General features: G+C 37.2%; 1 protein-coding gene and 1 long non-coding RNA gene across 5 annotated transcripts; both read right to left on the minus strand.

The window, feature by feature from the left end:
* Nucleotides 1–37688: 37688 nt before the first annotated feature.
* On the minus strand, nucleotides 37689–38957 carry LOC145042973 (putative 2-oxoglutarate-dependent dioxygenase AOP1). Its single transcript, XM_078991501.1, has 3 exons — nucleotides 38569–38957; nucleotides 38161–38482; nucleotides 37689–38088 (listed from the first exon to the last, which is right to left on the minus strand). The coding sequence occupies exons 1-3, from the start codon at nucleotides 38928–38930 to the stop codon at nucleotides 37846–37848; spliced, it is 927 nt and encodes a 308-aa protein (XP_078847627.1). The 5' UTR covers nucleotides 38931–38957; the 3' UTR covers nucleotides 37689–37845.
* A 9418-nt stretch (nucleotides 38958–48375) lies between these two features.
* On the minus strand, nucleotides 48376–52417 carry LOC145042975 (uncharacterized). Of its 4 annotated transcripts, none has more exons than XR_013680834.1 (3): nucleotides 51568–52352; nucleotides 48820–50598; nucleotides 48376–48696 (listed from the first exon to the last, which is right to left on the minus strand). It is a non-coding gene; the product is annotated as an uncharacterized LOC145042975 (long non-coding RNA). The 4 variants fall into 4 exon arrangements; XR_013680835.1 differs by lacking the exon at nucleotides 48376–48696 and having other exon boundaries at nucleotides 48726–50023; nucleotides 50505–50598; nucleotides 51568–52346; XR_013680833.1 differs by lacking the exon at nucleotides 48376–48696 and having other exon boundaries at nucleotides 48726–50598; nucleotides 51568–51679; nucleotides 51751–52345.
* Nucleotides 52418–72089: the final 19672 nt, after the last annotated feature.

Below are 72089 nucleotides of genomic sequence, written 5' to 3' on the forward strand. Positions count from 1 at the left end.
AGTGGATACGCTAAGGTTATAAAGGGACTGGCTGAGTCATTGCCCTCTCACAATGGTACGAGAAGACAGAGTCAATCTTCGAGATCTGCTCCTGCCCAGAAGGGAGCAAAGTCAAATTTGCTGCTTGCACCTTCAAGGAAAAAGCCCTGATGAGGTGGAATAACCATGTCAAGTCACTAACTCTAATAGTGGAAAATTATATGGGTTGGGAAGCTCTGAAAGAGCTCATGATTGAAGAATACTACCTGAGGGGCGAGATCCAGAAACTAGAACAAGAATTATGGAGCCTAACCATGAAGGGATCTAACATAGTTTCCTATACTTCCAGATTCATTGAGCTGGTGGCCCTATGTCCCAACATGGTTTACATGGAGGGAAAGAAAATAGAGAGGTACATCTGAGGGCTACTGCCTCCATTTCAGGGAAATTTCTTAGCTTCAAACCCCACTACATTCGATAGTGCCAAGAGATTGGCACAACGACTCATTGATCATGGAGTCTTCACCCCGACAACAACAACAACCCTGGCAATCTCAGAACAACCCAAGGTTGCTGACAAAAAGCGAAAGTTTTGGGATAACAAGAAGAGCAAGGCAGCACCGAACTCTGCTAAAAAGCAGCAAATCGTGGTTATTCATGTTGCGATAGCACCCACTGCTACTATGCCAACAAAGCCATATGATGGAAACTTTCCTAAGTGCAACAAATGCAGTTTCCATCATAATGGCCCCTGCCGTGAAATGCAGTGCGCTAACTGCAACAGAAAAGGTCGCAATTCTCGTTTCTGCAAGGCTCTGGCAAGGCCGATCAATCAAGTCCCAGACGCTGGTGTGGGCCAAGCTTTCTACGGTTGTGGCGAGGTGGGTCACTACAAAAGGAACTGCTAGAAGGCAGCGATCGCTGGCGGAGTGGGACGAGTTTTGGCTATAGGCCACAAGGAAGCAATTGTCGACCCTACTGTGGTTACTGGTACGTTTCTCATCGATAACTCATTTTCTTGCATATTGTTTGATAGTGGAGCTTGAAGGAGTTTTGTTTATCGGAAATTTACTTACTTACTTAAACAAAAACCACATGCACTTAAAGAACCATTCACAGTAGAAATGGCTAACGTAAAAAGTAAGAGCACTAGCAATATATACATAAGATGTACTCTAACTCTAGATAGTCATTCCTTTCCAATCGACCTCATGCCGGTCTCCATTAAAAATTTTGACGTCATAATCAGCATGGATCGATTAAGTCTTCATCGTGCTAACATCATGTGTTACGAGAAGGCCGTTTGTCTTAATCTACCATCTAACGAAACCCTAATTATCTATGGCGACAAATCTGGTACGAACCTTCACTTCATCTCGAGTATTCAACCCCAGAAGTACTTGCAAAAGGAATGCCATGCATTCCTTGCTCATGTTGTTGATACGAGCAGAGAGGAAAAAGACATAAAGAACATTCCAAAGGTACGTGACTTTCCAGACATCTTTCCGGAGGAACTCCCAGGAATACCTCCACAACGCCAAATCGAGCTCATAATCATCTTAGTTCCATGGGATACCCCAATAGCCAAAGCGCCCTATCGTCTGGCACCGGCAGAGATGCAGGAACTATACGATAAACTTAACGAACTGCTCAGTAAGGGATTCATTAGACCAAGATACTTGCCCTGGGGAGCACCGATCATATTCATAAAGAAGAAGGATGGATCTTTCCATATGTGCATCGACTACAGGGAATTAAACAAGCTAACCATCAAAAATCATTACCCTTTACCCCGCATAGACGATTTGTTCGACCAACTGCAAGGGGCGAATTACTTTTCAAAGATTGATCTGAGATCCAGGTATCACCAGTTACGAGTGCTAGAGGAGAATGTTCTGAAAACAGCCTTCCGAACTCATTATGGGCACTACGAGTTTGTAGTGATGCCATTCAAATTAACTTAGCACCCACAGTATTCATGGACTTAATGAATAAGGTGTTTCGTCCTTACTTGGATCAGTTCATCATTGTATTCATTGATGACATAATTATATACTCTCGTAGTACGGAAGAGCATAGTAAGCATGTACGACCGATCCTAGAAACACTACGATCAGAGAAGTGCTACACGAAGTTCTCTAAATGTGAATTTTGGATCTGAAGAGTCAAATTCTTAGGTCACGTTGTTAGCAAAGAGGGGATTCACATGGACCCTTCCAAAAATCAAAACCATTGAGAACTGGTCAGCACCGAAGACGCCTACAAAAATTCGTCAATTTTTAGGCCTCACTGGCTACTATCCCAGGTTCATACAGAACTTCTCTAGGATCACGAAACCGCTCACTACATTGACCCAGAAAAGCATGGCCTTTGACTGGGAAGAGAAGCAAGAGAAGGCTTTCCAAACGCTAAAGTGATCCTTATGCACCGCGCCGATACTATCCCTCCCAGAAGGGATAGAATACTTCATGGTTTATTGCGATGCATCCAATCAAATGCTCAGATGTGTCCTCATGCAATGAGGTAAGGTCATCGCTTATGCCTCAAGGCAGCTGAAGATGCACGAGGTAAACTACACCACACACGATATCAAACTAGGATCAGTTGTGTTTGCTCTGAAGATCTGGAGACACTACCTGTATGGTACGAAAGGCACTATCTTTACATACCACAAGAGTTTACAACACATACTCAACCACAAGGAGCTCAATATGAGACTACAACGGTCGGTCGAACTACTCAATGACTACGAATGTGAAATTCGTTATCATCCATGTAAAGCCAACGTAGTGGCAGACGCCCTAAGTCGGAAAGAATATTCTGGTCGAAGAGTCAAATCACTGACTATGACTATCCATTCACATCTGTCCACACAAATTAAGGAGGCTCAACTCGAAGCCTTGAAACCTAAAAATCTGGCAGGTGAATCCCTAGGAGGGATGGATAAAAACTTGGAAGTCATGGGTGGCGGAGCCTTATACCTCATGGACCGAATCTGGACACTGAAGCACAGTGGCTTCAGATACTTGGTCATGACCGAAGCTCACAACACTCGATATCCGTCCACCCAGGTTCAAATAAAATGTATTTGGATCTTAAAAAGTTATACGGGTGGCCTAACATGAAAGTAGAGATTGCTACCTTTGTAAGTAAATGCCTTCGTTGTGCCAAGGTTAAGGTCGAATACCAGAAACCCTCAGGTTTACTACAGCATCCAGAGATACTGGAATGGAAGTGAGAGCGGACCACCATGGACTTCATAACGAAGTTGCCCAAGAAAACAGGCGGTCTCGATACCATATGGGCGATCGTTGACAGGTTAACAATGTCCGCGCACTTCCTACCCAACAAAGAGACTGACAAGATGGAGAAGCTCACAAGAACATACATTAGGGAGATCGTACGACTACATGGTGTTCGTATATCCATTATCTCCGATAGAGATAGTAGATTTACTTCAAGGTTCTGGTAGTTGCTACAAAATTACCTAGGAACGAAATTAGACATGAGTATAGCCTACCATCCCCAAACCGACGGGCAAAGTGAGAGAACAATACAAACTTCGGAAGATATGCCGAGGGCTTGTGTGATTGACTTTGGAAAGGCATGGGATATCCATTTACCCCATGTCGAATTTACCTACAACGATAGTTATCACACGAGCATAAATGTTGCTCCATTTGAAGCCCTCTATAGCCGAAAGTGCAGATCCCCTCTGTGCTGGGTTGAGGTAGGTGACACCCAGTTAGCTAAAGGACGAGTTCCTCATAGGTCCGAAGTCATGGGTTTTGATCAAAACATCATTCCTATGGTGTACATGCAAACCCTAATAGCTTTTAGATCTAGTTTGTCTAATGAACATGCAATTGAATATCCAAAGCTATAAACCCTAGATCTAGCATACAATTCATCATATTAATATAAAATAGAGTTTAGATCTGACCTTTTATTGTTATATAGTAATAACAATAAATCCTTAGCTTCCGAAAGCTTAGTGCCTCAAGTGTTGCACCTCTAATGGAGTCACAAACACCACTAAGCAACTTGGATGAAGAGGGTAGAGAGGGGAGGCACCAAACATGGCTGGAAACCCTAAAGGAAGTGTTAGCCACGTTTTTGGTGCCCAAGGGTTCCTTATATACTTCGGCAATTAGGGTTATTAAACAAGGAAACCCTAATTTGACTGCTTAAGCCCTAAGCAGCCCATAGACCCCTTTTGGAACATGCCTTGGACGATTTCTAATGGGCTTCCCCATAGAATTCATCCAACCTATTATTCCAAGGTGATCCATAGCCCAATTTCAATTATCTTATAATTACAATTCCAGTCCCCTAAGTTTAATTAATCTCTTTTAGCCACAAAATTAATTCTTAATTAATTCTTGACTAATATTAATTAAACATTATGATTTCTCTTTTAATATATTATTCTTATAATATATTAATAAATCATAATTAATCCTTTCTCTCCTTAATTCATCCTACATATTGCTATTTTGAAGGCAACTCAAAAGGACCATGCTCATAATCGGGTCAAGTACATACCAAAATAGTGATGGACTTAGACACCAATCCAACAGTCTCCCACTTAGATAAGTCTAATAACTATTTTGGATAACTTCAGATGCTGATCAGCAATCGTAGCTTCTAAAAGCCACTGTCAACTCTGATCTTATCATATTTGTGTGTACTTTAGATAAGGGATCATATATTTCTCCATTCTAAAGATATCGTATAGACATAAGACATGAATTTTAATCATTCTCTCTATACTATTTCCTGACTTCAGGATTATGACAACTGACAACAGACTACAATTGAACACATAAACTTAGTCCCGGCTTGGCCAAGCACTTAGGTGTCATCACTAAATCATCGAGGGGCCCACAAATATCGCTTTTATCCCACTTTGGGTAAAAGGAATGGATAAACCTCAACTCAAATGCTAGCTTGCATTTATTGGTCGAATCACACATCAATAAGTTTTATAACACCAAGTTAATGGAGAATTTACCTATTATCAACGTGCAACCGACCAACAAATAACAACTCACATGTCTCGGTTTCAAGAAAATACAATATTATCGACTCACAATCACTCGCGATATAATCCATGAAGTGATTCACGTGAGCGTGGGTTTAATCCAATACTCTAATCTTATTAAAGCACTCATGAACTCTGCAGCAAACTTGGTCTATGTCTAAACTGTTTAGACAATCTTCAGACTCCTCATAACAGTCTTCCTTCATACCTACTTCCACTACTAGAATATGCTAGATTCTAACATTTTATGCAACAATCCTTTCGCAAAATCATAGCACAACGTCACCAAGACTTGGCCAATGAAATTACAAAGTACTCTATCAGAAAATGTTACAAGACAATTCCATAAACGTGAAGTCTCACATTCAAAGTACATTCCTTTAAAGATTCTTCTTGCATAAAATTTTCTAATCTAGACATAGATCCTCAATATCCAATTCCCAATATGGAAACATTTCCATATTCTCCATATGAAAACTCATTCTTAATAGAATCTTATCTATTCATAATAATTTCGATATGGTCCATCCAATACCATACTTCCAACTACTCACAAGCGACCAATCCTCAGTGAACTTTGGATAGTCCTTTGATAGTTGTTTAATTATTTTAGTCAAAACAGATTCTAGTCCTTTTTCCCTCTTAATGCGCCAGACATTTGGAAAATTTTAGAATGGTCAAATATTATAGCATTTGCAATCGATCCTATACCCGAAGCGTATGGGACACGATGCATAATGTCTTACATAAAGATATGATACTTTATCAAACTTCTGCCATAATATTTTATGTGACAACTGTCAATTCAGGTCATTCTTGGACTCATGCATCTTTATAATAACCATTCATGCACAACATGCCATGACCTAGTAGTATAAATTAGGTCAAAAATCTTGCATAAACTAGGATCCAACTAAGGTCTAGGACTAATATACTTGATACTTACAATTCTAGTAAGTTGCTTAGCTACAATAGGAAATGCCAATACTATAATTAGAATAAGCTTCAAACTTTGTTATAATTGAAATAGGGTATAAAACTCTAAAAATAAATTAAAACACTCTAATTATACTTCAACATGTTGTTGAATACCAAACAATGTTCCAAAAACCCTAAAGAGCCAAAAATCCAAAGTTATAAAATATAAAGCTTAAAAACTTTATAAAATTTGGCTATAAACTTCCTAGTATCAAATTATATTAATCAAATTATGGATTATACCAATGAACTAGAAATATAAATTACAAGTATTAATCATAAATTATTTGTTGAAAACAAGATTTTTAAATAAATCAAATTGCTTAATAAACATTTTATAAAAATGAATGTTTTTATATAAAATATGGGAGGGAAGTTTATAAAGTTTAAAATTTAGGAGAGAGGAGGCCAAAAGGCATGCAAAAACCGGCCATCACCTCTCCCCATGCCCTCTCTCTTCCCCAAAACACAATCATCAAGCCTAAACCCTTACTCCACCTCTTCCACTTCACTCTCTCACTTCACTCTCTTCTTCCTTCTCTCTAAACTCACGAAAATCCTCTCAATCCTCTGCAAAATTTCCAGATTTTGAATCCCTTGAAGTGTTCTTACTTCTCTCAAGATCAAAACCAAGGTAAACAACAACATCTTCTTCCATAGTTTCATGGTTAAACCTCTTTTTCTTCTTAGTCTTCTCTACTTTTCGGATTCTATGCCTTTCCATGGCTAGAAATCTTTATTCTCCCCTTGTGGTTTGTAGATTCTCACCATAACACAATGCATGTGTTAAAGATGGTGAAAATCCGGGATCAAACCCATGCAAGGAGTGGAAAAGAAGCACATATGATCATGTGACATCAAAACATAATATTTCATGTTCTTCTCCATTTCTTGTGTGTTCATGCATGAACGAAAGCATTAAACCATTTCTAGTACATCTTGGATGCTCATTCATTCCATGCATGTGTTAGAAATCGGGCCTTACCAAGGACATGCATGATGTTCTTATTGAAATACCCTAAAAATGCACACAAGCAAACATGCAATCTGCCAGATTATTTTGTTCGACTTTGAACAGTCATAACTCAGTCATTTTTTAACCAAATCATGATATTCTTTTTGTATTGGTTAGTTCCACGAGTTAACTTTCAAACCCAACTGGTCTTACTGTAAAATATTAAATATCCGATTTTTGGCAGATTTTACAAAAAGGTTGCGCATACAGCTCTTTTTCTGTGATCACTATTTTTATCTTGCTTAAACAATGGTCTTAAACCCAACCATAAATCTTAGGAAAAATACCTTAGAAACTTAACATATCTAGTGAGTTATGGTTGAAATTTCGTGGCTTAAAACCTCACTGAATGGGCTACAAAAATTCATGAACCTCAGCCACATCTACACTTCATGCATTATTGCATGCAACTTTTCTTAAATTGTTTGGAATCATTACCCTCATTTCTCTTCTGAATACATTCTTAACATTTTTACTTTTGAAAGCCCTTGCATGCATGAGATAATCTGGAAAATTTCAAGAGCTTTTGTTATTTATTTGATTTATTAGAATTATTGCTAAAACCAAGGGCATAAATCATATAAAATACTTCCAAAGGTCAATAAATCCTAAATAAATTCATGGATGATACTTATGGGGAATAATGACCCCTCACCAAATTTCAGCAATTTTTGTTACTGTTTCATATGATTTCTAATTTTCTTTTATTTAGGACATGATAAATTACAAAACCACTTTTTAGGATGTGAAAATTGTATCTAACAATTTTCGCATACCTTACTTGTGATGGGTGACTCAAGAAAATAATTTCAAGATTTTTCATCATGTCTAGCTATTTTTCCCAATTTTTGGTAATTATAATGGCTTAAAAATGGGAAAAATAGTTCTGATTATCCAAAATTCATGAAAATTTGCCAGGATATCATATTATATAGTAGGAGGTTACATAAAAATTTTGAATATTTTTCTCCACTGTAAACTATTTTTCCCTTATTTTCTAAAGTTAATTGCACTAAAATTCACTTAAATATACATAAATACCCAAAACCAGTTTATACATTATGAAAACCACTTTTGATATTTTTCCCAAGATATTTATACTGTAAATGATGTTACAAAAATTTATGGTAATTTATTTTAACTGTTTAATAATATTTCTTTAATTAATGACTATTTAAAGAAATAAAACAAGGAAAAATACAAATAACCACTGAAAAATATATTTTATATTTTTCCCAGCCTATTTATGTATAATAACAATTAAATAAAAAGTTTGGGTAATTTTGGAAACTGTTTTCTATTTATTTCAATTTTTATTGAAATAAATGCTCAAAAATTATAAAATATAATTAAACAGCTTGGAAATCCATTTTTATAATTTTCCCAGCTTAGTATTGTGTAATAACAGTTAAATAAAAAGTTTGAGAATTTTTATCCCTCGAATGCTATTTTTCGTGAATTTATGTTGTTATTGAGACTTAAAATTTGGAAAATTAACCTTCCAAGGTTGTAATTAATCGCACGACTTGTAAAATTTCAATACATCAGAAAAAGTGTAACAAAATGATATAAATCCAATACTAAAACGTAAATTGGCATTTCCCTATATGTAGAGTTTAGTATATTAGCATTAGATATCGACATGGAAACTCACTAGTGCTTGTGTTTGGTGTCGTAGGATCCCGGTAGTAAGACGTTGGTGCATCCCGAAGTACCGCTTGTGTCTACACAAAACATCGTGAGTATTCACGCACTCCCCTATTTTTAGTTTTATGTTTTGGGGTGGAAAAGCATGTCCAGAAAAACTATTGTTTGCATGTTGTACTTAAATTGAATTGTATCAAACATGATTGCTATTGTATTGCTATGTTTCTTTATGTATGTCTATGCAACACGGAACATGAGAACTTATCGTACAAAGGCCCTTCCCTTATCTCTAACCATTAACTCTTTGAGCCAATGGTCGTTATGGATAGCGCTATTAGGAATTGACAACTCCTCACTCGCCCGAATCGCTGGAGTGCATGATACCATATTCATCTATGGAACGATAAGCATAGATCTCGATAGGGCTTCAGTCATAGGTTTGGTTGAGACTCATTGTTTGCTCATACACATACAAACGCGTTTCTCGTTATAGCAATAAACTTGTATTCATTAATAGCAATCAACTTGTTTATCATTGAAGCAATGTACTTGTATTTACGAAAAGCCTTATTGTACGCTCGATTTTATAAACTTGTGATACTCACCAACTATTTTCATAGTTGACGCTCGTTTTACATGCTTTTTCAGGAAATAATTAGTAAGTGGATGTAAAGATTCATCATCATAGAGCATGCTGCATCGTGTTGAAGCTATTATGAAGCTATATTTTGAACAATGTTATTTTGAAAAACTTGTATTTTGTTCTTTTGAAGCTATGGGTTGTAAACTTTTAAATACTGCTATGGTGATGTATCTTTATCTTTTGCAATGAAACCGTTATCGCTGTCATACCTTGCGTTTCCGCTTTAGCGGGGTGTGACAGAAGTGGTATCAGAGCTAAAGTTATAGAGAACATCGGTTTTTCTTTAAGAAAACACAACCTATAACTAAAACTTACAAAGAAATTCTTTTTACATCAAACATATTACTAGTCTAATTAGGTCGGGAGTTGTATTATTGGACCTTGATTAAACATAGCCTGATCACCTATGTTTAATTAAGAAAAGATTTATACAAAGCTTGAGCTAATTATAATGGGAATATGTTCAACAAAAATATTTGAGAAAACCTTATTTAAAAATTTCAAAAGGTTAATTTTGGTGTGTGTAAGCATTGCATATTATAGGCATGCATTGTCATTTATTTCATATCTCATTGAAACTATGTCACAGTCCACTATGTCAAGATCGTCATCTTCCCGCGCTACCGCCTCAGCCGATGAATCCGGCTACGTCACTGTTATCCCTCGACGTAATCCCCCCGCCTCGATAGAAGAAGACCCATCAGAGGATACGGAAGATACTGGGAACTCGGTGGAGATCAGCAATGACAACGCCCCGAGTCAACGACGCGAGGCATCACCGACATCGGTGTTGCCACAGCCACCGCTCTATGGACTTCGCATTCGGAGGACAGCGAGGAAGAGTGTCCCCATTCCAGGAAGGATACCCGCCAGCACAGCAGGACATGGCACGGCAGGACCTAGCGGGGTAGGACCCAGCGATGCAGGACCAAGAGCATCCTCACCTCAGCAAGTCATAGGGATACCTGTCCGACAGCCAGGTATGACCCCGGAGGAGTCCCGGAGATTGCAGTCGATAGCAGCAGGCCTACGTCACAGTCTCGCTGTGACAGCTGGGCATCGAGAAGTTTTGGATGAAGTCTTGGCAGGAATGGAAATCCTGTATCAGCATTCGATGGAGACTGCTGACACTGCTAGTGCTGCTAGACGAGAGGCAGGTCATGCGATGACAGCATATTATGTGTTTGGTGGGCTGTTCCTGATTGTGATGTGATAAGGATGGGAGCATTGACAAAGGAAAGCTCTAGTAGCAAGAGGAAGCCAGCAGATCAGGGAGAGAAGAAGTATGGAGGCAAGTCAGGGAGGAAGTAGAAAGTCTCAAGAAAATTTATGTTAAGAGCCCAGGAGCAAGAACCAGTGAAAACTCAAGGACAAGAAGTGCAGGAGCAAAAGCAGTACTCAGGGCCGCTTCCGAAGTGCAATAAGTGTAACTTCCATCACAAGGGAGCTTGCCCGGTGTGCCAAAACTGTAAGCAAACAGGCCATTACTCGAAGTATTGTAAGGTGAATAAGGAGGGAAAAAGGACATGTTACGAGTGCGGGAGTATTGATCATCTCCGTAGAGCATGTCCTAAACTGAACAATGGACCTGGTAACCATGGACAAGGCCAAGCCAGGCAAAACTTTCAAGGAAATCAAGTTAGACAACCAAGAGGTGTAGCCTTTGTGATTTGTGCAGAAGAAGCTCGTCAGAACCCTGAAGTGATAACAGGTACGTTCCTCCTGAACAACCACTTTGCATCAGTAATATTCGATGCGGGAGCAGATAGGAGTTTTGTTTCTTTAGCATTTAGACCGTTAATTGGCTTGAAATCGGTAAAGATGAGGATTGCATATGCTATTGAACTTGCTGATGGGTATGAAATTAGGGCTAGTGATATAATTCCTGGTTGTACTCTGAATTTAGCTGATAAACTCTTTAGCATTGACCTAATTCCTATAGAGCTAGGTAGTTTTGATGTGATAGTAGGGATGGATTGGTTATCCAAAAATAGAGCAGACATTGGTTGTTATGAGAAAGTCATCAGAGTGCCTCTCCCTAATGGAGAAACCCTTATCATACACGGTGAGAAGCCAGGAAGAAGTTTAAACATAGTATCAAGCGTGAAGGTTCACAAGTACCTGAAGAAGAATTGTATTGCATTCATGGCCCATGTGCTAGAAAGAGAACCTGAAGCTAAGCAACTCAAGGAGATTCCAGTGGTTCAAAACTATCCCGAAGTATTTCCGGAGGAATTGCCCGGTCTACCCCCTTATAGACAGGTCGAATTTCGGATAGACTTAGTTCCCGGAGCGGCACCGGTAGCAAAAGCACCATATCGCCTTGCACCATCCGAGATGCAAGAACTATCCGGACAACTTCAAGAACTTCTAGACAAAGGGTTTATTCGACCAAGTTCTTCACCTTGGGGAGCCCCAGTGTTATTCGTCAAAAAGAAAGATGGTTCGTTCAGAATGTGCATTGATTACAGAGAATTGAACAAGTTGACAATCAAGAATCGATATCCCCTCCCTAGAATAGATGACTTGTTCGATCAGTTGCAGGGCGCTTCCTACTTCTCAAAAATCGACCTTCGGTCAGGGTATCATCAGCTAAGAATTCACGAAGAGGACATTCACAAGACAGCGTTTAGAACCCGTTATGGACATTATGAATTCTTAGTCATGCCTTTTGGACTAACGAACGCACCCGCTGTATTCATGGATTTGATGAATAGGGTCTGTAGACCATACCTAGACAGGTTTATAATTGTCTTTATCGATGACATACTTGTTTACTCGCGGACCAAAGAAGATCACAATAGACATCTAAAGCTAGTGTTGGAGTTGTTGAAGGAACAAAAATTGTATGCCAAGTTCACTAAGTGTGAATTTTGGATTCGGGAAGTACATTTTCTTGGTCATGTGATCGGTGAAAGAGGAATCCATGTAGATCCAGCTAAGATAGAGGCAATCAAGAAATGGGAGGCCCCCAAAACCCCGACAGAAATACGACAATTCCTAGGATTAGCTGGGTACTACAGACGCTTCATTGAGAATTTCTCTAGGATTGCTCAACCATTAACATCTTTGACCCAAAAGGATAGAAAATTTCTCTGGGAAGAGAAACACGAAGAGGCGTTTCAAATCCTGAAAAACAAGCTGTGCAATGCACCAATTCTGGCTTTACCAGAAGGATCAGAGAACTTTGTGGTGTATTGTGATGCGTCTCATCAAGGATTAGGATGTGTGCTAATGCAAAAAGATAGGGTCATTGCATATGCTTCCAGACAACTCAAACCGCACGAGAAGAATTATACCACCCATGATCTAGAACTAGGAGCAATAGTTTTCGCCCTTAAGATATGGAGGCATTATTTGTACGGAACCAAATGCACCATTTATACCGATCACAAAAGCCTTCAGCATATCCTGGATCAGAAAATGTTAAACATGCGGCAGAGAAGATGGGTAGAGTTGTTTAGTGATTATGATTGTGAGATACGATACCACCCAGGAAAGGCTAACGTAGTAGCCGACGCTCTTAGTAGGAAAGTAAGAGTGAAACCTTCCCGTGTGAGAGCTTTGGGAATGGTAATTCAGACAAGCTTGAAATCTCAAATCATTAATGCCCAGGAGAAAGCGTTATGCAAGGAAAATCTTCCAGGCGAAACTTTACATGGTTTGGAAGAAAGATTTGAAACCAAACCTGATGGAGTTCGTTATTTTAAAGACAGGGTCTGGATTCCAAGGGTTAACAACCTGAGAGACATGGTATTAGAAGAGTCTCATCGATCTAAATACTCCATCCACCCTGGAGCAGATAAGATGTACAAGGATCTTAAAGAGTACTATTGGTGGCCTGGAATGAAAAAGGATATTGCCTTGTACGTCGGGAAGTGTTTGACATGCTCAATAGTCAAAGCTGAACATCAGAAACCTTCCGGGTTGTTGCAACAACCTGAAATTCCCCAATGGAAATGGGAGCAAATATCTATGGATTTCGTTACCAAACTCCCTAGAACTGCTAGAGGTCACGACTCAATTTGGGTCATAGTGGATCGACTGACGAAATCCGCTCACTTTCTCCCTATTCGAGAAGATTTCAAGATGGAAAAATTGGCCCAAATCTACATCGACAAAATTGTTTCTCTGCATGGTGTACCCCTATCTATCATTTCTGATAGAGATAGTCGTTTTACATCTCGATTTTGGTGGATGTTACAGAGGGCACTAGGAACCAAGATAGATTTGAGCACAGCTTACCACCCTCAGACAGATGGGCAAACAGAGAGAACAATACAAACATTGGAAGACATGCTACGAGCGTGTGTCATTGAGTTCAAAGGAAATTGGGATACTCATTTGCCCCTAATTGAGTTTTCCTACAATAACAGTTACCACACGAGTATCCAATGTGCTCCATATGAAGCATTGTATGGACGCAAGTGTCGTTCGCCCTTATGCTGGACAGAAATCGGTGACAGACAGTTGACTAGAGTCGAACTTATCCAGGAAACATCTGACAAGATTACTATCATCAAAGATAAGCTTAAAGCTGCTAGAGATCGTCAGAAAAGTTATGCGGATAATCGTCGAAAACCATTAGAATTCCAAGTAGGAGACAAGGTACTTTTAAAAGTGTCGCCTTGGAAAGGGCTTGTGCGTTTTGGTAAGAAAGGAAAACTAAGCCCGAGATATGTTGGACCCTTTGAAATCCTTGAAAGGATTGGTCCGGTAGCGTATAAACTCCAATTGCCCCAAGAGTTAAGCGCCATTCACGACACATTCCACGTCTCCAACCTTAAGAAATGTCTAGCCGACGAAACATTAATAGTACCCCTGGAGGAAATTAAGATCAATGATAAGCTGAGCTTCGTTGAGGAACCGATAGAAATCCTTGACAGGGAGGTAAAACAACTTAAGCGGAGTAAGATCCCGATTGTGAAAGTTCGATGGAACTCAAAACGCGGGCCGGAGTACACCTGGGAGCGCGAGGATTACATAAAGGAAAAGTATCCGCAACTATTCCCATGCGATGACAAGCGATGATATAGAATGAATTTCGGGACGAAATTCTTTTTAAGTGGGGGATACTGTGACAACTGTCAATTCAGGTCATTCTTGGACTCATGCATCTTTATAATAACCATTCATGCACAACATGCCATGACCTAGTAGTATAAATTAGGTCAAAAATCTTGCATAAACTAGGATCCAACTAAGGTCTAGGACTAATATACTTGATACTTACAATTCTAGTAAGTTGCTTAGCTACAATAGGAAATGCCAATACTATAATTAGAATAAGCTTCAAACTTTGTTATAATTGAAATAGGGTATAAAACTCTAAAAATAAATTAAAACACTCTAATTATACTTCAACATGTTGTTGAATACCAAACAATGTTCCAAAAACCCTAAAGAGCCAAAAATCCAAAGTTATAAAATATAAAGCTTAAAAACTTTATAAAATTTGGCTATAAACTTCCTAGTATCAAATTATATTAATCAAATTATGGATTATACCAATGAACTAGAAATATAAATTACAAGTATTAATCATAAATTATTTGTTGAAAACAAGATTTTTAAATAAATCAAATTGCTTAATAAACATTTTATAAAAATGAATGTTTTTATATAAAATATGGGAGGGAAGTTTATAAAGTTTAAAATTTAGGAGAGAGGAGGCCAAAAGGCATGCAAAAACCGGCCATCACCTCTCCCCATGCCCTCTCTCTTCCCCAAAACACAATCATCAAGCCTAAACCCTTACTCCACCTCTTCCACTTCACTCTCTCACTTCACTCTCTTCTTCCTTCTCTCTAAACTCACGAAAATCCTCTCAATCCTCTGCAAAATTTCCAGATTTTGAATCCCTTGAAGTGTTCTTACTTCTCTCAAGATCAAAACCAAGGTAAACAACAACATCTTCTTCCATAGTTTCATGGTTAAACCTCTTTTTCTTCTTAGTCTTCTCTACTTTTCGGATTCTATGCCTTTCCATGGCTAGAAATCTTTATTCTCCCCTTGTGGTTTGTAGATTCTCACCATAACACAATGCATGTGTTAAAGATGGTGAAAATCCGGGATCAAACCCATGCAAGGAGTGGAAAAGAAGCACATATGATCATGTGACATCAAAACATAATATTTCATGTTCTTCTCCATTTCTTGTGTGTTCATGCATGAACGAAAGCATTAAACCATTTCTAGTACATCTTGGATGCTCATTCATTCCATGCATGTGTTAGAAATCGGGCCTTACCAAGGACATGCATGATGTTCTTATTGAAATACCCTAAAAATGCACACAAGCAAACATGCAATCTGCCAGATTATTTTGTTCGACTTTGAACAGTCATAACTCAGTCATTTTTTAACCAAATCATGATATTCTTTTTGTATTGGTTAGTTCCACGAGTTAACTTTCAAACCCAACTGGTCTTACTGTAAAATATTAAATATCCGATTTTTGGCAGATTTTACAAAAAGGTTGCGCATACAGCTCTTTTTCTGTGATCACTATTTTTATCTTGCTTAAACAATGGTCTTAAACCCAACCATAAATCTTAGGAAAAATACCTTAGAAACTTAACATATCTAGTGAGTTATGGTTGAAATTTCGTGGCTTAAAACCTCACTGAATGGGCTACAAAAATTCATGAACCTCAGCCACATCTACACTTCATGCATTATTGCATGCAACTTTTCTTAAATTGTTTGGAATCATTACCCTCATTTCTCTTCTGAATACATTCTTAACATTTTTACTTTTGAAAGCCCTTGCATGCATGAGATAATCTGGAAAATTTCAAGAGCTTTTGTTATTTATTTGATTTATTAGAATTATTGCTAAAACCAAGGGCATAAATCATATAAAATACTTCCAAAGGTCAATAAATCCTAAATAAATTCATGGATGATACTTATGGGGAATAATGACCCCTCACCAAATTTCAGCAATTTTTGTTACTGTTTCATATGATTTCTAATTTTCTTTTATTTAGGACATGATAAATTACAAAACCACTTTTTAGGATGTGAAAATTGTATCTAACAATTTTCGCATACCTTACTTGTGATGGGTGACTCAAGAAAATAATTTCAAGATTTTTCATCATGTCTAGCTATTTTTCCCAATTTTTGGTAATTATAATGGCTTAAAAATGGGAAAAATAGTTCTGATTATCCAAAATTCATGAAAATTTGCCAGGATATCATATTATATAGTAGGAGGTTACATAAAAATTTTGAATATTTTTCTCCACTGTAAACTATTTTTCCCTTATTTTCTAAAGTTAATTGCACTAAAATTCACTTAAATATACATAAATACCCAAAACCAGTTTATACATTATGAAAACCACTTTTGATATTTTTCCCAAGATATTTATACTGTAAATGATGTTACAAAAATTTATGGTAATTTATTTTAACTGTTTAATAATATTTCTTTAATTAATGACTATTTAAAGAAATAAAACAAGGAAAAATACAAATAACCACTGAAAAATATATTTTATATTTTTCCCAGCCTATTTATGTATAATAACAATTAAATAAAAAGTTTGGGTAATTTTGGAAACTGTTTTCTATTTATTTCAATTTTTATTGAAATAAATGCTCAAAAATTATAAAATATAATTAAACAGCTTGGAAATCCATTTTTATAATTTTCCCAGCTTAGTATTGTGTAATAACAGTTAAATAAAAAGTTTGAGAATTTTTATCCCTCGAATGCTATTTTTCGTGAATTTATGTTGTTATTGAGACTTAAAATTTGGAAAATTAACCTTCCAAGGTTGTAATTAATCGCACGACTTGTAAAATTTCAATACATCAGAAAAAGTGTAACAAAATGATATAAATCCAATACTAAAACGTAAATTGGCATTTCCCTATATGTAGAGTTTAGTATATTAGCATTAGATATCGACATGGAAACTCACTAGTGCGTGTGTTTGGTGTCGTAGGATCCCGGTAGTAAGACGTTGGTGCATCCCGAAGTACCGCTTGTGTCTACACAAAACATCGTGAGTATTCACGCACTCCCCTATTTTCAGTTTTATGTTTTGGGGTGGAAAAGCATGTCCAGAAAAACTATTGTTTGCATGTTGTACTTAAATTGAATTGTATCAAACATGATTGCTATTGTATTGCTATGTTTCTTTATGTATGTCTATGCAACACGGAACATGAGAACTTATCGTACAAAGGCCCTTCCCTTATCTCTAACCATTAACTCTTTGAGCCAATGGTCGTTATGGATAGCGCTATTAGGAATTGACAACTCCTCACTCGCCCGAATCGCTGGAGTGCATGATACCATATTCATCTATGGAACGATAAGCATAGATCTCGATAGGGCTTCAGTCATAGGTTTGGTTGAGACTCATTGTTTGCTCATACACATACAAACGCGTTTCTCGTTATAGCAATAAACTTGTATTCATTAATAGCAATCAACTTGTTTATCATTGAAGCAATGTACTTGTATTTACGAAAAGCCTTATTGTACGCTCGATTTTATAAACTTGTGATACTCACCAACTATTTTCATAGTTGACGCTCGTTTTACATGCTTTTTCAGGAAATAATTAGTAAGTGGATGTAAAGATTCATCATCATAGAGCATGCTGCATCGTGTTGAAGCTATTATGAAGCTATATTTTGAACAATGTTATTTTGAAAAACTTGTATTTTGTTCTTTTGAAGCTATGGGTTGTAAACTTTTAAATACTGCTATGGTGATGTATCTTTATCTTTTGCAATGAAACCGTTATCGCTGTCATACCTTGCGTTTCCGCTTTAGCGGGGTGTGACATTTTATGTGTCACGTTCTCCCAATTCGAACTATGAAGAGGGATTCCGTAATCATAATCGAAATTTAAGTGCACACTTTGTATCCTTTGACTAAATTTATTAAAATTTCTCAATCTAAGATTTAGATTTTGAAACGAAGTATAATATTCTCTCCCTTAAATATAGCAAAACAACTTTTCAACCCATGCAACTTTGCAAATTGAATCTTCGTTTTTCTATAATTAATATTGCTAACTTGCAATACTTTCCATAATAACCATACAAGCATAACACTTATTCTCCCACTATCATGATGATTATTATCATATAAGCATAACACTTATGCTCTCTCTAGCTTTGACATGTATTTAGAAAACAGCTGAACTTCTAGAAAACAATGTCTAATGAATTTCTGAAGTTCATATTTCTAATACCAGATACTTCGATAAGCCTTTATCTAAGCTTCTTAAATTTATACACATTTGCCTTAGATAGCTCATATGTCTGTCTAAACAATTCAGAACTTATATCTATAAGTCCCAAATGTTAGACTAATTGCCAAATCTCATAATTCAAACTATGGAAAGGGATCCATAACCATAATCGAATTTGAGAATACAAATTTCACAGTTGTTATCTTCTTAAAATCTCTCTTAGTGAAAGCATTTCCTCACAGTCATTTTCATGAAGGAGGGAATCTTATGACACTTAGATTTTATGGTGTATGAGTTCCCATCCATGTGAATTTGCCAAAACCAAGTTTGCCACAAATTCAAACTTATATGGATTGAACTTTCTTGATTTCTAGCCTTATGGTAACACGAGTGCCCACTATGTCTTACAAGTAGTTTAGCAACTTATCCTTTCATATCAATGTACTTTCCATCGATCAAGGCCCTTTTTCTTTATGTATTCAAATGAGAACTCATAGAACTCACATACATAATTAACCTAATTGGAATGGCAAAGAAATAAAATAATGTCAACACGATAGGTTTTAAACCTCAAGTCGTGTGCTAGTGATGATCGATAAGGTTTATTCTTGATTTGTTCTTGAAACCTTGTTCAAGATCATTAAAACTCCCACTGACCTCTTGACATATATGATTCTCTTGTCGGGAAACTTTCCTAGACAAAACAAATATTCAAGAGTTAGTGTAGTTCTTATCAAGACAAAACACTTCACATAATTGGTCCTAGTTGGTCTTTGTCTTATCCAAGACATCACAACTTACCAATTTCAAATGTACAAGAATAAGAAACTTTCTTATTCTACATTTGATAAGTGTTACAAACCTACTTAAGACTTTTTCACCCAAATCACAATCTTGACTCTAAGACTTGATATTGGAACGAAGTATGATTGACTTCTTGACTTTAACCATTTCTACAATTCTCAATTCCTCTTCTTAGGCATGCAATTGCACTAAGACTCGCTTAGAGGATCAATTGAGAAATGGTTCTTAATCATTAAGACTTATCATAAAACACAATAAAATTTACTCTCCCTTCTTCTTAGAATAGAGAAACTTTTATCTTTCTGCCTACAAGATTCTTCTTATTCGTTCTGCTATTGATTGAAACCCTTTTAATCAACTTAGAATTATACTCCATCTTATAAGTATAACCATATTTACTAAACTTTAGTAAATCATGACGAATATCTTTATCACTCTTGTGGTGGACTAGATCAAAGCACAACCTAGTGTACTCGATCTCCTAGTCCTTCAATTGACACTTTGTCAAAGAATTAGTCTAAATTTCCCAATTGTGAAAGTTTTTCATTCATCATACAATACACATTGCATGATTTCAAGTTTCTTGGGCAATGAGAAACTCTCCCTAATTGGTAAATTCTCAATACTTCCACAAATAACCTAATTAAGAATCAATTCCATTTTGCTAATAATAGAAACCTTCAAACATCAATTTTTCATACGTGCCATTGCAAGGATAAATAAATAAGATGAAATTAAAATTTATTTTATTGCGGAAAAACTTGTCCTTACAATGCATTTCAATTGAAAAACTATGCTATTACATATTTCTTAGCAATCTACCCTAACTATAAAGTAGCAGCTCAAGAATCTGATCTTCGAATCCATGCGATTGAAATCCATTTCTTCGTGATCAGATTCAACAGCTTCTTCCTTAAGCTTCCTTTCTTTTCTTCAATCCTACAAAACATCAAAATGTAATCTTATCACATCATGTATTAAGAATCAAAAAATAGGAACTTACATAGTTAGTTAATGGATTTTACCTGAAGTAGAGCCATACGTCTTAACTCTCCCATCTCTTAGATCTCTCAGGTAAATAGGGCAGCTTTGTCTCCAATGCCCCTTCGCTTGGCAATAAAAGCAAATGGACTCCTTTGGAATGACACAAGGGACTATCTCAGATTTTACCTTTTCTGGATCTCTAATGTCATCATTTTCAATGTCCATTGAAGTTTGGGAGTTTGATTCACCAGAAAAATTTGCTTGACCAGCACGCCAAATCATTGCTGATTCAGCATCTATAAGCAAATAGGTGAGATCAATGAGGGTCACGTCGTGGTCTATCATATAGTAATCTCTAACGAACTCACCATATGATTCATGAAGTGACTGAAGAACCCAGTCAACAGCCAACTCACTTGAAATCTCGACACCCAACATGCTTAACCTATCAATGTGTGACTTCATCTCTAAGACGTGTGTACACACAGGTTTTCCATCTTCGTGTTTACTTTCCAAAAGGGCTTGAGTGAGCTTGAACTTTTCAAGCCTTTGAGCTTGTGGGTCAGGGAGAACGATTGGAGGAGGTGGAGGAAGTGAATCATGACTCTCATTTCCTTGATCGTATCTCGTAACGTCATCTTCATTTGGAAAGCTTGTTCCAAAGGATTTGGGAAGACCATTGTAAGATTCATACATCTACAAAACGGGAGAAAATCCAAGTTAAGTTGATTGAGTCCTTAATAAAACACCCAAATGAGTTATTAAGGCTAGGATCCAACACAATAGTCTACAACCTAGAAGAGAGATGTCGTAATCTAGTTGCAGAATATTTGAAGGTAGGTAAATGACGATTTACTAATTTCCACCATGAAAAACGAAAAGGAAGTTTAAGTTTTAAATGAATTGAAACTCCTAGATCTTTTGAGATTCATTGAACTTTTCAATGGCATGTTTTAAATCTCGATTATGCCCTACTATTTGTAAGTGGGATGCCGAGGATCACAAATAAGGTGTGAATAACCATACGAATCACATGGTGCACATAATGCTACTATCACCCAATCAATGTGCCGGTTAGCCACACACGCTCCATCGATCTATGATAAACATTAAGCCACCCTTCGCTACCAATGTCATCCCCAAATTAATGTGCCGGTTAACCACACACGCTCCACTAATGGTTGACAATGGTACAAAGTATAATTCCATGGATTAGCGTACAATTTCACATTTTTCCTAAAGTAACTATGATTTGGGAATTTGTAAACGCATTTAGTTACTTTGTACTTCATTATACTTATAATGGAAGGTTTCTGTCCTATCCTACACGTTTGGCTAACGACCCTCCACTAGTCAAGAGTGCGGTGGGTAAGAGTGGATACCCATTCAATCGCCATTTTGTAGGCAATTTCCTTAAACACCCCTTATACACCAGCTTCGTGAATGAGGCCTACTAACGGTAACACTGACTGTTTACTCATACATATATAATATTAGACTTTCAATGTTACATATATATATATATATATAGTCTAGGGTGTATTTTACAATTTTAAAATACTAGGTGGTTTAATTTAGTAAATTATACCTTTAATTTAGTTAAATGTAAACTAAAACTTTATGGGTTTATTAAATCTCTTTTAACTATACACTTTAATTAATTAATAAAACTATAAGGGTGTAAATTGAACTTTTCAAATTACTTGGATTTTAGAATTTAAAATTTGAAATTAAAACTTTTAATTAATTTTAAATTCCAAAACTTGAGGGCATGTTTTGTAACTTTTCAAAACATTAGGGTTTAACTTATTTAAATTTCAAAACAAAACTTTTAAGTTCAAATTTAAACTATAAAACCTAAAGGGAGTAATTTGAAACTTTTTCACAAGATAATTCAAATCTAAATTACAAATAATCAATGTTTATCTAATAAAACAAAAGATTATCTAAATTTTGACAATTATCTTCTATTTTGGTAAGGATAATCACCCAATATTGACAAAATTCAGATTTTATTGACAAAAAACGTTTTAGGTAATTATCCACAGCCAAAACAGGTCAAAATCCCGCAAAAACAACATTGTGCGTCTCAAACTCACCGAGTCAGCACTGGACTCATCGAGTTCACAGTGGACTCGGCGAGTTCAGCCATGGAATCGGCGAGTCCAGCTCCTAGAAACTCAAAATTTTCAATTTTAAGATTGGATAATAATCTAATATAGCATTAAATACATCAAACAAACGACCATAGGCTCTGATACCACTGATGAGTTTTGAGCAAAACATCATTTCTATGGTGTACATGCAAACCCTAATAGCTTTTGGATCTAGTTTGTCTAATGAACATGCAATTGAATATCCAAAGCTATAAACCCTAGATCTAGCATACAATTAATCATATGAATATAAAGTAGAGTTTAGATATGACCTTTGATTGTTATATAGTAATAACAATCAATCCTTAGCTTCAGAAGGCTTAGTGCCTCAAGTGTTGCACCTCTAAAGGAGTCACAAACACCACTAAGCAACTTGGATGAAGAGGGAGGAGAGGGGAGGCACCAAAAACGGCTGGAAACCTTAAAGGAAGTGTTAGACACGTTTTTGGTGCCCAAGGGTTCCTTATATACTTAGGTAATTAGGGTTATTAAACAACGAAACCCTAATTTGACTGCTTAAGCCCTAAGCCGCCCATGGACCCTTTCTGGAACATGCCTTGGATGATTTCTAATGGGCTTCCCCATAGAATTCGTCCAACCTATTATTCCAAGGTGATCCATAGCCCAATTGAAATTATCTTAGAATTACAATTCCAGTCCCCTAAGTTTAATTAATCTCATTTAGCCACAAAATCAATTCTTGACTAATATTAATTAAACATTATGATTTATCCTTTAATATATTATTCTTATAATATAATAATAAATCATAATTGATCCTTTCTCTCCTTAATTCATCCTACATATTGCTATGGTGAAGGCAACCCAAAAGGACCATGCTCATAATCGGGTCAAGTACATACCAAAATAGTTATAGACTTAGATACTAATCCAACACGGAGAACATTCGAGAAACGACAGAGAAGATCGTTTAGATTCGTGAACGATTGAAAGCCTCTAGAGAGCGATAGAAAAGCTACGCAGACAAGCAAAGGAAACCTTTGGAATTCCAGGTGGGAGACCGCGTTCTTTTGAAAGTCTCACCCTGGAAAGGCTTGATTCGCTTCGGAAACATTGAAAGCTAAATCCAAGATACATAGGCCCTTTCGAGATTCTCACTAGAATCATCCATGTAGCTTACAAACTCAACCTACCCCACGAGCTTAGTAACGTGGATTCTACTTTCCACGTCTCAAACATGAAAATGTGCCTATCCGACGAGACTCTTGTAATCCCACTAGACGAGATCGAGGTCAACGAGAGCCTCAACTTCATGCAAGAACCAGTAGAGATCATGGACCGAGAGGTCAAGAAAATGAAGCAAAGTCGTATCCCGATAGTGAAGGTTCGCTAGAATGCCAAGCGAGGACCTAAATTCCCTTGGGAGCGCGAGGATCAAATGAAATTGAAATATCCTCATCTTTTCGCTTAGTTATTTGTAACTACTTATTTTTTTAAAAATCTAATTTTGAGATAAAATTCTCTCTAACGGGGGGATGATGTGACAACCCGTGATTTCTATCTTGTACAAACCATTCACTTCAATCAAAGTCAGACTTGTTTCTGCTATCTTTTAGCATTGTTTAGAGTCTGTTTGAACATTCTAATTCTAGTACATCAAAGGATCATGTGTTAGAATGGGTCAACTAAAGTATCAAACCATCAAACAAGCCATAAACCCTCAAAAGAGGAGTTTACGGCCAAGACCCATCAGTTTACGGTAGTAAACTCATGATGGTCGTAATCTCTAGCCTATAAGTGTGAAGCATGGGCCATTTTCTTCACTTTTTCCATTTCTAAGGCTTGGAACTTGAAAACTCTCTCAAGTATCATAAAATTTTGCTCCAAAAACCCTCAAAATCTAAGCGATTCCTTCCATCTATGTATTAATACATATCTTATTCTTGAATTACCTTTGAATTCACCCATGAATTCCATCTTTTGGGTCTAGATCTTCAAGATCCTCAAGAACATCAGAACACATAAGTTCTTTGGGCTGAAATCTACTCTTCTAAGCTTCTACATCGTAAGTACACTCTTGTATACCTGTTATCTAGTTAAGACTCTTAATTCTAGCCTTGAAAACAACAAGAAATCAAGAAAAAAAGGTGTTTATGGCCAAGAGCATCTCCCTTGGTCGTAAACCCTAATTAAGTGTGTAATTGTGCCACAAATCTTTCCTAAGCCTTGGACATGAGTCTAGAACACTTCAACGAAGACCATTAGACCTTAACACACACTTTGGTACAAAATACTATGAGTTTACGGCCGTAAACTTATTGGGCCGTAAACCCATGGACCGTGAGCTTATGGGGGTCTTGCCATTTGGACCGTCAACTCCAATGTGTGGCCCTACACCCCTTATATGCAACCCTATGTGGTTTAGCACTTCACTGCAAGTGTTTCCTAGTCCCTAAGGTTGTTCCATTTCATGATTAGTTGTTACAAACACAAAATAGATACATATATGGGTCATTATATGCTAAATAGGATCCATGTGTGTGCTCAATTGTTCACTTGACACTTAGCATCCTATACCAATCTTTCATTCATATCACTCACTATAGGTGAGTTCATACCCCTTAATCTACCTTTTAAATGATTGTAAATACTTTTATGGGGGGGCATACAAGTTAAAACATTGTAGTTATTATATCAATCACATGCTATTAATAACTAGAACAAACAGATAGATTTCTTATACTTTCACCTATGTTATCAAATTCCTTTGCATTAAAACTTTATCAAACTCTTTTACAATTTATATATTTTTAAAACCATGTCTATACAGATATAGTTATAGAAATAAGGTTTGAAGGACTTAGGACTGATAACTCACTTTATTTCCTATTCCTTGTTTGGTTGTGGACTTAGAGTACCCTGTTGTTTGTCCAAGTGTCGTTTGATCCTTAATTATATATTATTTATATATGTATAGATATGAAAGCTTTTACCTTAGTTCCAACACCTTTGGGTAGCAAATGTGTATAAACATACTTAGTCTTTCAAACAACATTAGTAGTAAATTATAATAGGTATAGTTTAGAAGATTCTATTCACTATTTCTAGTACAATGAAACATACATGAGTCAATTCATTCATGAGTCAATACATACATACTATTATGAGAAACGAAAGAAACATACTATTATGAGAAACAGAAGAAACATAGTATGTTGAGAAACTAAGAGAACATACTATACACTATACAAAGAGAACATACTATATACTATACAGACAGGGCCTACTATACATATACTAGAAAACTATAACGTAATGTGAGATACTACTTCATGGCATAACAATCATCGGTTGTGTCACGTTTTTAACAGGAGTCTCCTGGAGGGAGAGCGTGAATTCGTGTATAGATCTATACTGGAATGACCGTCCTACACCTTGCTGCTAGCTACAGTGCGACCTGCAGGTCTACGTGTGACGAATGCCATACCATTTTCGACATCTTCGATCGTATTGTTTTTACTTGTCGATCAAGTATGGTTACAATCATATCACATTTTACCTTAACTAATAATTGGTTTAAGGTATTTAGTACAACAGTAGTTACTATATACAATACTACAGTACATCACTATTTTCCCACTACATTAATCTTTTGATATTCTTACATAACCAGAAATGTAAACTATATTTTGATAACAGTAGTCATACTTTGGGAAAAGCAATCACTTTTACAACAAATAGCAGACATCACATTTGGGATTGGGTAGTAGGCTACAATTTTTAGTAGAAAATATAGGATTTTCTAAGAGATTTCAAACGTATACCAACAGCTACAACATTTAGTAAAAACACCTACAAACATTTAGAAACAAATATTTTAGAAACATTTTCATTTATACTTATACATCAAATGACACTAAAGTACTTATGAACTCACCAGCTTTCATGTTGATAAAATCTTTCAAAATAACTTGTATTCTCAGGTCATCAGTAGACATGTACTGATGGCAGGTTTTGAGAAGACGGAGCACTTTCAGACTCATGTATATTTTGATTATTCATTTATGGTGTCTGTTGTATTCTACAAAACACAAATGTATTGAATTATACTACTAATGTAATTGATGATGTTGTTGCTTGTTTAGTATTATTCATTGTTGTGATACTGTAAATGACGTCCTCTTCCCCAAAACGATTCCACTATTCTAGTTTTGAGGTCTAACACATGGTATGTGGTTGTGGAAGTCTGAGCTCGAGCTACTTGGAATTCAGTCTCGATGACACGCCTCTCCAGTTCAGCTTGGCATTTCGGGAACTCTCTCACCTCGGCTCTAGCAGTGGTAATGTGTTTCTAAAGGGAAAAGGTGTCCTTTATTATTCTCTCATGTTCTTCGTCCAGGCGACAAAGACATACCGCTGTGACTTGGGCAGTGGCACCAACGTCCATGATCTAGTTGGCGTTCGCTCTAGCTTGCTTGCATTGGTTAGCGATGTGATGAATCATGATAGGGAATGCCCTATCAGCTGAACCTCTGCTACTATCAGCTGAACCTCTGCTACTAAGGTTATAAAAACCTCTTCCTGTGTCATAGGGTGGGCATTGTTCTTGTTCCTGACTCTATCGTTTCAAATCTACAGCCAAATGGAGTTTCGGGCCCTGAAAGTTCCATTGGGGATTTGGTACCAAATGGGGAGGGTTGTAGACCTCCAGTTCCGAGTTTGTGCCTTCATCGTCTGCATCTCCTTATTCTTCCTCTTCCTCCTCTTAGGGACCGTCTTTTGGATCTTCCTCAGGAACCTCTACAGGATCTTCTTCTAGATCCTCCTCAACCCAACCTCCATTACCCTGGTTAGGGTAGTAGGGATTCTCTGGGATATGAAATCCTGCCATTTCGTCTGATCGAGAATAGAGATAAGAGAATTATATATAAATCTTGATTAAATAAAATTTTATGATAAGACATACACTGAGTCCTCGTATACTTACCTAGTGTATACAAATTACACACAATAGAGATTTAATATGCCGTTGGATAAGTAGCTTCGCTCTAAGTCCACATCCAAACAAGGAAAAGGACTTAAAGAGAAATCATAAATCCTAAGCCTATGAAATCACAACAATGTGTAACCCTTGAAGTATGCACTTTGCAATTATAGACCTGTCAGTGAAGGTTCTTAGTTCTTATAAGCATAATTCTATTCTAATTGATGATTCCTAGCTCTAACTAAATGTTGAGGTTTACATGTTTATTACCATTTTTATAGTGCCACAAAATACTCCTATAATATTTAAAATTGTAAGTTTGATACTAGTGTTTATTTTGGTAAGTTTTGACTTGTTGCTCACTACGACCATTCCTCGACATACGTTAGTTCGATCTCGAATAAATATAATTGATTAGGCTATATTAGTCCCAAATCCGATTACATATTCCAAGGCCTAGTCGTAGTGTCCAACTTGTCTTAATACTTATGTATAGTTCTAACTATGAAAATAAATCGCTGCATGCATGTATTTGTACTTTTATGAAGCTACCAATTTAAGTTAAATAAAATGTGGTTCAGGTGTAAAATGTTTTGTCAGAGAGTTTTAGTCCCTATGCATTTATAGTTTGTATATCTTATGTGGTTCGATATATACTTAGTTCACTATAAACAATGCTCTGATATCAATCTGTCACACCCCAAACCATAACGATGTAATCGTTCGAGGGCGGTTGACTTCATGTAGTATCATAAAAGTTGAATACATAGTAAAGAAAGCAAACACAACCACCATAAATATAATTTAAAAAGTTACAATGTTGATTGAGATACACGTTTCAAAATAAATTACATTATGATGATTAAACAAGTTTTGAACTAACACCTAAACGTGCTTTCCTCAAAAGTAGATGTTACTTGTATTACTGAATCCCTGAGAAATACAAGTAGTTTTGAAAAAGTGTCAACAATTAAGTTGGTGCGTTCATAAGTGGTTTTGTACAAGAATAGTATTCCTTTTTGTATAAAGTAATCGAGTTTGTTTCTAGAAAATCCAATATTTTCCATAAAAGAATGGTAGTTTTTAAAAGTTCTAAAAACCGAAATGCATAAGTATTTTCCATACCTAAAATAGTCTAAGTAGATTTATAGATGTATATATAATCACTAAGGTGTTTGATAGCCCCGTAAACCAAAAATGTTTTTAATATTTCATGTGAGTTTCATAACCATGCTATAGACCCAGACTACCTCTAAAAGCGTTCTTCAGGCGTTGAAGTTGTTATGATGTTTGTCACCCTAGACCTGCCGGTCTAACTGTAGCTACTTATTTTTTTTAAATCTAATTTTGGGATAAAATTCTCTCCAACGGGGGGATGATGTGACAACCCGAGATTTCTATCTTTTACAAACCATTCACTTCAATTAAAGTCAGACTTGTTTCTGCTATCTTTTAGCATTGTTTAGAGTCTGTTTGAACATTCTAATTCTAGTACATCAAAGGATCATGTGTTAGAATGGGTCAACTAAAGTATCAAACCATCAAACAAGCCATAAACCCTCAAAATAGGAGTTTACGGCCAAGACCCATCAGTTTACGGTAGTAAACTCATGATGGTCGTAATCTCTAGCCTATAAGTATGAAGCTTGGGCCATTTTCTTCACTTTTTCCATTTCTAAGGCTTGGAACTTGAAAACTCTCTCAAGTATCATAAGATTTTGCTCCAAAAACCCTCAAAATCTAAGCGATTCCTTCCATCTATGTATTAATACATATCTTATTCTTTAATCACCTTTGAATTCACCCATGAATTCCATCTTTTGGGTCTAGATCTTCAAGATCCTCAAGAACATCAGAACACAAAAGTTCTTTGGGCTGAAATCTACTCTTCTAAGCTTCTAAATCGTAAGTACACTCTTGTATACTTGTTATCTAGTTAAGACTCTTAATTCTAGCCTTGAAAACAACAAGAAATCAAGAACAAAAGGCGGTTATGGCCAAGAGCATCTCCCTTGGTCGTAAACCCTAATTAAGTGTGTAATTGTGCCACAAATCTTTCCTAAGCCTTGGACTTGAGTCTAGAACACTTCAAGGAAGACCATTAGACCTTAACACACACTTTGGTACAAAATACTATGAGTTTACGGCTGTAAACTTATTGGGCCGTAAATCCATGGGCCGTGAGCTTATGGGGGTCTTGCCATTTGGACCGTCAACTCCAATGTGTGGCCCTACACCCCTTATATGCAACCCTATGTGGTTTAGCACTTCACTGCAAGTGTTTCCTAGTCCCTAAGGTTGTTCCATTTCATGATTAGTTGTTACAAACACAAAATAGATACATATATGGGTCATTATATGCTAAATAGGATCCATGTGTGTGCTCAATTGTTCACTTGACACTTAGCATCCTATACCAATCTTTCATTCATATCACTCACTATAGGTGAGTTCATACCCCTTAATCTACCTTTTAAATGATTGTAAATACTTTTATGGGGGGGCATACAAGTTAAAACATTGTAGTTATTATATCAATCACATGCTATTAATAACTAGAACAAACAGATAGATTTCTTATACTTTCACCTATGTTATCAAATTCCTTTGCGTTAAAACTTTATCAAACTATTTTACAATTTATATATTTTTAAAACCATGTCTATACAGATATAGTTATAGAAATAAGGTTTGAAGGACTTAGGACTGATAACTCACTTTATTTCCTATTCCTTGTTTGGTTGTGGACTTAGAGTACCCTGTTGTTTGTCCAAGTGTCGTTTGATCCTTAATTATATATTATTTATATATGTATAGATATGAAATCTTTTACCTCAGTTCCAACACCTTTGGGTAGCAAATGTGTATAAACATACTTAGTCTTTCAAACAACATTAGTAGTAAACTATAATAGGTATAGTTTAGAAGATTCTATTCACTATTTCTAGTACAATGAAACATACATGAGTTAGTTCATTCATGAGTCAATACATACATACTATTATGAGAAACGAAAGAAACATACTATTATGAGAAACAGAAGAAACATAGTATGTTGAGAAACTAAGAGAACATACTATACACTACACAAAGAGAACATACTATATACTATACAGACAGGGCCTACTATACATATACTAGAAAACTATAACGTAATGTGAGATACTACTTCATGGCATAACAATCATCGGTTGTGTCACGTTTTTAATAGGAGTCTCCTGTAGGGAGAGCGTGAATTTGTGTATAGATCTATACTGGAATGACAGTCCTACACCTTGCTGCTAGCTACAGTGCGACCTGCAGGTCTACGACTGACGAATGCCACACCATTTTTGACATCTTCGATCATCGTGTTTTTACTTGTCGATCAAGCATGGTTACAATCATATCACATTTTACCTTAACTAATAATTGGTTTAAGGTATTTAGTTCAACAGTAGTTACTATATACAATACTACATTACATCACTATTTTCCCACTACATTAACCTTTTGATATTCTTACATAACCAGAAATGTAAACTATATTTTGATAATAGTAGTCATACTTTGGGAAAAGCAATCACTTTTACAACAAATAGCAGACATCACATTTGGGCCTGGGTAGTAGGCTACAATTTTTAGTAGAAAATATAGGATTTTCTAAGAGATTTCAAACGTATACCAACAGCTACAACATTTAGTAAAAACACCTACAAACATTTAGAAACATTTTCATTTATACTTATACATCAAATGACACTATAGTACTTATGAACTCACCAGCTTTTATGTTGATAAACTCTTTCAAAATAACTTGTATTCTCAGGTCATCAGTAGACATGTACCGATGGCAGGTTTTGAGAAGACGGAGGTCTTTCAGACTCATGTATATTTTGATTATTCATTTTTGGTGTCTATTGTATTCTACAAAACACAAATGTATTGAATTATACTATTAATGTAATGGATGATGTTGTTTCTAGTTTACTATTATTCATTGTTGTGATACTGTAAAGGACGTCGTCCTCCCCAAAACGATTCCACTGTTCCAGTTTTGAGGTCTAACACATGGTATGTGGTTGTGGAAGTCTGAGCTCGAGCTACTTGGAATTCCATCTCGACGACGTGCCTCTCTAGTTCAGCTTGGCATTTCGGGAACTCTCTCACCTCGGCTCTAGCAGTGGTAATGTGTTTCTGAAGGGAAAAGGTGTCCTTTATTGTTGGCTCATGTTCTTTGTCCAGGCGACAAAGACATACCACTGTGACTTGGGCAGTGGCACCAACGTCCATGATCTGGTTGGCATTCGCTCTAGCTTGCTTGCATCGGTTAGCGATGTGACGAATCATGACAGGGAGTGCCCTATCAGTTGAACCTCTGCTACTATCTGCTGAACCTCTGCTACTGAGGTTATAAAAACCTCTTCCTATGTCATAGGGTGGGCATTGTTCTTGTTCCTGACTCCATCATTTCAGATCTACAGCCAAACGGAGTGTCGGGCCCTGAAAGTTCCATTGGGGATTTGGTACCAAATGGGGAGGGTTGTAGACCTCCAGTTCTGAGTTGTGCCTTCATCGTCTGCATCTCCTTATTCTTCCTCTTCCTACTCTTAGGGACCCTCTTCTGGATCTTCCTCAAAAACCTCTATAGGATCCTCTTCTGGATCCTCCTCAACCCAACCTCCATTACCCTGGTTAGGGTAGTAGGGATTCTCTGGGATATGAAATTCTGCCATTTCGTTTGATCGAGAATAGAGATAAGAGAATTATATATAAATTTGGATTAAATAAAATTTTATGATAAGACCTACACTGAGTCCTCGTATAATTACCTAGTGTATACAAATTACACACAATAGAGATTTAATATGTCGTTGGATAAGTAGCTTCGCTCTAAGCCCACATCAAAACAAGGAAAAGGACTTAAAGAGAAATCATAAATCCTAAGCCTATGAAATCACAACAATGTGTAAACCTTGAAGTATGCACTTTGCAATTATAGACCTATCAGTGAAGGTTTTTAGTTCTTATAAGCAGAATTCTATTTTAATTGATGATTCCTAGCTCTAACTAAATGTCGAGGTTTACACGTTTATTACCGTTTTTATAGTGCCACAAAATACTCCTATAATATTTAAAATTGTAAGTTTGATACTAGTGTTTATTTTGGTAAGTTTTGACTTGTTGCTCACTATGACCATTCCTCGACATACGTTAGTCCGATCTCGAATAAATATAATTGATCAGGCTATATTCGTCCCAAATCCGATTACATATTCCAAGGCCTAGTCGTAGTGTCCAACTTATCTTAATACTTATGTATAGTTCTAACTATGAAAATAAATCGTCGCATGCATGTATTTGTACTTTTATGAAGCTACCAATTTAAGTTAAATAAAATGTGGTTCAGGTGTAAAATGTTTTGTCAGAGAGTTTTAGTCCCTATGCATTTATAGTTTGTATATCTTATGCGGTTCGATATATACTTAGTTCACTATAAACAATGCTCTGATATCAATCTGTCACACCCCAAACCATAACGATGTAATCGTTCGAGGGCGGTTGACTTCATGTAGTATCATAAAAGTTGAATACATAGTAAAGAAAGCAAACACAACCACCATAAATATAATTTAAAAGGTTACAATGTTGATTGAGATACACGTTTCAAAATAAATTACATTATGATGATTAAACAAGTTTTGAACTAACACCTTAACGTCCTTTCCCCAAAAGTAGATGTTACTTGTATTGCTAAATCCCTGAGAAATACAAGTAGTTTTGAAAAAGTGTCAACAATTAAGTTGGTGTGTTCATAAGTGGTTTTATACAAGAATTGTATTCCTTTTTGTATAAAGTAATCGAGTTTGTTTCTAGAAAATCCAATATTTTCCATAAAAGAATGGTAGTTTTTAAAAGTTCTAAAAACCGAAATGCGTAAGTATTTTCCATACCTAAAATAGTGTAAGTAGATTTATATATGTATATATAATCACTAAGGCGTTTGATAGCCTCGTAAACCAAAAATGTTTTTAATATTTCATGTGAGTTTTATAACCATGCTATAGACCCAGACTACCTGTAAAAGCGTTCTTCAGGCGTTGAAGTTGTTATGACGTTTGTCACCCTAGACCTGCCGGTCTAACTGTAGCTAATAGTTTAGGTGTGGGACTGTCAATCTCATATAGATCTATACACAACTATCACACTCTCCCTACAAGAGATTATGATATATAATACAGGACTTTAAACACGTAGTTGAAAGTACGTGAAGTCGAATGTCTCAAAAAAGTTAGTATAAAATAGATTTACGTATGAAAAGTCCATTTTTCTTGTATATGTAAGTATTTCCTTGATATAGTATCTATACTATATAAAATCTCATGATTATCTCGTAAAATATATCTATTATAGTTTTTCCAAAAGTTTGTTTCGTTTGTATGATAAACCCTAGTGTAATATTGACTTTGTATGTAAAGTATAACATTTGTAATAACGTTATTGAACATTTATAATCAAAATGCAAATAAAGCGTTTGATATTGTACGTATGATTTGTATTTTTTTTTACATAAGTTATTCGTGTGTTTCACTTGTATTTCCCCCCTAAAACATAGTAAAAACGTGAAAATATAGGGGTATGAACTCATTTGGAAAGTGTGATGATTTGAAGAAAACGAGACTTTTCTCGAGCAGAACTTCGACCAGGAAGTGGTATATTTCTTGGGAATCTCGGAGCTTTGGAACATCGTCGGGACTTGGATACGTAACCAGGGCGTCGGGGTAGTCTCGAGGGGCTCGAAAAATTGGGAGTGAAATGAGGTAAATTAGCAAAAATGGCCGGCACCCTCACTTCCTATTTATAAGGGTGTAACCAGCCTTGTACGGTGGGCGTACTCCAGGGAAGGCGGGGCGTAACTCCTCTGTAGCTCGTACGTTGGGTGTATTTCGCGTACGCGGGGCATAAGCCATGCATGATACGAGCTTCGTATACCGGACTTTGGATGGGACGGGCTAGAGGCGTAGACGGAGACGTGGCCGATCCAAGGCCTTGTATGGGTTACACTGGGTGTACCTTCGTACGCGGGGTGTAACCCTCCTCGGTTTATGTGCCTCAAACTTCTAAATTGCATAACTTTCGCATACGCGCTCCGTTTTCGACGTTTTTTATATCCACGCATAGGTGAGAATATACTCTACAACTTTCATTTAGACTTTGTCGGAAAATTTTGAATTTATTTTTAATTATATATTTTTAACAGGTTGGGACTCGAAAAGTCCGTTAAAATCCATAACTTCTTCATCCGACATCCGTTTTCATCAGACTTTTTACCGTTACACTACTATTGTCGAGATCTTCGATTCTCGTTTAGATTGTTTTGGCCAAAAGACTCTTGATCTTTATTTCGAGTTTTTAGCTGTCTACTGCTATCCCAAAACTTAGAAAAATTACAACTTCCTCATACGAAGTCAGATTTGGACATTCTTTTTATGTACTTTCACGGTTTAGTATAATCTATGAGTTTCGTTTATATCCCTAAAGCTAAAAAGTATTTTATTGAAATTTCACTTTTTACGTTTATCAGTGTTTTATTGGTTTTGACATGAATCTTCGATTGGTCATAACTTCTTCATTATAACTCAGATTTGAGTGTTCTGTATACTTCTGAAAACCTTGAAACGATATCTATCATTTTATGCAACCCAATAGAGACTTTTGAACATTTTATTTTTGATGCTATTTCATTATATCAAAAAAGATTACAATTCTAGGCTTTTTAGGTCATTACATTGATTTGGAATATCGGGTTGTCACAGAATCCCTCAAACAAAGGCTCTGATACCAACATGAAACATCCAAAAAATACAGTCCAAAAGTTTTGTTTAGAAACTAAATATAAGACCCCAAATCATCCATAGTGATAAAGAAAATCATGTATCATGTATCTCAAAACATCATATCAAGAACTATGACAAAATTATGTGAGGTAAATATTAGAGTTTACGACATCCCAGGCCAAAAATGTCGTGTGTGCCATGCGATCATCCTGAGTCATTCCCTTTGCTAGTGGAAGTACCTGAAACCAAAAGTGAAAACTATAAACACGAAACTTAGTGAGTTCCCCAAACTATCACATACCATACAAATATCATGCAACTAGGAGATACGGACCCCATCCACTCTCATGGAGATTCGGACCCCACCCACACTTCGCTGTCTGGGAGATTCGGGACCTACCCACACTCCACTGTCTAGGAGATTCGGGTCCCGCCCACACTCTGTTGTCTAGGAGATTCGAGCCCCGCCTACACTCTGCTACTAACATGCATACAAGTATCACACATACAACAAATAAATCTATCAAACAATGACATAACTATACTCAAATAATACTATGAGATTCGAGCCCCGCCCACACTTAACTACTAACATTTGACATATACGGGATGACTTTGGTGCCTTCGACCAGTTCCTATTGAAAGGATACTCACGTCTCAACTGAATGTTGAACTCGTGCGTGAGGAATCTCTGTTGGCCGCTCCCATAACTCCTCGGCTACCACTATATGAGCTTGTAGTATATGTGATTTCATATTTCATGTTGAGAATATTTTAATTTTAATTGATTTTATATTTATAATGTAATTGTAATGTTCTAATTTAAGTAAATTAGGAAGTATCATATTGAGATGAATATTTTAATTTTAATTGATTTTATATTTAAAATGTAATTGTAATGTTCTAATTTAAGTAAATTTGGAAGTATCAATATTTCAAAATAAAGTTAAAAATCTAAGAAGTGTTAATCTTGAATTGGTCTTGTTCTTGTCATTATAAAAACGATATCTAATTGATAATTATTAATTATTAATGTATTACATATGCATGTTTGAACGATAATATAAAAATTATTAAATAATATGTTTAATGTTGTAAGATGAATAGAAGGATAAGTATGTCTTATCTTATAAGTCAATATCTTATCTTATAAGCCAATAAGATTCGTAAAATATGGAGCGTAAATATTTCAACTCTTAATTAAATTAAATTTAAATTTACATTGAAATGTTGAAATGTATTAATCATTCAATTGTATATGATAGGAAATTATACAATAAAATATCATAACAGTATATATACAATCCTAATATAATATATAATATCGGCTAATAATTTCTTCCTCCCAAATGGTTTTAATTTATTTCCATTTATTGAGGAAATAGTATGATTTAGGTCAATTACTTGATATGTTAACCACCTATTGTTGGTTCGATTCATTTGATTTCAAATTACAAGGCCGTATGTGTCAACGTCACAATAAGTCTATTATAATAAATTAAAAGAATAAGTCTATTATGATAAATCAAAATCATTTATGTGAATCACTCGTAAATTTTGATAAAATTTCATATTTTGTATAAGTCTATTATAGTAAATCAAAATCATTTATGTAAATCACTCGTAATTTTGATAATATTTGTTATTTTGTGATATTTTTTAAAATAAAAAATATCCATAAGTCAATTTCTGTATTTTTTTTTTTAATTTTAAAATTGAAAAAGCTATATAATATTCTTTTATCTATATATGTACGTAATCTATTGAATGTAAGAGCATCAACAATCAATAGTTTAATGAGAGAATTGAATAAGATGACATGTTTAATCAACATTCAATGGATTAAACTCTATCATTATGAGTTGTCATGTTGGTATTAAATAGATATGGAGTTCAATGACCATTTAACTCAATGGAAAAAAGAAACATTTTAACTATTAAGGGGGTGTTTGGATTAGCTTATTAGCTTATTTGTGATGGGAATAAGCAATAAACAATAAACAATAAAGAAGATCCTTATTAAAATTAGTTTATTTAGCTTATTCGTAACACAATAAGCTGATTTTTAATGATTTTTTTAAAACATTTAAATTTAGCTTATTGTTGCGGGAATAAGCAATAAGCAATAAACATGTTTTTTTTTCCCTATCCTAACACCCCTTAAGTATATATATTCCATTGAACTCTATTGAGTTCAATGCACTGTGAGAAAATTTATGTAGAGTTGTATATTAAGTACAACGATGATGTGTCATTCCATTAAACTCTAATAAGTTTAATGCATTTTGATGCCCTAATCAATGTAATAATGAATTACAATAAATACTTTTTTTCTTTCTATATTTAATTTTTTTAATCATCCCATAGTAAAACCACCGAGTTATATTAGGAGTTTTCTCTAGTTAACATTTTTGTTTTCTTTGCATTCATTTATGTGTCGATATATATAAATGTGTTTGCAAAACATATGGTTTTCATTATTACAGGAATAAACCAGCATGGACACAAAGCAGCAGGCTCAAATGCCCTTTACATTATTCAAGCCCACATATTAAGAAGCATTATAACTCTCGATCAACAGCACGTACGATTAAAACATATATTTTCAAGTCTCACACTCCACAGTAGGTTCTTATGGCACATTCAAGTTTTCGGTTTTCCTCCTTGTTATAGAAATCAAGGTATTTCAGATGATCAAATGGCTTAAACTGTAATGGGTGCTCTTCGTCCACAAATTCTTCTGGTGTTTCTATGATCCCTTCCAGAAAAGAAAATTGGGCTATCGAATATCTACTTGCATTTCCATTCATAGTAACTCGATGATAAGGTGAATACAATCTTTCGTTGCTCCAAGCCTGATCACAAGTTTAAAAATCATCCGTTATTATAGAATAAATTGCTTTTGAAGGCCGATTAAGATCACTAACCATGGCTGCATCACCCGACATGACTATGTATGAGGTTGGCAAGAGCTCAACTGTGAACCACTCACCATCCCTCGCTTTTACCTCTAAACCATCAACTTGATTTTGATGCAAAACAGTGATGAAATTTTTATCCGTATGAGCAACGAACCCCATATTAGTTTCGTTCTTCTCTGGTATTCTGTACTTCATGCCCCTACAAAGGTATGTCACCATGTTCCTATGAGCATCAAAGTGCTTCTCCACACCATATCTTTCAAACACCATTCTCGTCACCATTTCTTCCAACTTTGCTACCAGCCCGTTGTATGCTAGTAGTGTTGCCCTAACAGTATATCAACGCACACAAGTGTACGTTAATACTTAATATATATGCAATTGAAGAAAGAGAGAATCAAGAATAGTGGTTACCCAAAAGCTTCGTTTCCAAGGGGCCACATGACATCTGTGAAACTACGAACGCCATCAAAGGTGTTGGAGTAATCAAACCCCATGCTTTCATAGAGTGGAATGAAAGGGATTTGGCCGACATAGCCGGACAAGGGCTTTGTGGACTTGTTTTGTACTTTGGTTTCGATTGGGAGATCAAACAAGTCTTGTAATGCTTGGAAGACAACGTTGTGGAGGTCGAGTGGTACTTGGTCGTATTCTGCTATGAAACATCCGTATTGTTCAAGGGCTCGAGTAGCTTCAATGGAAGTGGTGAGCCATGAAGTTGAACCAGGGTTCAAGTTTCTCTTGTTGGTGAAGTCGATAGTTGGAAGTTTATGCATGTTTAATTAGTGTTATTCTCCTGATGCTTTGACTAAGGAAATGTGCATTCTATTTATAATCGATTGTGGTGGACTTTTCAATAACTAAATTCCAAATTATCGAGTCATTATCAAATTGGAATTGGCCAAGTGATGAGGTCGTAAGGAGACATTTTCAAAAGAAAGGTTAGGAGACATAAATTGTATTTAAGAGTAGGTTAGTTTCCGGTTAAAAAATAAAAGTTATCGAGTCATTGCTTATTGCATTAATAACAGGGCTCTAGTTATAGTTATTTAACACCAAAATCATCTCATCTCGGCCACATATTAATTTAAATCTGAAGCTATTTTATAGTTAATAATAAATTTAAATTCATTTAATTTGATGTAAATATAACATAAAGGTATTAGAGTAAGTAAACTCATTATCATAATTTTATAATATCTCAACTCTCCATCTTTAACCTGTGACCTATTTACGAAGACTTATGGGGGTGTAAAGATACCAAAACCGAATAACCTCAGACGAATACAATAAGGCTTGGTATATTTGGTCCGGATAGCCAGATAAAGATATCTTTTTTAGTTTGTATATGGTTAACTTTTTCTTAATCCGGGTAACCCAAATGACCGGAAAATATATATATATATATATATATATATATATATATATATATATATATATATATATATATATATATATATATATATATATATATATATATATATATATATATATATATATATATATACTTTAAAACTCAAAATGATTAGTTAAACATCCTACATTTAATTAGCTCATTTTGCGAAAAATCTTAAACAAGCACTTATAATTATTTGTTAAACGATTTTATACAAAATAAATATTCATCCTTTTTAGGCTCGTTATTTTATTTTGTTAAACAAAAAAATTATTGGTTTTTGAATTTTATTTAAAAACACTTGTATTTTACTAGACTTGTAAATTGTTATTTGTCAACTTTTTTTATTTTATAACTATGAAAATGACCTTTTTGTTTTCTTTGCCGATAGACATGGGATACCTAGAACTCTTTTCACCAAATTTCTTCTCATTTTAAAACCATAAAGCTTAAGTAGACTTAATGTTTTATTATACTATATGAAAATTTTGATTTTGAATGAATGATTTTGAAAGGAATTGGGCTTGACTTTGAACCAAATCACCCGATACCTGTATTACCTACTTGAACAACCCAAACCAAAATAACATGAAACCCAAATAACACGAACCTTAAAACGGTTCGGTTTCGATCATATACCGCTAGCCCAAAAAGCCCTTTAGTATTTTTCAATTGTTTTAATGTTTGATTGTTAATTTCTTTTTTCTTGTGTTTAAGTTAGGAAATCAGTTTTCGAAATATCAGCTCCTTAGTGGGTGGGTTTGAAATATTTCTCAAATATTAACCCTCTAATGCAAGGGTAGTGTCTCATAGTTTTCTAACCATGGTGATCTTTGATTGTGAGTAACGATGGATGAAGTTGATAGGTCTAATGAGAGCTGAGCTTTTAAAAGATACCAACATCTATCTCAATCTTTTATAAACGTAGTCTCTTAAATACAAATTTTTATACCCGTTTATAATTACAACTAGAGGGGTCTCCCGCGCGTTGCACGTTGTGGAAGGTGTTAGTTTTGTGTGATTGTTCATGTGTCTTATACGTTATGTTGCTATTCTGCGTAATTTGCCATTAATCAGACGTAACATTGTCATTGTGGTTGACATTTGTTCATTTCTCGGTTTTATAATATCAGCATTCAAATATTCCCTGCATTTTTATAATAATCGTCAGTTTGAAGTACCGAAGATTCAAAAAAAAGTTAAAAGAATAACACAAAAATATATAAAAATATACAGATTTGGGAATTGAGATTTAGCATATTTTTGTCACTAATGAACTGTTGACACCTTTGTAATGATCTCCACAAAGATCGCCACTATTTGAGGTCTATTTGGTTAAGTGTCCGGGACAATTTAAACTTTGAAACATAATCCTCTAAGAAGAGGATGCAAATAACAAAGTAACCAAACTTGCATTTCAAAAAATTTCAAATTTTAAAGTAGATAATGATATTATACATCCATATACAAAAGTGACAATAAGACATCATAAATAAATTAAAAAACTGGGTTAGTGATCAAAAAAATATGCTTCTTTATGTGTTTCATGTGTATGTTTCTTCAAAACCAGATCCACCTGATTTACCACATGCTATCGTATGGGCTAATTTTAAAATTTTTTTTTTGTTACTGTTTGCATACATGTAATTAAAGTGTTATCACATATTACATGCCTCAATAAGAATGTCAATTCTAAATGAACGTTTTCTATCTTTTTCTTAAGGTTATTGTATCTAGAGAAAGAATCCCAAGGAAGGGAGTAAAGAAGCTGAATTTAGAAACTGTTTCTTCTGTTGTTGGGACCAAAAACATCACAAAACCATAAATTGATATTACTTCACAAAATGTTAAAATAGTCAACTTCACTCAAAAATTATACAACTAACAACTCCCATCCCATGCTAATATAAGATTATAAAAAAATGAAAAAATTCAGATTTAATATAAATTATGTGGGTATAAACCCACAACATTCATGAAGAAGAATTTAGTTTAGAATAAATACATGTTAGTTCAAACTATTAGCAACAAATTGTATGCACCTAACTGGTTAAGTAGGGAGGTGGTAGATAAATGGCGCAATAGGAAGGATACATACCTCGAACATGAAAGAAGCGTTGTCTCTATCGTTTTCTAATACATCCTAACGAAAACTAAATCACGGAACAACCCCATACTTGCACCCTCCCTTACCAAAATATAATAATCACACACAAAGGAAATACAATTTTTTTTTTGAATCTAATACACACAAACAAAAAAATAAATAAATAATCTGAAGCATGAACTTACTTCAGAATGGCTTCCCAGAAAGGCGACTAACTTTCCACGCCCACAAGCATTTTTTGTGAATTTGCTCTACAACTGTCAAAAGAGTAATCGTTTTTCGTCATCAAGTAATATGTTTTGTAATATTGGTCCTTACTTGAAGTTTTCATATCATTTTCGGTTCATTTTCCAAGTAAGATGACAATTTTTGCCCCAAAAAATATAGTGGATTTTCTTATATAACCTCAAATAAGTGACCAAAATTTGAAAAGAAAACATTCTGGGACTATAATTGAAAAAATGAGTTGTACTCAAGGACAACATGTAATTTACTCTTAAATGAATTCATTTGCAGTTTCTAACTGATGTCAAGATATTTGTTCTACTGGAGCTGAACACTTCTATAAAAGAAGAGAAAACATATTAATAGACAAGATTAGAGGTATAGACAAGTGAAAAGACAAAGCCAACTTCTCTAATTCAGCCACCTGCTGTTCATGCTCTACTTTAAGTAGCTTTATTTCATGTATGAAGATGTCAGCTACTTTTACAACAGTTTCTTTTTGTTCCACCACATCATCTCGTGAATCCTCTAATGTAATACCACAAGGTCAAATAGGGAATAATCTGGAAAAAAAAAAGATTTGAGATGAAAGAGAAAGATTTATATTAACTGAAGCGAACTCACGTTCAAAGAAGCTATAATGTCTCTAAGGTGATGTGATTGCAAAAATTGGCTATGTCTTGTTGAGTTGTCACATAAAGAAGACAATCTGAAATCAGAAACATGTTGGGTAGTCAGAAAATGTGTCATAAACAGATAGTATTCAGAATCCTCAATATTTGGAATTCTAAAAAAAAACTTCTTAAACTTCAATAGTTGGAATTCTCAAATTAGGAAAGTTTTAATAGCTACTCTTATATTCTCCCATTAAAATCCAATCCAATTACCAAAATTTCATGTAAATACAAAGTCATTTCTAATGTTATAATGTTAAAGCAGATGAATATGTAGTTCATCCTTGTAGTTTCAGTGTAGTCAAGATAAATAAATAAAAAAACAAATTAGCGTCACCAAAATTGCACTCCACCCAAGTATCTGATTTTTTTTATCAGATTGCAAACAAAAATAAACTATATTTAAGGACAAAAAACATAATCGACTGTTAAATTTATAATCATGAAAATTATAAAACATTTTATCTTATGGATGCTAGCGAGAATAACAAAAGGGACAACAAACTTTTGAGCTGCAAGTGCAACCATACTTAATCCAACAAGTGTAACCACTACACCATTTGCCATGATAGTATGGGCCCCACCAATAACTTATTACCAATTTTAAAAAAAGGGTCAAAACGGTAAATTGACTGATTATTTGTTTTCTGTGAAATAAAATCCACCTATATTTTTTATTTCTGAAGTTGGACCTTTTTGCCAAAATCAAATCCAGCTGCTGCAACATTTAAAACCCAATAATTATCATAATGGAATTCTATTGTCTAGTTATTTGTAGAAATGGCTAGAAAATAGCTAGAAAAATTATCGGATTCATGCCGTTAATAATTTTATAAATAAAAATGGGTACATCATAGTTTTTTATTCCATTACATTCTATCACGTTCCTTCGTAAAATACCTATTTCATTCCATCAAAGAAAACAAACAACCTTATTTCCACTCCAACAAAATAAAATTAATAGGTAAGATAATTAAGATTCTAGACCTCTCTAACTTGATTATATTAATAATTTAATTAAAAAATTAAAAGTTAATTTAAAGAAATGAAGAAAAAAAGACAGAGATGTTCATTTTGTTTCCTTTTCTTGTTCTATATGTTATTTCGTGTTCCTTTGTTCCATAGATGTGCTTAAAAAAAGATAACATATCAAAATATATGTAACATTGTATATCATAGAAAAAAATAAAAGGTATAAAAGAAAATTTCACCATCTTTCCTAGGGGTAACATTGAACCCCTGACAACTACTTCTTTACTTGCAGATTTCCCTGAAAAATGAAAATAAGGTTAACTATTGAACATTTTTGCTTATTTAACCCTAAACTTGATTCCAAATGTTCTGCAGACAACTAAAGTAGCGACCCATGATTCAGAATTATGTTTTAGGGAAGGAAATTGTCTCCCTTTGGGTGGATATAGGTGAACCATTATATTTATTTTTTAATATCTTGACTACAACAAATTTGTAATGGCCCGATCCACAGGTATTGATTTCTTTTGTTATAAGATCTTTGTGGTTTCAAGGTCTACTCGACGAGCTGGTTGCTCGACTCGTCGAGTAGCAGTAGGTTGGGCCACGTGATTAAGTGACCTACTCGCTGAGTCCAAAGAGGAACTCGACGAGTAAGAGCTGGAGGGTGAAACCTTAATTTCCGTGGTTCTACACCCTATTTAAAGGATCATTGGCCTCCCCAGCCTCCCCTCTACAACATCTTGTCATTCCAAACCCTAAATTCTTTTGTGTGTGTGTGTGCTTTCTTGGTGTGTTAAGCTTGGAAGAAGGATTTTGGTGAGAAAAGCTTGGGGAAAACAAGTGATTAGAAGCAAGGAACTCGTGGGGAATCAGCGATCTACTTTAGTGGGCACCCTTTTGAAGGTATTAAGTTGTTACCTTGACTCATTTTTTCCTAGATCTCTTTTGGATGGTTTTTAGGGAACTCTTCTTGTGTTTGAGCTAAGATTTGAAGTTGCAACTTTAGATTTGAACTCTCTTTGGTCTCTAGGGCCATAAAGTTGCCAGCTTGGACAAGTATGAACCCCCATCAAGTGTTAAACTTCTTTGCAAGCTTAGTTTTGTCATTTTAAGGCTTTAGAGCTTTGCATGCACGGAAAGTTCGCAACTTTACGTTATAAGCATGCCTTGGGAAGTTAGATCTACAAGATGGGGCCTTTGCATGGCTTAAAAAGCATCTGTGTGGATGAAGGACTGAAGGGACTCGACGAGTGGCATAATCAACTTAACGAGCCCGATGAAGATGGTCATGGGCTCGGCGAGTCGGATGAGTGACTCGGCAAGTCTGTTGAAGATTTCCTTGGGCTCGACGAGTCATTCGAATGACTCGGCGAGTCAGCTAAGGTCTTCCTGACCCTTGGACATGCATGAACTCATGGAGTTTCAAGGAAACTCAACGGATTAGCTAGACAGTTATTGGCCACAAACACTAGGAACTTGACGAGTCTCTCAAGTGACTCGGTGAGTTGGCAAGCTATGTAGGGACTCGACGAGTAGCTAGATGCGCTCGACGAGTCAGGTCGACATGGACTGTTAACCTTGACCATTGGCCTTGACTATGATCTAGGATTTACTATGTGACTCCTGGGGGTATCTTGGGAATTTATGAACTTTGTGAAGTGTTGGATATCAGTGGTGGAGTTTGTGGCGGTGATCCAAGAGTTGAGCTTTCTATTTTCAGTCGACAGTTGCGAGGTGAGTTATCCTCACTATATCAACAGGGTCTAAGGCACCAAGGCCGACCCTTTATTGATTGTATCTGGTTACGACATGATATTTTTTTTTATTACATCCTGGTAGTTAGGATGGTGATATGCTTATGTGTAGTGATCTGGTTAGGTTAGTGTTCTGGTTATAGGATGATGCTATGTTAGTGACCAACTAGGTCTGTATCTGGGTTATTAGGATGTTGCTATGATTAATGATCTGTCAGATCAGTTTGACTATTATATGATATTAGCTAGCATATGATATTTATGTGCACATGTTTGTTTAAGTGGGGGTTGGGTTGAGGCGGTCCTGCTTTGTGTTGTAGACCAACATACTCGGTGAGCGGTTCGGATACGCGGTAGGCTATGCGAGGCAGTCCAATCATGTTGAAGGCTGGAGAGCGATCCAGATAGGTTGTAGGCCTTGCGAGGCGGTCCAGTCAGGCTGAAGGCTTATTGTGCATGGTGTCCTGTATTCGTTATATGATATGATTATGGATATGTATGGGTGGTATTTTGTGGGTAACTCACCAAGCTTTTGGGTTAACAATTTTAGTTGTTGTTTCAGGTACTTCTGGTGATCGAGGAAAGACGAAGACATAATCGTACCACTCCTCCTGTCGCTATGTTTTTAGCATTGGAAAACTGAGATACTTTGATGATTATGATTTTGAAAATAAATTATGGAATAATTAAATGGTTTTTAATTGTGTTGAAATGTTTTAAATTGGTTTAAAATTTATGGGTGTTATAAAATTGTGAATCTATTTCAAGCACAAGCAATTCTTCAAAGTTGAGATCTTCCAAGCAATCACCCAATATTTGCTAAGTAAAATAAAGAAAAAAGAATTCAAGAATTTATTTATTTTCAATTTTGCACAGAATATTATGGATAAAAAAAATTAAACCAAGTTATAAAATTAGATAAATGAAAACTAAAAATTGAAACTTGGTACCTAATTTGCTTCCTAAGATTTTCGTTCCCCTGTTTTACCGTCTCAAGTCCTCATGCATTTTATGCATGGAAATTGGTAAAAACATTAATAACTTTGGTATGAAATTTAGCTTTAAGCTATGAAAATTATGACATTTTTTAAAATACAATATATAACACATATTCCATTTATTTGTTTATTACCTTTTTCAAAATAAAACATCAGTAACTTTTTCTAATAAATGGATTAATCGTTATATATTGTTATTTACTTATTTATGATTTTTCTAACTAAGTGATAATTTGTATATAACATTTGTTATCAGAACGTAATTGAAGTAATAGCAGAGATGTAAAATACATTTGACTATGACCATGTTCATCTTAGACGATTGGAGACGGTTAGCATATGTTTTTGGAACATTTCATTGGGAAGTTGACGGGTAATATAAGAAAGCTTAGATATATGTGACCTAAAGTCTATACAACATCACAAAGCTTAGAAGCCAACTTCTTATAAGGTAGCTAGATACCTTCCATTTGGAATCCCATGGTAGAAAACCTCATTTACAGACATGTGAGCATCATCTTTGTACTGTCTGCCTATGTGGAAAGGGATATTTGGTCATTCAGTGTTCTCAACAGTAACAATGGCAAAATACTATACGAAAAAGGAGATAATTGGAAATTGAATTCGCAAAAAAAGTCACTTTCAGGTCGAATTTGAAGAGAATGGAATTAGAAATTCGAAATTCAAAATTCGAAATTTAATTTTCACTTAAAGCCCTAACTGAGAGTTTGAATTCAAATCATCAAGCATACAACTTCATAGCAGAGAAGGATCATTTTACTAAACTTTTTGATTGATGGAAATGAGGAGAGAATTGGGATCCTGAATATGAAATGAAATTGAATTCAACAATAAGGTTTATGATAGAAAAGTCAAAAAAGTTCATGATGAAATGGAAAATGAAATGAAAATGAAGACCAATGTTGATTACCTTAGGGAAGAAAACTGAAATCAAATGAAGACCCAAAAGTGGAAAAGAAGATATATGTTTAAGACGATGGTGGGTAAAGAGATAATGATTTATGCGACTGAAGTGGAGGACGTGACCAAAGGCGACTGTCATGGTGAGGCAAATTGGTGAAATGCTAACGGTGGGGGTATGCTCTTGTCCGTGGCTGTGTTATTGAACATGTCGATTAAAAATGAAAAATAAAAGGAACAAACAGAAAATGAAAATAGAGGTGATTTAGAATTTGATTTATACAAGAAAAAAACCTTAAAATCAAACCCCAAAAGCTACCTGGATTCGGCGAATATGTCATCAATGGTGGAGAGGAAGCTTGGTTCAGTAATGCCGACGAAGACCAATAAAGGTTGGAGATGGTGGTAGGGTTCATGAGTTCAGGTTAAGGAAGCGGACAACTGAACGGAACAAGCAACGAAGGTTTGGTGACATATTGGACAGTGGTAGTAATATAGAGTCGACTGTGTTTCCCACTAAACCCTAAACCGACGGAGGTTGTGGTCGAACCAGTGTCGTCGGATATAGTTCTGCCTAAAATTGAAGATGAATGGTTAGTCTGATTGTAACACATATCGAGAAAAAATAGGTGTAAGTAAGAGGTGGAGACGGTCAAGTGCAATATTTCAGAGAGGCCATGTAGAAGGATCTGGAGGCGGTGACAATGGTAGTGTTCATCGGATTTAACGGAGAAGAAATGGCAAGAAGAATCTAAAGTATAAGAATAGATGAAGCGGTGGGGGTGACCAACTTTAACTGAGAAAAGAATCTAGAGTATAAGAATAGAGAGACGAAGCAGTGTCGGTGACCATGGTTGGATGAGTGACTAACCTTATGAACAGTACTATGATAAGGGGCCTTGCAACACCTGTCCAATAAAAATATATGTAATGGCATAAAATGCCCCCAACAAAAAGAAAACGAGAACTGCAACCAAACCCATAAACAAGGGACCATTTCTGCCAACCTTTTAGGAAGTTTACTGTTCCTAAGAAGTGGATAACTTTAATATCTAGAAGAAGTGGATAACTTTAATATATAATAGATGAGTGATCCCGCGTTGCAAGATCAGGTGTGAGATTTTTTGTTCGGTCTATCTTCATAGGCTATTTGTTTATGCTTTGAACAGTGTTATAGTTGACATCAGCATAAATACATAGGAAATATTACATAGTTGACATACATATGGTGGTAGCACCATATGTATGGTAGGAAAGATTTCATAGTTGACATACATATAGTAGGAAATATTACATTTTGTTTTTGGTGTGCGGTGTGGAGTTTGTTTTTGGTGTGTGATGTGGAGTTTGTTTTTGGTGTACTGATTCTGTTTTAGACTTGTATCAGATTATACGATGTGGCGACCATATTCTCCTTAACTAGATCTCTTGCATCTTCTTATGTTAGGGAGGGTGGTATTCCGGTGTCGTTTGTTGACATTGTGTAAAAAGCCTAACAACGTAAAGACCCCCACAAATTCATAAAAAAACATGAAAATAATTAGAAAAACAAAATATGTATAAACTTATTGATCAATAATCAACTGATAATCAGTTGTAACTGTTGACTACTTACTACTTTGTATTATAACCTTCTCTACAAATAACAACATAACACACATAGAGGTTGTTGTCATCTCAATCTCATTCTTTCTTTAACCACAAATCCCACCTTATGTAATATCTGCTGCAAAGATAAAAAGGTAGAGGCTCAACTAAGCTGCAACTATGCCAACCCCAAACACCTTTGTTGCATAAGGAAAGCAAAAAAAGATTACCCATTAATTAATTATTATTTCATGGTATTTTTTTATTTACCCAATGATCAAGAATGCGTTTTTTTATTTACCCAATGATCAAGAATGCGTTTTTTTATTTATTTACCCAATGATCAAGAAGGCTTATTTTCTTGTTAATTGTAGTATTTTGTAGAAAAGATTTAACATAAATAATCCACCAATTTGCATTTTCCATCTGTTTCATCGATTGCCCACTCCATTATTAAAGAATATGTAAAAGTTAGAGAAATCCCCCTCCATGGTGAGGAAACATTTTCTTAGATGAAATAGGTGGCAAAGGAAAATGGGGTCGAATCTTATTTCTTTAGTGAGTTGTTTTATCTTCTAATAAACATGAAGGTAAATTCACACAACTATCATTTAGGCACAAATCTTTTTAGGCAGTTTACAAAATTTCAAATAAAAATAGGACTTTAGCATAAAATCATTAATGTGTTGATTCAAGATTTTTTATAAAATTGATCACCTACTTCGGCCGAACAAAAAAATATATGAATAGTGTTACCATGGAATGTTGTATTTTGAAAGGTTTATAAAAACCTGGTCTTTTTCTTAGATTAAATAATTGTTATCTTCAACAAATGGACTTGTTAGACCACAAAGAAAAATATATATACAAAGCAGGTTCCAATTAGCTGAGCTACCAATTTTGTAACTAACTTCTTCATAGAAAAAATGAAAATGCCCTAATGAAAAATAACTAACTAACTGTAATTCTATTTCTAACAGTTGTTGCCTAAATGACATTAACCCTTTTTTAAAATGAACAACCCATATATATGACAACTTTCTTACTTTAACAATGTTTTATCACACGCCAAATATAAAACATTCATCATTTTACTCCTCCATTTTGAACCGAGGCAAGTTAGGTAAGAAGCTTGAGACACCAGTTGCCTCTTAAAAGAAGTGACATAAAAATTGAAAAAAGGACTACTTACTGTTCCCATGTGGCACAGACCAAAATTACATATCAGCAACCTGAAAGGAATCTCATAAATAATAGAAAAAAAGAGGGTAATTACTACTAAAAAAATTCATGAGTTTTTCCAAGGGTATTTTGGTCTTTTATCTTACTTAAAAATACGTTGCTAATTTTTGATTCATTTGTAAAAGCTAAAAAATTGCTTGAAATCTAGAAAGTCGAAATCTTATGCCCATGTGTACTCTATTTTCTAAACAAACTTTACAAAATTTAAAATATTTTAATAAGCACGTGCAAATCGTTTGGAAAAAATAGTAACACACTTTTAAACATTGAGTAGGAAATAACAACGTAGTTTTAAAACAAACTGTAAAGCTTAAGCAAGTAACTTGCTTAATGTTTAAAAGTATGTTGTTATTTTTTGATGTAGGATTAAAAGTTTATATTACCCTATTGAAAAGACAATTTATCTTACCCTGTTGTAATGCAAGTTGGGACTCCTATCAAAAGTAGATGTTTCAATGTAACATGATTTACCTTGGCCATGTCCAAGCTCTTTGTGAAATCAAGTTCTTTGGCATTGATTTCATAGGGTATTGTTTTCCAATATATACACTGTCGAACATGTTATCTGCATTAACACATTAAAAAGCATCAACCAATAAGAAAAGTATTAAAATTTCATGAAGGTATGCTAGACTTTTGTTAAACTGATTGCTTTATTTGTTGTTGTTTCTCCATTTTTACTATTAGTTTTTGGATCTCATAGCCTTTTTACATATATATATATGCTATAAGTTATCCATTTCAATCCATCAAATTTTGTGTTAAATTCTATGACATACAATAGTAAACAAAAACACATGGACAAGTAAATAGATGAAACAATAATTTGCTAATCTAAAATTTGTGTTTATATAAAGTTGGTACATGGTTACTAACTTCAGAACATTACATGATTTAGTCACTTTAACTTTAAAATTTTATTTTTGTTTTAAAATATAATTTACTTTATAAAAAGAAACATATGTTATGTTCTTTTTAAGTTCTATTGATCGTACATTTACACCAGTGCGAAAGAAAAAAAAAATGAAAATGAGGTCCTTTAAGATGCAAATAACAAAGCGATGTTATTTTATAAGTATCTCGCAATCTAATAATTACTACATTTTATATAAATATTATTGGTTGATTTAATGTTATATCAGACCATAACATCATAAGTAGTACAAATTATATAACTACAATCAATACGTGTAGCATAATACATATATTTTGGTCCACATGCTTAGAAAATGAACAGATTAACTTTTAATTTATAACAATAACAACAACAAAGCATAGAAAAAACCCAATTTCATAGAATACAATGAAGATGCTATTTAAAATTATCATATTCTATATAGAAAGATTAACCTTCTTATATGCTTAAATTTATTCCTAGATTCTTAATCTATATAAAATTATGTTAATCAACCTAATCAAGAGCACCGATTGCTGTTTATCTAGTGAATGCATCTATAGTGGTACATCATGGGTCCATATAAAAGTATTATATGAAGTTCATTGAAGAAAAATGTCAAACACTTGGCATGCTTACCAGAAATTTAATGACGTTGGGAAAGGAACCTACCACCCATCACAAGCAAAACCATAGAGTGCTACAGTGAAAATTAACTCATATGCAAAATTGATTCCGCTTCCAATAACACCTTCAGACACATAATAAGTTTGTGCATTTAAAAGAACAAAATAGTAGATTTTAGCAGATAAAAAAGTTTACCACTTCTCGGTCATTGTTGTTAGGTTGTAGCGCTTAATAGCCCCATCGATGTAATCGTTGTATGTCTTGTAAATGGTGAATGGAAGCTGGGATACACTTTAGAAAAACATAAATATGGAGTAATAGCCTAATTGTTTCAGCTATGCTCATTCGACTTCGATAGCTCAACGTGTTTATTGGAGATTGAGGGTTTAGAAATGATGAAATCGGTCAAGAAAAATCTATGAAATCATGGAGGAAGATGGTTAGCCGAGAAGAGGATAAGAGGCTGTGTATTTTGGGGATCAATTCCATTTACCAGAAAAGCATGTGAAAAGTGATCGAAGCTTCAATCGAAGATGGGAGCAGACGAAGAACATGATCAAAATTCATCGTTCAATAAAAACCTATGAAATAAAAGATGAGGCGGTGAAAGAAAGAGAAGAAGGAATATTTAGCGGTGTTAGAAGCTGATGCCTACGCGTAATCAAGAAAGCGGTGAGGAACGCAATTGGACGGGGGAGGCGGTGAAGTGATGAGGATTGCATAGAAGAGGATCACGTCTCTTGGTACATGTGACCATTGACTAGAGAAAGGAACAGAATAAACAAAAGAAAGAACAATTATAGAATGAAAAGAGACATAAAAAGGAACGACAATAAATTCTTAAAAAACTGAAAAAAAATACAAAAAAAGTACACGAATCCAACTGCAATTAGCGGTGAAGAAAACTGAAAGATCCACTTTCATACTTCACAATATTACTCTAAACATGCTACATGCATATTTATATTCATATTTTACATATATGGTCTTATTACAACAGACTCGATACAAACCAACTATTAAGATTCTTAGAAAGTTTTATATATTATATAACTTCTCAAGAATTTATACCTTATGTACAAAAGTAGTAATATTAACTATTCTTACAATACATAACTAAACTGGATGTTTATTACCTACAATAGTTAAACACTGAGAGGGATAAGCGGTGACGCTTAGTGAGTTCAATAATAGATACAATATAACGTTATGGCACATATATATATATATATATATATATATATATATATATATATATATATATATATATATATATATATATATATATATATATATATATATATACACTTCCAGATTCAAAGAGGAACAACAAACAACAAAGGCATATGTGAATCATGTGACAAGCTTTCCATATCAATCGATGATTTGATTCAAAAATATACAATCACTGAGACATAACAGTTTCAATACTTGATATACATCAATAAAGCTTCGGCCCAAATGGCACAGATGACATACACTTTCTGATTAAACATTTTGATACATTTTAGGCTTTTAGCCTTATCTGACCTTCTGCCAATGCCATAAGGGTAGAAGTCATTCTCTTACGAGACATGCTCTACACGGCTAGAGGCTACAAAACAATACTACTGTAAATCTAAGTCCTTTCACTGATCACATGGTCAAAGGTACAACTTTGCTACCATAGTAGCACAGACTAATAAAACGGGATAATAAGACGGAAGAGCACATAGCACATATAACACATAACATACAAATTTTCCATTATATTGATGTCACTGTGAAATAATTGAATGATAAAATACTGATTCGGGCCGCACTTCGCCTCTAAAGTGACTCTCTTTGACAAAACCAGAGATTTTAGTTGAAAACCGAGCCTTGCGCGGGCAGAGTTTCAACTTGAAAATATCATTTTCTCGGGATTTTCGGGCTCTTCGGGACTTGCTTATGATGCTAGGATAGTATTTTTAGCACCCTGTTCCTGGTATGTATCTCATTCAATGATTTTTCACATTTTGGAATGGACTCGACGAGTTGAAGGCCCAACTCGTCGAGTAGAAGCGACTTGGACCCGGGGATAAGTGGCGGACTCGTTGAGTCGACAGCAAGACTCAACGAGTAGACCCTTTCTGGACAAAACCCTAATCAAAGGGTTTGCACCCTATTTAAACATCTCATTGAACCTCCCTTGTCCCCTATACTCTTAGCACACCTCACATTAAACCCTAATCGTCTTTGGTGAAGATCTAAGGCCTCTTTGATGGATTTTGGTGGTTTGTGATGCGACAACCCGATATTTCAACTCTTTGTAATGGCCTAATAGGTCAAGTATTGTAACCACTTTTGAGTTAATAAAATTAACGTTGATAATAAAATGTCCAAAAAGTTTCTATTTAACTACCTACTATGTTTTATATCATTAAACCAGGATCGTACGTAAAAACAATGCCCAAACCCGGCTTCGTATATTGAAGTTAAGATTTTTCCAAATTCGGCTTAGCAACAGACAACTAAAAACTCGAATCGGAGATCGAGCGACTTTTGGCCGGAATGACCTAAACGAGAATCGAAGGTCTCGACATTGGTATTTCAGCGGTAAAACGTCTGGCAAAAACCGATGTCAGATAAAGAAGTTATGAATTGTTTAAAGAAATTTCTAAATCACGACATTTTATAAATAAATAATAAAAATAATTTCGGAATTTGCCGACAGAATCTAAACGAAAGTTGTAGAGTATGGTCTCACCTTCGTGGGGATATAAAGAACGTCGAAAACGGAGTTTGTATGAAGAAGATATGAATTTTTGAAGTTTATTAAATAAGTTATATATTTATTTAATTCAAAATCCGGTATTATCCGAAAGGGGAGTCAGCGTACTCATCCGAGTTACATGCCACGTAACCCCGTACGCCCTGCGTACGCGAAGGCCTTGGCCTCGGATCGTCCACGTCGCGCCTGTGCGAACTACCGACACGTCCCATCCGAGCTCCGAGGCAGTCGAGGATTCGGTCACGCATGACGTACGCGTACGCCCCGCGTAACGAGGCCTCTCAGCCTCCTATAAATAGAGATGCGAGGGTTCTGGAAAATTTACCCCATTCCTCTCATTTCTCTCACGATATTGCCTCGATTTCCGTGCCCGCACTACCCCGAAGCCCTGGTCATTTTGTGCAAGTCCCGAAGGTCGATTTTACTCCCGAGATTCCCGAGAATCCCGAGAAAAATCCGTTTCCCGAGACGAAACTCTGCCCGGTTTTTCCATCTCGCTATCTTCAAACTTTCAAGTGAGTTCATACCCCTTAATTAACCCTTTTTAAATATTCTAAACGCTTTTATATGCTTTCTAAGGGGGGGGGGGGGGGGGGGGGGGAATACAAGTAAAACACACGACTACTATCGGGTGTTATATATAAAGATTATTATACACTTTTATTAAGTAGAATCATATGTGATTTATAAACTTTATAGGGAACTCCCGTATACAAAATATATTACAATAGCATTCTATCTTTAAAACTATAAATTGTTGTAATGCATGTATAAACTAAACATTTTTCCTAGATTTAAAGTAAATGTGTCTATCTTAGGCTCTACAAAAATCTATGATTTCATAACAAGTGATTCCTTTTCTAGATATTCTAAAACAAACGAGGCACACTTTTAGAAAACTATAATAGGTATAGTTTTATGAGGATATTGCTAACTTTTACATACTAGAAACACGATTTTCAAGAAATCACTTTCATGTACAATAACAAACTAACATTTCAACATGTAAATCTGTTTTTATACTACGGTTCTGTGAGACATTAACTTCACGTACGTTCGAGTATAGATTTCAAGTCCTGTATTATATACCAGAATCCCTTGGAGGGGGAGCATGGTGTTTGTGTATAGATCTATACGGGCTTGACAACCCGCGCCCTGACTGTTAGCTACAGTCCACCATTTAGGGTGACAAACGTCATAACATTCTAACGCCTGAAGAACGTTGTGTATAGGCATCCCGAGTCAATAGTATGGTTATAAAACTCACAGGAGGTATTAAAAATACATTGATTTACGAGGTTTTCAAACATATTGGTTATTTTTACACTTACATACATTTTTGGACACAAACTTTGGTCTGGAAGGAAGACTACTTTTATACTAGTAGAAAATATAGGATTTTCTAAACACAAACAAACAAGGACAAGATATTTCATTTCATACAAACATTGTCATTAAATACTTATGAAACTCACCAGCTTAAATGCTGATCTACTCTTTGAAAATTACTTGTATGTCCTAGGGATTCAGTAACTACAGGTATCATTATGCTTTTGATGAAGGGATACTGGTGCGCCAGTTTAATCTCATATTTTGACATCATATTTTAATTGGATTTGAACATGTAACTTTTGACAAATGTAAACTTTCAATTATATATATGATGGTTGTATTGCTTTCTTTACTATGTATTCATTTGTTACGTTACCACATGAAGTCATCCGCCCCCGAACGTTTCCGCCGTTCAGGTTTGGGGGTGTGACATGTGATCACAAGAAGGAAGGAAAAGCTTGAAGAGCGAAGAGGAAATCAGAAGATCCCTAGTTTGTGTTTCATCTACAGTTCTTTGGAGGTATAAAGTTTATACCTTGCTCATTCATGTTCTAGATCCCCTTTTGGAGTGAATTAGGGCTTTAAGTAGCCATTTTTAGTGACCAACTGTGAGTGCAAGCATGGTTGAGGCTAAGACACTAGATCCAAGGTCCTTAGGGGACTACAAGACATAAAATGGATGATTTTGGGGCCTTAGAAAGCCCCATGCATTTTAAGTGTTTCTTTTAGAGCCTTTTGAGCTTATTCTCCCATGCATGCACGTAAAGTTTGTAACTTTACGTGCTAGATCGATCTTAGGAGCCTAGATCTATCATTTGGTCAAGTGTTGTACATCAAAAATCGAGAAATGAGACTTGAACAAACTCGACTCGACGAGTTTTTCTTGGGACTCGGCGAGTTCGAGGCCAGACTCCCCTTTTTCTATTAGGGTTCAAAGGAACCCAATGAGTGTTAGAATGGTCTTAGAGAGGTCCGGGGGAGTGACGAGTGCATGAGCAAACTCGGCGAGTCCAAGGAAATCTCCAATCTTTTGAAGCTGAACTTGATGAGTTGTTAATACAACTCGGCGAGTCAAGGACAGGAATTGTTTGTAGGAAGAGGATGAACTCGATGATTTGTTCATATAATTCGGTGAGTCAGATGAAGGATCATTCGAGGTTGTTTTAGAAGGAGAACTCGTCGAGTCAATGCTAAACTCGACGAGTAGTAGCGTGAAGAAGGTCAGATGAAGGATAGGGACTCGACGAGTTGGAGGCCCAACTGTAACAAGTTCTGTTCCCTCGCCAAAACTGTTTCATTAATAAAACTCATCTTAAGCGAGTTGTTCTGATTTCGTCTTCGAACTAGGTCAATTAAGTTAAAACTTTTAGTTTGACCTTGTAAGTATCCAAACATGTTGGAAACATGTTAAAACGTCCCAAGCTAGTAAATTGAAAAATTTTAGTTTTCGACCATATCAGGTAACGACAACTTAATCGGGTGCTACCCAAAACATCGGTTAACATCGGTATTGGGTAGAATTCCACCGTGTATCCAATTCAACCCATATTTAAAGTGAATTAAGACTCATTTGGAGCCTTTCCGCTCTCTCTAACCTCTCTCCTCAATTCAAAAATTTGGTCCAAAAATCATCCATTTCAAGCCTCAAAACACCAAGGTAATCACCCTAGCTCCTAGTATAACATCCTTAGCCTTCAAATTCGAGTTCAAATCATGAAATAGGACCACATTCATGAGTTTATGGCCCTGGAACAGTCCTAGGCCGTGAACTCATATAAAACGGGTTTTGGAGCCCAAAAACCCTTCCAATAGACCTTTGGAGCTTAGATATGGCTTAATGGCTTAATGGACTGGACTTAGAATGCCTTTAACATGGATTTTCAAGAGTAAACATGAGTTTATGGCCAAGACATATGCTTGGGCTGTAAACCCCTCAAACATGTGTGTAAACACATTCCAAACGTGTTAGAAAGCAACTAACACCACCAAAAGCCTTGGAATAAATCATAGATCCAACCAAAAATAGTTTTGGGGCCTTAAACTCAACCAAACTCATCATTTGAAAGTTTACAGCCATAGCATGTGTCCCATGGCCGTAAACTCCTAAAATTATGTCAATTGGTGCCCGAAATTCATTTCAAGGCTTGTAGGGATTTTTAGAATCACATGTGATTGTTTAAGGACCAAAACATTAAGGATTTAAAGTGAGGAGGAGTTTACGGCCGTAAACTCCATGTTTACAGCCGTAAACTCCAATAAATGGGCCCTATGTGTAACATCTCAAATTTTCAAGTAAATTTTTCATTAAAAATAAAACATCATTATTTGACAAAAGGTTTATTTCAAGTTATTTCAAACATAAATAGTAAAACTCCAGGATCTTCAACAGTAGCAGTGTGTACGGTCATGCCGGCGCCTTCCCACGGTCATCACTAGAACCTGTAAAAACATAAAACACAACTGGTAAGCATAAATGCTTAGTGAGTTCCCCAGTATACGACTTACCCACATACGCCTTCCGGCCCGGACCATTCGGTCCACATAACCTTGCCTTCCGGCCCATAATATAATCGCCTTCCGGCCCATAATGTATATCGCCTTCCGGCCCATAATATTTTGCCTTCCGGCCCATAGTACTTTGCCTTCCGGCCCATAATAGTATAAACATAACACATATAACGTGATACACATAACACATAAATCATACGTCACACCAACCTTTCTATCTCATAATGTCTCGCCTTCCGGCCCGTATAAACATACATCACATATAAGCACATTTCACATAGTAAACATTTGCCCTCTAAACATAGCATGAATTAAACACATACGACCTTCCGGTCCAACAGTCAAACCCTTCCGGGTGTAGTATAGTGAGAAGACTCACCTCGTAATATGAACTCTATAAACGCTTCGAGCTATTCGCACACGATCCGCTAGTCCGCAGATTCCCTATAATACCACATTCTTTATTAATGACCTTATCAACAAAACAACTGACCCTATTAAGTTATATGCAGGTCAACGGTCAATCTTGACCGGACTCGTCGAGTGCAAAAGGTGGCTCGACGAGTATATACACCCTGACACTACTCGCCGAGTCTGAAGAACGACTCGACGAGTTCTAGTAGATCTTCAAGCTACTCGCCGAGTCTGAAGAACAACTCGGCGAGTTCCAGTACATCTTCAAGCTACTCGCCGAGTCTGATCATTGGACTCGGCGAGTCGTCGCCATGCAGTCAGTCCACCGCCTCCTGTACTTCACATATTTACGCAGCATATAGGTATGGGACTTCCTGGCTTTCATACATACTATTACAGAGTTCTTTACACGCCTAAACAACAACATAACATATCAAACCCTTAAATGGGTTTCCTAACCCTAATCATGCATTCAACGAAAAACTACAGAATTCGATCCGAATATTACCTGGAACGTGTTCCTGGTGTCCCCAAGCCTCCAGTACTCGATTCTCTTGATCACCAACTTACTTCTTCTTGTCTAACCCTTCTTCAATCCTCTCCAAGTCTTCTCTCTTGCCTCTGACGTTCACACACACCCAAACTGTCTTCAACCGGCCAAAAGACGCGACATGACGGCTATAAGGTCGTTATATACGATCAAAATGAAACGGCTAGGGTTCAGCTGTAACAGCGTCGACTCGCCGAGTCCTTGCTTGGACTCGCCGAGTCCAGTCGCATATTTGCGACTGCGACCAAAGCTATGGCTCTACTCGGCGAGTCATGCACCTACTCGCCGAGTCCCCCTTTAAAAATACCCAAAATAATTTAATTAAATACCTGAAATTCCGGGCTGTTACAACTCTCCCCCACTAGAACTAGACTTCGCCCTCGAAGTCTCTCAATCTGCGAATAACTCCGGATGTTGTTCCCGCATTTCCCTTTCAGGCTCCCAAGTCATCTCCGATCCTTTCCGGTGTTGCCACTGAACCAACACCAGAGGTATCTCCTTGTTCCGTAGAACCTTGATCTTCCGATCCCTGATCGCTACTGGTCTCTCGGCGTAATTCAAGCCCGCATCCACCTGAATGTCTTCTAACGGGACCACTGCTGCCTCATCAGCTATACACTTCCTCAACTGTGACACGTGGAAGGTATTGTGAATCTGACTCAGCTCCACTGGCAACTCCAACCGATAAGCTACCCGTCCTACCCTTGCAATTACCCGGAATGGACCTATGAACCGGGGCCCCAATTTACCCCTCTTCCTGAACCGAATCACCCCTTTCCAAGGGGAAACCTTTAGGAGAACGAAGTCGCCGACCTGGAATTCGAGCTCGGATCGGCGTCTGTCCGCATAACTCTTCTGTCGGCTCTGGGCAGTCAATAACCTCTGCCTCACTCGCTGAATCTGCTCGGTCGTCTGGAGTACAATCTCTGTGCTGCCCATCACCCTCTGGCCCACTTCTCCCCAGCAAATGGGAGTCCGACACCTCCTACCATACAACAACTCAAAAGGTGGCATACCAATGCTCGAATGATGGCTGTTGTTGTAGGAAAACTCCGCCAACGGCAGATGCGCATCCCAGCTACCCCTGAAGTCTAACACACACGCTCTAAGCATGTCTTCCAGTGTCTGAATCGTCCGCTCGCTCTGACCGTCGGTCTGGGGATGGTATGCGGTACTAAAATGCAACTTAGTACCCAACTCCTCATGAAACTTCTTCCAGAACCTGGAAGTGAAGCGTACATCGCGATCTGAAACAATCGAGGTCGGCACTCCATGCCGAGATACTATCTCCCTTACGTACAGCTCTGCCAACTTCTCTACCGATGAACTTTCACTAATGGCAAGGAAATGTGCACTCTTCGTTAGCCTATCCACAATCACCCAAATCGCATCGACTCCCCTGGCAGTTTTTGGCAATTTGGTGATGAAATCCATCGTAATCTGATCCCACTTCCACTCCGGGATCTCCAAGGGTTGCAACTTACCGTGCGGTCTCTGGTGCTCGGCCTTAACTTTACGGCAGGTCAAACACCTCTCCACGAACCAGGCAACGTCTCTCTTCATGCAAGGCCACCAGTACTCCTTTTTCAAATCCAGATACATTTTCGTAGCACCAGGATGGATCGAGAATTTCGACCTATGTGCCTCCTCCATCAAAATAACACGCGTACCGCCCACGAATGGCACCCAGATCCGACCCTGAAATGTCAGAAGTCCCCGCCCATCCGTAATGAACTCTGAAATCAACCCGACGACCCGCTCCTGTTTCTGCATCCCAGCCCTCACAACCTCGACCTGTGCCCCACGTATAGCATCCAATACCGGAGTCATCACCGTCAATCTCAAACACGTATCCCGCAATGGGGTACTCTCCGCCCTACGGCTCAATGCATCAGCTACCACATTAGCCTTACCTGGGTGGTATAGGATCTCACAGTCATAATCCTTAATCACGTCTAACCATCTCCTCTGACGCATGTTTAGGTTGGGTTGATCCATCAAATACTTCAAACTCTTATGGTCCGTGTATATGGTACAACGAACCCCGTACAGGTAGTGACGCCAAATTTTGAGGGCGAACACTACTGCCCCCAACTCTAAGTCATGCGTGGGATATCTCGCTTCGTGAGGCTTTAGCTGCCTCGATGCATAGGCTATCACGTGGCCCCTCTGCATCAATACTGCACCCAGTCCTGAAATCGATGCGTCGCAATATACGACAAAGTCCTCCATTCCTTCCGGAAGAGCTAATACTGGTGCTTCGCACAGTCTCTGACGAAGTGTCTCGAAGGAAGTCTGCTGCTCAGATCCCCAAGAGAACGTAACACCCTTTCGGGTCAATTTGGTAAGTAGCACCGCGATCTTGGAGAAGTCTCTAATGAACCTTCGATAATACCCCGCCAACCCAAGAAAACTCCTGATCTCCGAAGGTGACTTTGGTGCCTCCCATCTCATCACCGCTTCCACCTTGGCCGGATCGACCAATATCCCTGCCTGATTCACAACGTGCCCCAGAAATTGCACTTCCCGTAACCAGAAGTCACATTTGGAGAATTTTGCATATAACTTCTCCGACCTCAGTACCTCAAGGACCTCCCTCAAGTGTCCCTCATGCTGCTCCCTAGACCGCGAATACACCAGAATGTCGTCGATGAACACAATTACAGACCGATCCAGCATCGGCCTGCATACCCTGTTCATGAGATCCATGAACACCGCTGGAGCATTGGTGAGCCCAAAAGGCATCACCACGAACTCGTAATGCCCGTACCGCGTCCTGAAAGCTGTCTTCTGGACGTCCTCATCTCGCACTCTTACCTGATGGTACCCTGATCTCAAATCAATCTTGGAAAACCAAGATGCCCCTTGCAACTGATCGAATAGATCATCGATCCTCGGTAACGGGTAGCGGTTCTTAACTGTCACCTTGTTCAACTCCCGGTAATCGATACACATCCGGTGTGAACCATCCTTCTTCTTGACGAACAAAATCGGTGCTCCCCATGGCGAGCTACTCGGCCGAATAAATCCTTTCCCCAACAACTCTTGAAGTTGTGAGGATAATTCTTGCATCTCTGGAGGTGCAAGACGATAAGGCACCTTCGCAATAGGCGCCGCCCATGGTACTAAATCGATACCAAACTCCACTTGTCTCACAGGAGGTATTCCCGGCAAATCCTCGGGGAAAACATCTGGAAACTCGCGCACCACTGGAATCTCCTCCAATGTCTTCGGTCTCTCGGAACTCTCCCGCGTGTCCATCACATACGCCACAAAAGCGTTACATCCCTGCTGTAGGCATTGCCTCGCCCTAGCGGCCGAACAAAAAGCTGATTTCGAACGGGTACCCTCGCCGTATACCGCAAGAACTCTCCCACTAGGGTCTCGTATAGTCACCAGCTGACGCTCGCAGTCGATGACAGCGCTGAATCGGCTCAACCAGTCCATGCCTACAATGACACAGACATCCCCCATCGCAATAGGGATTAGATCAATCGGAAACGCGACCCCGAAGATCTCTAATACACATCCCCGAAGAACCTCCGTAGCACAAACCACTCTCTCAGCCGCAATAGAAACACGCAAAGGCCGACTTAACGGCTCACGACTAATGCCGATGTGCTGACTAAAAGCTAGAGATACAAACGATCTACTCGCACCCGAATCAAATAATACTAGAGCAGGCATAGAGTTCACAAGAAAAGTACCTACACATACATTAACATAAGCATAACATTTCGACCTTAATTACATACATGAATGATAACATACCTGCCACAACATCGGGCGCAGCGCGGACCTCCTCCGCAGTCAGCTGAAAGGCTCTCCCGCGAGCCCTCGGGGCCTCGACCTTCGCCGGTCGGGTCTCAGTAGTCCGGGTAGCAGGTGCAGCTCCCTGACGAAGTTGCGGACACTCGGCTTTCCGATGTCCTGTTTGGTTGCAGTGAAAGCAAACCATAAACCCCTTAGGGCAATCCCTAGCAATATGTCCCTCCTTGCCACACTTGTAGCAACCACCAGCTCGACACACCCCCTCGTGACTCTTGCCGCACTTTGCGCAAGTGCGACCCTTCGAACCTCCCGTCCTCGAATCAGCGAACTTAGTCCGCTTGGCTGCTGACTGAGACTGAGCCGGTCGTCGATCCACCGGTCGAGACTCAGTCTCCTCCCTCGCTTGAGTCTCCAACTCAATCTCGCGCTTCCGAGCATTCGCCTGAAGCTCAGTAAACGTACGGTAGGTGGAGTTTGACACAAACTCCCGGATCTCCCTCTTCAATACACCCAGATAGCGGCTCATACGCGACTGCTCCGTGGATACCAACTCGGGGCAGAACATCGCCCTCTCATGAAACTTCCGTGTGATCACTGCCACGGAATCGGTACCCTGCTTAAGGGTCAAGAACTCCTGAATCAGTCGCTCCCTCTCCACCGGGGGAACGTACTCGTCCCTGAACATCTCCGTAAACCTGTCCCATGTCACCGCCGTAATCTCTGCCTGAGCGAAGTTCGCCGTCACAAACTTCCACCAATCCTTCGCTCCCATACGGAGCTGGTTCAAAGCGAACCGTACCCGCAAGTGCTCCGGACATGAGCAAGTATAAAAACACCCCTCGATGTCGGCGATCCACCTCATAGCCGCAATCGGATCCTGCGTCCCGTCAAATTCAGGAGGTTTCGTGTTGCTAAACTCCCTGAATAGTAATGAATCACCCCCTTGTGGCCTAGCAGCGGCCACAGCTGCGGTAGCGGCAGCAACCGCAGCCTCAGTGAGTGCGGCGTACCGCGCCTCAAACTCCTCCATCAGTGTGGTCTTGATAGACCCAAACATCTCCGGGATTTCGGCCCGGACCGCCGCAGCTACCTCCTCCTGGATAATCTGACGAATCTCCTCGTCACTCCCACCGCTCGAACTCGCCCCGTTGCGTGTGATAACCATGATGTCTCTGAAATACAACAATAAATCATCAGAGACTCCACCAAGTACAATTGTACTCGATACGCGCCCTACCCAGTCTCCGATTTCCAGGGATTCTTATTTGAGCCTTCCACTGATCCGGTGCCTTCGATAGTACGGGCCCAATACTACCGACCACACCGTATCAGCATTCGTCCCAAATCCTCCTCCCCAAATCCCGGATAATGAGTACTCTGCCTCTATTATGCACTATCTACTTGCATGCTACCTAATATCTCATATAAGCGATTCCCTAGACTAAGGCATCACAAAACAGGCAATTCTAGTCCTATCATGTATACCTAGTCTTCTAGCATGCATAACAATTCATAACTCAGTGCATAACATAAACATTGTAAGGTATTCTGGGGATCTTTACCGTTCGGACGCTGGCTGCTCGTACACACTGTTCCACCCTTGTTTTTACCGCTTTATCCTTATTATTTTAAGAAAAGTTTTCCTCAAATCCTCGGTCTGAGTTCAGTTGCACCCGAAAGTACACCCGAATCCCTCAAACCAAGGCTCTGATACCAATTGTAACATCTCAAATTTTCAAGTAAATTTTTCATTAAAAATAAAACATCATTATTTGACAAAAGGTTTATTTCAAGTTATTTCAAACATAAATAGTAAAACTCCAGGATCTTCAACAGTAGCAGTGTGTACGGTCATGCCGGCGCCTTCCCACGGTCATCACTAGAACCTGTAAAAACATAAAACACAACTGGTAAGCATAAATGCTTAGTGAGTTCCCCAGTATACGACTTACCCACATACGCCTTCCGGCCCGGACCATTCGGTCCACATAACCTTGCCTTCCGGCCCATAATATAATCGCCTTCCGGCCCATAATGTATATCGCCTTCCGGCCCATAATATTTTGCCTTCCGGCCCATAGTACTTTGCCTTCCGGCCCATAATAGTATAAACATAACACATATAACGTGATACACATAACACATAAATCATACGTCACACCAACCTTTCTATCTCATAATGTCTCGCCTTCCGGCCCGTATAAACATACATCACATATAAGCACATTTCACATAGTAAACATTTGCCCTCTAAACATAGCATGAATTAAACACATACGACCTTCCGGTCCAACAGTCAAACCCTTCCGGGTGTAGTATAGTGAGAAGACTCACCTCGTAATATGAACTCTATAAACGCTTCGAGCTATTCGCACACGATCCGCTAGTCCGCAGATTCCCTATAATACCACATTCTTTATTAATGACCTTATCAACAAAACAACTGACCCTATTAAGTTATATGCAGGTCAACGGTCAATCTTGACCGGACTCGTCGAGTGCAAAAGGTGGCTCGACGAGTATATACACCCTGACACTACTCGCCGAGTCTGAAGAACGACTCGACGAGTTCTAGTAGATCTTCAAGCTACTCGCCGAGTCTGAAGAACAACTCGGCGAGTTCCAGTACATCTTCAAGCTACTCGCCGAGTCTGATCATTGGACTCGGCGAGTCGTCGCCATGCAGTCAGTCCACCGCCTCCTGTACTTCACATATTTACGCAGCATATAGGTATGGGACTTCCTGGCTTTCATACATACTATTACAGAGTTCTTTACACGCCTAAACAACAACATAACATATCAAACCCTTAAATGGGTTTCCTAACCCTAATCATGCATTCAACGAAAAACTACAGAATTCGATCCGAATATTACCTGGAACGTGTTCCTGGTGTCCCCAAGCCTCCAGTACTCGATTCTCTTGATCACCAACTTACTTCTTCTTGTCTAACCCTTCTTCAATCCTCTCCAAGTCTTCTCTCTTGCCTCTGACGTTCACACACACCCAAACTGTCTTCAACCGGCCAAAAGACGCGACATGACGGCTATAAGGTCGTTATATACGATCAAAATGAAACGGCTAGGGTTCAGCTGTAACAGCGTCGACTCGCCGAGTCCTTGCTTGGACTCGCCGAGTCCAGTCGCATATTTGCGACTGCGACCAAAGCTATGGCTCTACTCGGCGAGTCATGCACCTACTCGCCGAGTCCCCCTTTAAAAATACCCAAAATAATTTAATTAAATACCTGAAATTCCGGGCTGTTACACTATGTGTATTATAATCCATTCCAAAGTCAAAAACCCAAGTCTAGCAATTATCCCCAAGTGTTTGAAGCCATTTTGCACCATAAACCACCCCACCATGAGTTTACGGCCGTAAACTCATGGGGAATGGGTGTTATTGGCTGAAAACTCTTGTATGAGTTTACTCTTGGGGAGTAAACTCAAATTCCAAGTCCCTAGTGTCAATACACGTCCGTAGATGTCACCTGGGTCACTCCAAACACTCGTTTTGATGTGTTTTCGCTCATTGGAGTGTAATATCATATCTAATTAGTATTGATAAATCTAATTAGATATATTTGTATATCATTTCATAATCCATAGGAATCTTGTGCGTTCGTGAACCCAGAACTGACGTTGATGATCCAAACTGACACGTTTCTCAACCGGTGAGTTCATACCCCTACCCCTTTTTCAATGGTTTTTCAATGTTTTCAGGGGGAAAATACAAGCAAAAGTACAAGGATATCTTGTACATAAATTCATTATTTCATTTTAAATGGTTTCATAATTCTCACACTTTTAATAATTGAAAACTTACTAACAAACTATTTTAACTCGCAGAGTTGTTTGTTCAAACCGATTTTCAATTCTTATTATATATTGTTATGTTGTATACTTTACAATTGATTGTCCATACTTATATTCATTGAGATTATAAATCATATGTAAAGTCTGTAATAAAATACCCTAGGCACGAGTATAAAAGACAGACACCATTAGAAAACATAAATCAATCGTAATGTCCTTAATAACACACCTAGGTTCGAGTGTAAAGGATAGACACCTTTGGAATACATAAAACATTATAATGTCCTTAATAAAACACCTAGGCTCGAGTGTAAAGGACAGGATCCATTAGAACTTAGATAGTGATAGATACTACTTCCCTAGGAACGAGAAGTAAAGGGAAATCTTAAAGATTGGAGACACGTTCTCTGTAACACTTCCTTGGCTTGAGAGAGTGGAGGACTACCCCTGTAACTAGAATCTCTGAACGTAGGAGAGCATGAATTGAGTGTATAGATCTATACGGGACTGACAATCCCGCACCTGGCTGCTAGCTACAGCCGAACCGAAAGTTTCAAGGGTGATGAAAGTCCTAAAAAGGATACTAGCCACAACCCGAGTCATATCTAGTCTAAAGTATGGTTAAGGACTCGCAATCAAGATTATTAATGCTTTACACTTATTTACTAGTTTTATGTACGTAGTAAAACTAATGTACGTTTGAAGATAATTAGAATCGGTAACAGTTCACACACACACATTCAGGAAAACATGGGTTTTTCCTGGGGACAACATTGAACATAATCAGAATTGGTAATAGTTCACACACACACACATGTAGGAAAATATAGGATTTTCCTAAGTAATAGTAGTACATACCCAGAAAAAGTATAACAGGTTATATAGCTAAACTTTACAATTCACAAGAATAATCATGTCTTCAGTATCCATCTTTTACATTACAATTTGGATTTAGTATCTAACACTTAAGAAAATATGGGATTTTCTTGGTTAATCACTTTTTCAGGAAACTAAAGGAACTCGTTCTTTTCATAAAACAAACCGATTATGAACTCACCATCTTTATGCTGATTTTCAAACCGCTTGTATTCTCAGGTCCGCATTAGACAGGTACCCGACGATCACATTTGATGAAGACGGAGTGCGTCGAAGACTTGTCTTTCTTTTGGTTAAACTATGTATCTATGAAACTTGTACTACTTTACTTTTCAACAGATGTATTGAAATATATATAATGTAATGTTTTGTGTCTTACTTTGCTTACTATGTACATTGGTTATGATATTCACATGAGGTCACCTCCATCTTGAGACATTTCTGCCTTCAGTATACCAAACTTTACATGCTATAAGACTATAAAAATTAAGGGGCCTAAGTGCTCTAAACTAAAAGTATACTTCAAAATATAAGTATTTTCAAAAAATATACAAGTATACTAACCATCGAGAATCGTATCTATAAGTAGAACAAAGCATAAGTAAATGGGTGTTGTATACTGCGGTTAAACCTGGGCAGTTATGTATTCGTGTCTAGGGTCAATATAGCCTGATCAAGTATATTCATTCGAGACACGGCCAACATGTGTCTGGGAGTGACTGTGGTGTTCAGCATGCCTAAAACCTACCCAAATATCCCAAACAACGAATCGTCATCGTAGTGAATCATGAAATACTATGGGAGTATTTCTAGATCCAACTTTGTTGTAGAAAATTCCTGTTCAAGCATTGTCCCTCGATCATTCCTTTAGTGATAGTTTATCTGCCTTGATAAATTCATTCCTGCCCTATCGCTTAATAAATTTATATGTCTGTTATAAAGAGATATCCCTATGTCATATCTCTTGATTTACTGCAGAGGACTTACCATCCTCTTTTTCCTAATCACTTTAGATCGAAATGTCTTCGAAGGAAGGATCCAATTCAAGTAACAACAGCCCTCCGTCGCCACCTCCCTATCGATTCGACCCAGTGATGTTCCAGTTGGCTATTTCTGCCGCAGTGACTACCGCAGTGACATACTTCTGCCCCGACAGGTTCAGTGGACTAAGAAGTAACATCAATCTCCAAAACCATGAAAATGTTCTAGGGCAACAGAATGAAGGTGATAAGAGTAAAAAGCGAAAGGGTCAGAGTTCACAAGGACCCTCCAAGAAGCATGAAACTGTGACAATTCAAGTTGTCACTACTCCTGTTGCTGTATCTACAGCTCAAGCTACCACTAATCCAGTTGCTGTGTCTACAGCTCAACCACCTATCACTGGGTATTTTGGCAATCACCCTTGGTGCAACAAGTGCAGTTATCATCATCGTATCCCTGGACCATGCCGTGAGTGGATATGCAAAAGATGTGGTAAAAAGGGCCACTCTGTTCGAACCTGCAGAACACCAGTTCATCTAATCAACCAAGCTTCTGGATCGAGTATCGGACAGGCCTACTATGGCTGTGGAGAGATTGGGTATTTCAAGCAAAACTGCCCAAAGACAACAACCACCAACAACATCAACAACGCTGATATGGTTTTAGCTATGAAGTAAGAGGAAGCAGCCGCTGATCCGACCGCCTCGGGTATATTTCTTCTCGACAATTCTTATGCCCGTATTCTTTTCGAATCAAGTTTCAAGAAAGTTTTTATTTATCATTCATTCGAATATCTTCGTAAACACAGTCCTCATCTAATAACCGAAACATTTACCGTCAAGATGCTTACCGGTGAGAATGAGTGCACTAACGACATATCTCTAAACTGTATCGTTATCTTGAGAAATCATTCTTTCCTTATTGACCTGATGTTAGTTTCAATAAAGAGCTTTGATGTTATCTTTGGCATGTATCAGTTGAGTCCTGATCATACTGATACACTTTGTTATGAAAAAGCTATTCGTCTCAATTTCCTCTCTGATCCGGACCCTCATGATATATAGTGTCAAGCTTGGCCCAAATCTTCGCATCATTTTCTGTATTAAAGCTCAAAAACTTCTGCAAAAAGGAGTGTTAGGTATTCCTAGTCCATGTAATCAGCGAGAAGCAAGAAGTTAAAGACTTCTAGAGAATCCCTGAAAACTGTAGCATTCCTGATATCTTTCTGAATAGATCCCGAGAATTCCTCCCGAACGCCAAATTGAGTCTCGTATCGACAAAATCCCTGGAACTACCTTCGCAGCCAAATCTCCGTACCATTTTTGCCCTAGCAGAAATGCAGGAGTTATCCAGTCGACTTAATGAGTTGACCGTCAAAACCGATATCCTCTTTCCAGAGTAGATGACTTCTTCAAGAAAACTTAGGAACTAGCTACTCCTTGAAGATAGACCCTAGCTCGAAATACCATCAGCTACGAGTTCATGAGAGTGATGCTTCAAAGAGAGCATACGAGACTCGATATGATCACTAAGAGTTCGCATTGATACCCTTCGGTCAAACCATTTTCCTCCAGTTATGTAGTAGGCAATGAAGACATACACATGGATCCTCATAAGGTCAAAGCAATAGAGAATTGGTCGGCACCGAAGACACCCATAGAAAACCTGTAAATTCTTGGGTTTCGCCGGCTATTATTGCAGACCTATTCAGAAAATTCATCCAGAATCACCAAAGCCATAACTATCCCGACACGGAAAGGTGTACCCTTTTGTCGATGTAAAAAGTGCAGATTCCCTCGTGTTAGGTCAAGATAGAAGACACGCAGCTAGCCAATAGTTGATTCCTTGATAGTACCCGTACAGGTTTCGAAATCATCCGCGAAACCATCAAGAAGATCATCTAGACCCGAGAATAATTGAAAACTTCACTAGAATCGAATGAAGAGTTCCACCAAGGTACAATGGAAACCTATAGAATTCTCGGTTGGAGATCGTGTCTAGTTAATGGTCTCACCCTGGATGGACATGACACGTTATAGAAAGCACGGAAAGCTTAACTAGTGATACATTTGACCATTCGAGATACTCATTAGGATCCACCCTGTAACCTTCAAACTCCGAGTAGCTTCAGAACTTAGAAATGTCCATCCTATCTCCCACGTTCCGAATCTTTAGAAGTACTTGTCCAATGAAACCTTAGTAATTCCTCTTGAAAAAATCAAGACCATAGACCAAAAGATCAAACGTACGAAACAAAGCCATATCCCGTTAGTGATGGTTCACTGGACTTCCATGCGAGAACCTGAATTCACTGGGAGTGTGAAGACCCGATTCAGCAGACACATCTGCATCATTTTCCATAATATGTATCTTAATTCTTGAATTTCAGGACGAAATTCCCTCTAACGGGGGGATAATGTAACAAACCGAAGTTCTGTTCCCTCGCCATAACCGTTTCATTAATAAAACTCGTCTTAAGCGAGTTGTTCTGATTTCGTCTTCGAACTAGGTCAATTAAGTTAAAACTTTTAGTTTGACCTTGTAAGTATCCAAACATGTTGGAAACATTTTAAAACGTCCCAAGCTAGTAAATTGAAATTTTTTAGTTTTCGACCATATCGGGTAACGACAACTTAATCGGGTGCGACCCAAAACATCGGTTAACATCGGTATCGGGTAGAATTCCACCGTGTATCCAATTCAAACCATATTTAAAGTGAATTAAGACTCATTTGGAGCCTTTTCACTCTCTCTCTAACCTCTCTCCTCAATTCAAGAATTTGGTCCAAAAATCATCCATTTCAAGCGTCAAAACACCAAGGTAATCACCCTAGCTCCTAGTATAACATCCTTAGCCTTCAAATTCGAGTTCAAATAATGGAATAGGACCACATTCATGAGTTTACGGCCTTGGAACAGTCCTAGGCCGTGAACTCATATAAAATGGGTTTTGGAGCCCAAAAACCCTTCCAATCGACCTTTGGAGCTTAGATATGGCTTAATGGCTTAATGGACTGGACTTAGAATGCCTTTAACATGGATTTTGAAGAGTAAACATGAGTTTACGGCCAAGACATATGCTTGGGCCGTAAACCCCTCAAACATGTGTGTAAACACATTCCAAACGTGTTAGAAAGCCATCTAACACCACCAAAAGCCTTGGAATAAATCATAGATCCAACAAAAATAGTTTTGGGGCCTTAAACTCAACCAAACTCATCATTTGAGAGTTTACGGCCATAGCATGTGTCCCATGGCCGTAAACTCCTAAAAGTATGTCAATTGGTGCCCCAAATTCATTTCAAGGCTTGTAGGGATTTTTAGAATCACATGTGATTGTTTAAGGACCAAAACATTAAGGATTTGAAGTGAGGAGGAGTTTACGGCCATAAACTCCATGTTTACAGCCGTAAACTCCAATAAATGGTCCCTATGTGTATTATAATCCATTCCAAAGTCAAAAACCCAAGTCTAGCAATTATCCCCAAGTGTTTGAAGACATTTTGCACCATAAACCACCCCACCATGAGTTTA

The sequence above is a fragment of the Lactuca saligna genome, chromosome 4 (genome assembly GCF_052625555.1).
Source record: "Lactuca saligna cultivar CGN05327 chromosome 4, ASM5262555v1, whole genome shotgun sequence".
In the NCBI taxonomy this organism is placed as follows: Eukaryota; Viridiplantae; Streptophyta; class Magnoliopsida; order Asterales; family Asteraceae; genus Lactuca; species Lactuca saligna.

What these genes read in the sequence shown, in the direction of transcription:
- LOC145042973 (XM_078991501.1), bottom strand. Translation starts at nt 38,930, where the DNA reads ATGCATAAACTTCCAACTATCGACTTCACCAACAAGAGAAACTTGAAC. An exon ending in CTTGGAAACGAAGCTTTTGG is followed by an intron (nt 38,483 to 38,568) that starts GTAACCACTATT and finishes ATATACTGTTAG; the next exon opens with GGCAACACTACTAGCATACA. An exon ending in TGTCGGGTGATGCAGCCATG is followed by an intron (nt 38,089 to 38,160) that starts GTTAGTGATCTT and finishes ACTTGTGATCAG; the next exon opens with GCTTGGAGCAACGAAAGATT.